Here is a 70,908-nt window from a genome sequence, read left to right as displayed (position 1 = left end):
AAGATAAGGAACACACCCATTATAAAGAAATAACATTAGGATTCTCTTTTTAAGCTGTTCCTTAAAACACTAGTGCTTAGGAAATCTATTGGAGGGAGAAGCAGTCAAGGATAGCCTAGGGTTAGGTTTAGGCTTAGGATACGGCTTAGGGTATGGCTTAGGGTACGGGTTCGGGGAGGGCTTCGGGTACGGCGTAAGGTATGGGTTAGGGTTAGTGTTAGGGTTAGGGCTCGATTTAGGGTATTGGTTAGGATTAGGGTACGTGTTAGTGTTAGGGTAGGGGTAAGGGTTAGGGTACGTGTTAGGGTTAGGGTAGTTATTAAACCTATCCCACTCTCTAGATACCCCTTAGCACGTAAAGGAATATTATTTGGAGGTCCAGCCATGGAGAAGAGTTTAGACACTAGGATAAGATAAGGAACACACCCATTATAAAGAAATCACATTAGGATTCTCTTTTAAGCTGTTCCTTAAAACACTAGTGCTTAGGAAATCTATTGGAGGCAGAAGCAGTCATGGGTAGCCTAGGGTTAGGGTTAGGCTTAGGGTTAGGCTTAGGGTACGGCTTAGGGTACGGGTTCGGGGAGGGCTTCGGGTATGGCGTAGGGTATGGGTTAGGGTTCGGGTTAGGGTTAGTGATAGGGTTAGGGCTCGGTTTAGGGTACGGGTTAGGATTAGGGTACGTGTTAGGGTTAGGGTAGGGGTTAGGGTTAGGGTAAGTGTTAGGGTTAGGGTAGTTATTAAACCTATCCCACTCTCTAGATACCCCTTAGCACATAAAGGAATATTATATGGGGGTCCAGCCATGGAGAAGAGTTTAGACACTAGGATAAGATAAGGAACACACCTATTATAAAGAAATCACATTAGGATTCTCTTTTTAAGCTGTTCCTTAAAACACTAGTGCTTAGGAAATCTATTGGAGGCAGAAGCATTCAAGGGTAGCCTAGGGTTAGCATTAGGCTTAGGGTTAGGCTTAGGGTACGGCTTACGGTATGGGTTCGGGGAGGGCTTTGGGTACGGCGTAGGGTATGGGTTAGGGTTAGGGATAGTGTTAGGGTTAGGGCTCGGTTTAGGGTACGGTTTAGAATTAGGGTACGTGTTAGGGTTAGGGTAGGGGTTAGGGTTAGGGTACGTGTTAGGGTTAGGGTAGTTATTAAACCTATCCCACTCTCTAGATACCCCTTAGCACGTAAAGGAATATTATTTGGGGGTCCAGCCATGGAGAAGAGTTTAGACACTAGGATAAGATAAGGAACACACCCATTATAAAGAAATCACATTAGGATTCTCTTTTTAAGCTGTTCCTTAAAACACTAGTGCTTAGGAAATCTATTGGAGGCAGAAGCAGTCAAGGGTAGCCTAGGGTTAGGGTTAGGCTTGGGGTTAGGCTTAGGGTACGGCTTAGGGTACGGGTTCGGGTACAGCGTAGGGTATGGGTTAGGGTTAGGGTTTGGGTTAGTGTTAGGGTTAGGGCTCCGTTTAGGGTACGGGTTAGGATTAGCGTACGTGTCAGGGTTAGGTTGGTGGTTAGGGTTAGGGTACGCGTTAGGGTTAGTGTAGTTATTAAACCTATCCCACTCTGTATATACCCCTTAGCACGTAAAGGAATATTATTTGGGGGTCCAGCCATGGAGAAGAGTTTAGACACTAGGATAAGATAAGGAACACACCCATTATAAAGAAATCACATTAGGATTCTCTTTTTAAGCTGTTCCTTAAAACACTAGTGCTTAGGAAATCTATTGGAGGCAGAAGCAGTCAAGGGTAGCCTAGGGTTAGGGTTAGGCTTGGGGTTAGGCTTAGGGTACGGCTTAGGGTACGGGTTCGGGGAGGGTTTCGGGTACGGCGTAGGGTATGAGTTAGGGTTAGGGTTAGGGTTAGTGTTAAGCTAGGGCTCCGTTTAGGGTACGGGTTAGGATTAGGGTACGTGTTAGGGTTAGGGTAGGGGTTAGGGTTAGGTTACGCGTTAGGGTTAGGTTAGTTATTAAACCTATCCCACTCTCTAGATACCCCTTAGCACGTAAAGGAATATTATTTGGGGGTTCAGCCATGGAGAAGAGTTTAGACACTAGGATAAGATAAGGAACACACCCATTATAAAGAAATCACATTAGGATTCTCTTTTTATGCTGTTCCTTAAAGCACTCGTGCTTAGGAAATCTATTGGAGGCAGAAGCAGTCAAGGGTAGCCTTGGGTTAGGGTTAGGCTTAGGGTTAGGCTTAGGGTATGGCTTAGGGTACGGGTTCGGGGAGGGGTTCGGGTACGGTATAGGGTAAGTGTTAGGGTTAGGGTTAGGGTTAGTGTTAGTGTTAGGTCTCCGTTTAGGGTGCGGGTTAGGATTAGGGTACGTGTTAGGGTTAGGGTAGGGGTTAGGGTTAGGGTACGCGTTAGGGTTAGGGTAGTTATTAAACCTATCCCACTCTCTAGATACCCCTTAGCACGTAAAGGAATATTATTTGGGGGTTCAGCCATGGAGAAAGGTTTAGACACTAGGATAAGATAAGGAACACACCCATTATAAAGAAATCACATTAGGATTCTCTTTTTAAGCTGTTCCTTAAAACACTAGTGCTTAGGAAATCTATTGGAGGCAGAAGCAGTCATGTGTAGCCTAGGGTTAGGGTTAGGCTTAGGGTTAGGCTTAGGGTACGGCTTAGTGTACGGGTTCGGGGAGGGGTTCGTGTACGGCGTAGGGTATGGGTTAGGGCTAGGGTTTGGGTTAGTGTTAGGGTTAGGGCTCCGTTTAGGGTACGGGATAGGATTAGGGTACGTGTTAGGGTTAGGGTAGGGGTTAGGGTTAGGGTACGCGTTAGGGTTAGGGTAGTTATTAAACCTATCCCACTCTCTAGATACCCCTTAGCACGTAAAGGAATATTATTTGGGGGTCCAGCCATGGAGAAGTGTTTAGACACTATGATAAGATAAGGAACACACCCATTATAAAGAAATCACACTAGGATTCTCTTTTTAAGCTGTTCCTTAAACACTAGTGCTTAGGAAATCTATTGGAGGCAGAAGCATTCAAGGGTAGCCTAGGGTTAGGTTTAGGCTTAGGGTTAGGCTTAGGGTACGGCTTTGGGTACGGGTTCGGTGAGGGCTTCGGGTAAGGCGTAGGGTATGGGTTAGTGTTACGGTTAGGGTTAGTGTTAGTGTTAGGGCTCGGTTTAGTGTACGGGTTAGGATTAGGGTACGTGTTACTGTTAGGGTAGGGGTTAGGGTTAGGGTACGCGTTAGGGTTAGGGTAGTTATTAAACCTATCCCACTCTCTAGATTCCCCTTAGCACGTAAAGTAATATTATTTGGGGGTCCAGCCATGGAGAAGAGTTTAGACACTAGGATAAGATAAGGAACACACACATTATAAAGAAATCACATTAGGATTCTCTTTTTAAGCTGTTCCTTAAAACACTAGTGCTTAGGAATTCTATTTTAGGCAGAAGCAGTCAAGGGTAGCCTAGGGTTAGGGTTAGGCTTAGGGTTAGGCTTAGGCTTAGGGTACGGTTTCGGGGAGGGCTTCGGGTACGGCGTAGGGTATGGGTTAGGGTTAGGGTTAGTGTTAGGGTTAGGGCTCGGTTTAGGGTACGGTTTAGGATTAGGGTACGTGTTAGGGTTAGGGTAGGGGTTAGGGTTAGGGTATGTGTTAGGGTTAGGGTAGTTATTAAACCTATCTCACTCTCTAGATACCCCTTAGCACGTAAAGGAATATTATTTGGGGGTCCAGCTATGGAGAAGAGTTTAGACACTAGGATAAGATAAGGAACACACCCATTATAAAGAAATCACATTAGGATTCTCTTTTCAAGCTGTTCCTTAAAACACTAGTGCTTAGGAAATCTATTGGAGGCAGAAGCAGTCAAGGGTAGCCTAGGGTTAGGGTTAGGCTTGGGGATAGTCTTAGGGTACGGCTTAGGGTACGGGTTCGTGGAGGGGATCGGGTACGGCATAGGGTATGGGTTAGGGTTAGGGTTAGGGTTAGTGTTAGGGTTAGGGCTCGGTTTAGTGTACGGGTTAGGATTAGGGTACGTGTTAGAGTTAGGGTAGGGGTTAGGGTTAGGGTACGTGTTAGGGTTCGGGTAGTTATTAAACCTATCCCACTCTCTAGATACCCCTTAGCACGTAAAGCAATATTATTTGGGGGTCTATCCATGGAGAAGAGTTTAGACACTAAGATAATATAAGGAACACACACATTATAAAGAAATCACATTAGGATTCTCTTTTTAAGCTGTTCCTTAAAACACTAGTGCTTAGGAAATCTATTGGAGGCAGAAGCAGTCAAGGGTAGCCTAGGGTTAGGGATAGGCTTGGGTTTAGGCATAGGGTACGGCTTAGGGTACGGGTTCGGGGAGGGGTTCGGGTAAAGCGTAGGGTATGGGTTAGGGTTAGGGTTTGGGTTAGTGTTAGGGTTAGGGCTCCGTTTAGGGTACGGTTTAGGATTAGGGTACGTGTTAGGGTTAGGTTGGGGTTTAGGGATAGGGTACGCGTTAGGGTTAGTGTAGTTAGTAAACCTATCCCACTCTCTAGATACCCCTTAGAACGTAAAGGAATATTATTTTGGGGTCCAGCTATGGAGAAGAGCTTAGACACTAGGATAAGATAAAGAACACACCCATTATAAAGAAATCACATTAGGATTCTCTTTTTAAGCTGTTCCTTAAATCACTAATGCTTAGGAAATCTATTGCAGGCAGAAACAGTGAAGGGAAACCTAGGGTTAGGGTTAGGCTGAGGGTTAGGCTTAGGGTACGGCTTAGGGTACGAGTTCGGGGAGGGCTTCGGGTACGGCGTAGGGTATGGGTTAGTGTTAAGTTTAGGGTTAGTGTTAGTGTTAGGGCTCGGTTTAGTGTACGGGTTAGGATTAGGGTACGTGTTACTGTTAGTGTAGGGGTTAGGGTTAGGGTACGCGTTAGGGTTAGGGTAGGTTTTAAACCTATCTCACTCTCTAGATACCCCTTAGCACGTAAAGTAATATTATTTGGGGGTCCAGCCATGGAGAAGAGTTTAGACACTAGGATAAGATAAGGAACACACATATTATAAAGAAATCACATTAGGATTCTCTTTTTAAGCTGTTCCTTAAAACACTAGTGCTTAGGAAATCTATTGGAGGCAGAAGCAGTCAAGGGTAGCCTAGGGTTTGAGTTAGGCTTAGGGTTAGGCTTAGGCTTAGGGTACGGCTTAGGGTACGGGTTCGGGGAGGTCTTTGGGTACGGCGTAGGGTATAGGTTAGGGTTAGTGTTAGGGTTAGTGTTAGGGTTAGGGCTCGATTTAGGGTATTGGTTAGGATTAGGGTACGTGTTAGGGTTAGGGTAGGGGTTAGGGTTAGGGTACGTGTTAGGGTTAGGGTAGTTATTAAACCTATCCCACTCTCTAGATAACCCTTAGCACGTAAAGCAATATTATTTGGAGGTCTATCCATGGAGAAGAGTTTAGACACTAAGATAATATAAGGAACACACACATTATAAAGAAATCAAATTAGGATTCTCTTTTTAAGCTGTTCCTTAAAAGACAAGTGCTTAGGAAATCTATTGGAGGCAGAAGCAGTCAAGGGTACCCTAGGGTTAGGGTTAGGCTTGGGTTTAGGCTTAGGGTACGGCTTAGGGTACAGGTTCGGGGAGGGGTTCGGGTAAAGCGTAGGGTATGGGTTAGGGTTAGGGTTTGGGTTAGTGTTAGGGTTAGGGCTCCGTTTAGGGTACGGGTTAGGATTAGGGTACGTGTTAGGGTTAGGGTAGGGGTTAGGGTTAGGGTACGCGTTAGGGTTAGGGTAGTTATTAAACCTATCCCACTCTCTAGATACCCCTTAGCACGTAAAGGAATATTATTTGGGGGTTCAGCCATGGAGAAGAGTTTAGACACTAGGATAAGAAATGGAACACTCCCATTATAAAGAAATCACATTAGGATTCTCTTTTGAAGCTGTTCCTTAAAACACTAGTGCTTAGGAAATCTATTGGAGGCAGAAGCAGTCAAGGGTAGCCTAGGGTTAGGTTTAGGCTTAGGGTACGACTTAGGGTACGGCTTAGGGTACGGATTCCGGGAGGGCTTCGGGTACGGCGTAAGGTATGGGTTAGGGCTAGTGTTAGGGATAGTGTTAGTGTTAGGGCTCGATTTAGCGTATTGGTTAGTATTAGGGTACGTGTTAGGGTTAGGGTAGGGTTTAGGGTTTGGGTACGTGTTAGGGTTAGGGTAGTTATTAAACCTATCCCACTCTCTACATACCCCTTAGCATGTAAAGGAATATTATTTGGAGGTCCAGCCATGGAGTAGAGTTTAGACACAAGGATAAGATAAGGAACACACCCATTATAAAGAAATCACATTAGGATTCTCTTTTTAAGCTGTTCCTTAAAACACTAGTGCTTAGGAAATCTATTGGAGGCAGAAGCAGTCAAGGGTAGCCTAGGGTTAGGGTTAGGCTTAGGGTACGGCTTAGGGTACGGGTTCGGGGAGGGCTTCGGGTACGGCGTAGGGTAAGGGTTAGGGTTAGGGTTAGGGTTAGTGTTACGGTTAGGGCTCCGATTAGGTTATGAGTTAGGATTAGGGTATGTGTTAGGGTTAGGGTAGTGGTTAGGGTTAGGGTACGCGTTAGGGTTAGGGTAGTTATTAAACCTATCCCACTCTCTAGATACCCCTTAGCACGTAAAGCAATATTATTTGGGGGTCCATCCATGGAGAAGAGTTTAGACACTAAGATAATATAAGGAACACACCCATTATAAAGAAATCACATTAGGATTCTCTTTTTAAGCTGTTCCTTAAAACACTAGTGATTAGGAAATCTATTGTAGGCAGAAGCTGTCAAGGGTAGCCTAGGGTTAGGGTTAGGCTTGCGGTTAGGCTTAGGGTACGGCTTACGGTACGGGTTCGCGGAGGGGTTCGGGTACGGCGTAGGGTATGGGTTAGGGTTAGGGTTAGGGTTAGTGTTAGGTTAGGGCTCCGTTTAGGGTACGGGTTAGGATTAGGGTACGTGTTAGGGTTAGGGTAGGGGTTAGGGTTAGGATACGCGTTAGGGTTAGGGTAGTTATTAAACCTATCCCACTCTCTAGATACCCCATAGCACGTAAAGGAATATTATTTGGGGGTCCAGCCATGGAGAAGAGTTTAGACACTAGGATAAGATAAGGAACACACCCATTATAAAGAAATCACATTAGGATTCTTTTTTTATGCTGTTCCTTAAAACACTCGTGCTTAGGAAATCTATTGGAGGCAGAAGCAGTCAAGGGTAGCCTAGGGTTAGGTTTAGGCTTAGGGTACGGCTTAGGGTACGGCTTAGGGTACGGCTTAGGGTACGGGTTCGGGGAGGGCTAGGGGTACGGCGTAAGGTATGGGTTAGGGCTAGTTTTTGGCTTAGTGTTAGGGTTAGGGCTCGATTTAGGGTATTGGTTAGGATTAGGGTACGTGTTAGGGTTAGGGTAGGGGTTAGGGTTTGGGTACGTGTTAGGGTTAGGGTAGTTATTAAACCTATCCCACTCTCTAGATACCCCTTAGCACGTAAAGGAATATTATTTGGAGGTCCAGCCATGGAGAAGAGTTTAGACACTAGGATAAGATAAGGAACACACCCATTATAAAGAAATCACATTAGGATTCTCTTTTTAAGCTGTTCCTTAAAACACTAGTGCTTAGGAAATCTATTGGAGGCAGAAGCAGTCAAGGGTAGCCTAGGGTTAGGGTTAAGCTTAGGGTACGGCTTAGGGTACGGGTTCGGGGAGGGCGTCGGGTACGGCGTAGGGTAAGGGTTAGGGTTAGGGTTAGGGTTAGTGTTAGGGTTAGGGCTCCGTTTAGGGTATGAGTTAGGATTAGGGAACGTGTTAGGGTTAGGGTAGTGGTTAGGGTTAGGGTACACGTTAGGGTTAGTGTAGTTATTAAACCTATCCCACTCTCTATATACCCCTTAGCACGTAAAGGAATATTATTTGGGGGTCCAGCCATGGAGAAGAGTTTAGACACTAGGATAAGATAAGGAACACACCCATTATAAAGAAATCACATTAGGATTCTCTTTTTAAGCTGTTCCTTAAAACACTAGTGCTTAGGAAATCTATTGGAGGCAGAAGCAGTCAAGGGTAGCCTATGGTTAGGGTTAGGCTTGGGTTTAGGCTTACGGTACGGCTTAGGGTACGATTTCGGGGAGGGGTTCGGGTACAGCGTAGGGTATGTGTTAGGGTTAGGGTTTGGGTTAGTGTTAGGGTTAGGGCTCCGTTTAGGGTACGGGTTAGGATTAGTGTACGTGTCAGGGTTAGGTTGGGGGTTAGGGTTAGGGTACGCGTTAGGGTTAGTGTAGTTATTAAACCTATCTCACTCTCTAGATACCCCTTAGCACGTAAAGGAATATTATTTGGGGGTCCAGCCATGGAGAAGAGTTTAGACACTAGGATAAGATAAGGAACACACCCATTATAAAGAAATCACATTAGGATTCTCTTTTTAAGCTGTTCCTTAAAACACTAGTGCTTAGGAAATCTATTGGAGGCAGAAGTAGTCAAGGGTAGCCTAGGGTTAGGGTTAGGCTTGGGGTTAGGCTTAGGGTACGGCTTAGGGTACGGGTTCGGGGAGGGTTTCGTGTACGGCGTAGGGTATGGGTTAGGGTTAGGGTTAGGGTTAGTGTTAAGTTAGGGCTCCGTTTAGGGTACGGGTTAGGATTAGGGTACGTGTTAGGGTTAGGGTAGGGGTTAGGGTTAGGGTACGCGTTAGGGTTAGGTTAGTTATTAAACCTATCCCACTCTCTAGATACCCCTTAGCACGTAAAGGAATATTATTTGGGGGTCCAGCCATGGAGAAGAATTTAGACACTAGGGTAAGATAAGGAACACACCCATTATAAAGAAATCACATTAGGATTCTCTTTTTAAGCTGTTCTTTAAAACACTAGTGCTTAGGAAATCTATTGGAGGCAGAAGCAGTCAAGGGTAGCCTAGGGTTAGGGTTAGGCTTAGGGTTAGGCTTAGGGTACGGCTTAGGGTATGGGTTCGGGGAGGGCTTCGGGTATGGCGTAGGGTATGGGTTAGTGTTAGGGTTAGGGTTAGTGTTAGGGTTAGGGCTCGGTTTAGGGTACGGTTTAGGATTAGGGTACGTGTTAGGGTTAGGGTAGGGGTTAGGGTTAGGGTACGTGTTAGGGTTAGGGTAGTTATTAAACCTATCCCACTCTCTAGATACCCCTTAGCACGTAAAGGAATATTATTTGGGGGTCCAGCCATGGAGAAGAGTTTAGACACTAGGATAAGATAAGGAACACACCCATTATAAAGAAATCACATTAGGATTCTCTTTTTAAGCTGTTCTTTAAAACACTAGTGCTTAGGAAATCTATTGGAGGCAGAAGCAGTCAAGGGTAGCCTAGGGTTAGGGTTAGGCTTGGGGTTAGGCTTAGGGTAAGGCTTAGGGTACGGGTTCGGGGAGGGGTTCGGGTACGGCGTAGGGTATAGGTTAGGGTTAGGGTTAGGGTTAGTGTTAGGTTAGGGCTCCGTTTAGGGTACGGGTTAGGATTAGGGTACGTGTTAGGGTTAGGGTAGGGGTTAGGGTTAGGGTACGCGTTAGGGTTAGGGTAGTTATTAAACCTATCCCAGTCTCTAGATACCCCTTAGCACGTAAAGGAATATTATTTGGGGGTCCAGCCATGGAGAAGAGTTTAGACACTAGGATAAGATAAGGAACACACCCATTATAAAGAAATCACATTAGGATTCTTTTTTTATGCTGTTCCTTAAAACACTCGTGCTTAGGAAATCTATTGGAGGCAGAAGCAGTCAAGGGTAGCCTAGAGTTAGGGTTAGGGTTAGGGTTAGGCTTAGGGTACGGCTTAGGGTACGGGTTCGGGGAGGGGTTCGGGTACGGCATAGGGTATAGGTTAGGGGTAGGGTTAGGGTTAGTGTTAGGGTTAGGGCTCGGTTTAGGGTACGGGTTAGGATTAGGGTACGTGTTAGGGTTAGGGTAGGGGTTAGGGTTAGGGTACGCGTTAGGGTTAGGGTAGTTATTAAACCTATCCCACTCTCTAGATACCCCTTAGCACGTAAAGGAATATTATTTGGGGGTTCAGCCATGGAGAAGAGTTTAGACACTAGGATAAGATAAGGAACACACCCATTATAAAGAAATCACATTAGGATTCTCTTTTTAAGCTGTTCCTTAAAACACTAGTGCTTAGGAAATCTATTGGAGGCAGAAGCAGTCAAGGGTAGCCTATGGTTAGGGTTAGGCTTGGGTTTAGGCTTAGGGTACGGCTTAGGGTACGGGTTCGGGGAGGGGTTCGGGTACAGCGTAGGGTATGGGTTAGGGTTAGGGTTTGGGTTAGTGTTAGGGTTAGGGCTCCGTTTAGGGTACGGGTTAGGATTATTGTACGTGTCAGGGTTAGGTTGGGGGTTAGGGTTAGGGTACGCGTTAGGGTTAGTGTAGTTATTAAACCTATCCCACTCTCTAGATACCCCTTAGCACGTAAAGGAATATTATTTGGGGGTCCAGCCATGGAGAAGAGTTTAGACACTAGGATAAGATAAGGAACACACCCATTATAAAGAAATCACATTAGGATTCTCTTTTTAAGCTGTTCCTTAAAACACTAGTGCTTAGGAAATCTATTGGAGGCAGAAGCAGTCAAGGGTAGCCTAGGGTTAGGGTTAGGCTTGGGGTTAGGCTTAGGGTACGGCTTAGGGTACGGGTTCGGGGACGGTTTCGGATACGGCGTAGGGTATGGGTTAGGGTTAGGGTTAGGGTTAGTGTTAAGTTAGGCCTCCGTTTAGGGTACGGGTTAGGATTAGGGTACGAGTTAGGGTTAGGGTAGGGGTTAGGGTTAGGGTACGCGTTAGGGTTAGGTTAGTTATTAAACCTATCCCACTCTCTAGATACCCCTTAGCACGTAAAGGAATATTATTTGGGGGTCCAGCCATGGAGAAGAATTTAGACACTAGGATAAGATAAGGAACACACCCATTATAAAGAAATCACATTAGGATTCTCGTTTTAAGCTGTTCTTTAAAACACTAGTGCTTAGGAAATCTATTGGAGGCAGAAGCAGTCAAGGGGAGCGTAGGGTTAAGGTTAGGCTTAGGGTTAGGCTTAGGGTACTGCTTAGGGTACGGGTTCGGGAAGGGCTTCGTGTACGGCGTAGGGTATGGGTTAGGGTAAGTGTTAAGGTTAGTGTTAGGGTTAGGGTTCGGTTTAGGGTACGGTTTAGGATTAGGGTACGTGTTAGTGTTAGGGTAGGTGTTAGGGTTAGGGTACGTGTTAGGGTTAGGGTAGTTATTAAACCTATCCCACTCTCTAGATACCCCTTAGCACGTAAAGAATATTATTTGGTGGTCCAGCCATGGAGAAGAGTTTAGACACTAGGATAAGATAAGGAACACAACCATTATAAAGAAATCACATTAGGATTCTCTTTTTATGCTGTTACTTAAAACACTAGTGCTTAGGAAATCTATTGGAGGCAGAAGTAGTCAAGGGTAGCCTAGGGTTAGGGTTAGGCTTAGGGTTAGGCTTAGGGTACGGCTTAGGGTACGGGTTTGGGGAGGGCTTCGGGTGCGCCGTAGGGCATGGGTTAGGGTTAGGGTTAGGGTTAGTGTTGGGGTTAGGGCTCGGTTTAGGGTATTGGTTAGGATTAGGGTACGTGTTAGGTTTAGGGTAAGGGTTAGGGTTAGGGTACGCGTTAGGGTTAGGGTAGTTATTAAACCTATCCCACACTCTAGGTACCCCTTAGCACGTAAAGGAATATTATTTGGAGGTCCAGCCATGGAGAAGAGTTTAGACACTAGGATAAGATAAGGAACACACCCATTATAAAGAAATCACATTAGGATTCTCTTTTTAAGCTGTTCCTTAAAACACTAGTGCTTAGCAAATCTATTGGAGGCAGAAGCAGTCAAGCGTAGGCTAGGGTTAGGTTTATGCTTAGGGTTAGGCTTAGGATACGGCTTAGGATACGGGTTCGGGGAGGGCTTCGGGTACGGTTTATGGTATGGGTTAGGGTTAGGGTTAGGGTTAATGTTAGTGTTAGGGCTCGGTTTAGTGTACGGCTTAGGATTAGGGTACGTGTTAGGGTTAGGGTAGGGGTTAGGGTTAGGGTACGCATTAGGGTTAGGGTAGTTATTAAACCTATCCCACTCTCTAGATACCCCTTAGCACGTAAAGGATATTATTTGGGGTTCCAGCCATGGAGAAGAGTTTAGACACTAGGCTAAGATAAGGAACACACCCTTTATAAAGAAATCACATTAGGATTCTCTTTTTAAGCTGTTCCTTAAAACACTAGTGCTTAGGAAATCTATTGGAGGCAGAAGCAGTCAAGGGTAGCCTAGGGTTAGGGTTAGGCTTAGGGTTAGGCTAAGGGTACGGCTTAGGGTACGGGTTCGGGGAAGGCTTCGGGTACGGAGTAGGGTATGGGTTAGGTTTAGGGTTAGGGTTAGTGTTAGGGTTAGGGCTCTGTTTAGGGTACGGGTTAGGATTAGGGTACGTGTTAGGGTTAGGGTATGCTTTAGGGTTAGGGTACGCATTAGTGTTAGGGTAGTTATTAAACCTATCCCACTCTCCAGATACACCTTAGCACGTAAAGGAACATTATTTGGGGGTCCACACATTGAGAAGAGTTTAGACACTAAGATAATATAAGGAACACACGCTTTATAAAGAAATCACATTAGGATTCTCTTTTTAAGCTGTTCCTTAAAACACTAGTGCTTAGGAAATCTATTGGAGGCAGAAGCAGTCAAGGGTAGCCTAGGGTTATGGTTAGGCTTAGGGTTAGGCTTAGGGTACGGCTTAGGGCACGGGTTCGGGGAGGGGTTCGTGTACGGCGTAGGGTATGGGTGAGGGTTTGGGTTAGTGTTAGGGTTAGGGCTCGGTTTAGGGTACGGATTAGGATTAGGGTACGTGTTAGGGTTAGGGTAGGGGTTAGGGTTAGGTTACGCGTTAGGGTTAGGGTAGTTATTAAACCTATCCCACTCTCTAGATACCCCTTAGCACGTAAAGGAATAGTATTTGTGGGTCCAGCCATGGAGAAGAGTTTAGACACTAGGATAAGATAAGGAACACACCAATTATAATGAAATCACATTAGGATTCTCTTTTTAAGCTGTTCCTTAAAACACTAGTGCTTAGGAAATCTATTGGAGGCAGAAGCAGTCAAGGGTAGCCTAGGGTAAGGGTTAGGCTTAGGGTTAGGCTTAGGGTACGGCTTAGGGTACGGTTTCGGTGAGGGGTTCGAGTACGGCGTAGGGTATGGGTTAGGGTTAGGGTTAGGGTTAGTGTTAGGGTTAGGGCTCGGTTTAGGGTATGGGTTAGGATTAGGGTACGTGTTAGGGTTAGGGTAGGGGCTAGGGTTAGGGTACGCGTTAGGGTTAGGGTAGTTATTAAACCTATCCCACTCTCTAGATACCCCTTAGCACGTAAAGGAATATTATATGGGGGTCCAGCCATGTCGAAGAGTTTAGACACTAAGATAAGATAAGGAACACACCCATTATAAAGAAATCACATTAGGATTCTCTTTTTAAGCTGTTCCTTAAAACACTCGTGCTTAGGAAATGTATTGGAGGCAGAAGCAGTCAAGGGTAGCCTAGGGTTAGGGTTAGGCTTAGGGTTAGGCTTAGGGTACGGCTTAGGGTATGGGTTCGGGGAGGGCTTCGGGTATGGCGTAGAGTATGGGTTAGGGTTAGCGTTAGGGTTAGTGTTAGGGTTAGGGCTCGGTTCAGGGTACGGTTTAGGATTAGGGTACGTGTTAGGGTTAGGGTAGGGCTTAGGGTTAGGGTACGTGTTAGGGTTAGGGTAGGGGTTAGGGTTAGGGTTAGGGTTAGTGTTAGGTTAGGGCTCCGTTTAGGGTACGGGTTAGGATTAGGGTACGTGTTAGGGTTAGGGTAGGGGTTAGGGTTAGGGTACGTGTTAGGGTTAGGGTAGTTATTAAACCTATCCCACTCTCTACATACCCCTTAGCACGTAAAGGAATATTATTTGGAGGTCCAGCCATGGAGAAGAGTTTAGACACTAGGATAAGATAAGGAACACACCCATTATAAAGAAATCACATTAGGATTCTCTTTTTAAGCTGTTCCTTAAAACACTAGTGCTTAGGAAATCTATTGGAGGCAGAAGCAGTCATGGGTAGCCTAGGGTTAGGGTTAGGCTTAGGGTTAGACTTAGGGTACGGCTTAGGGTACGGGTTCGGGGAGGGGTTCGGGTACGGCATAGGGTATAGGTTAGGGGTAGGGTTAGGGTTAGTGTTAGGGTTAGGGCTCGGTTTAGGGTACGGGTTAGGATTAGGGTACGTGTTAGGGTTAGGGTAGGGGTTAGGGTTAGGGTACGCGTTAGGGTTAGGGTAGTTATTAAACCTATCCCACTCTCTAGATACCCCTTAGCACGTAAAGGAATATTATTTGGGGGTTCAGCCATGGAGAAGAGTTTAGACACTAGGATAAGATAAGGAACACACCCATTATAAAGAAATCACATTAGGATTCTCTTTTTAAGCTGTTCCTTAAAACACTAGGGCTTAGGAAATCTATTGGAGGCAGAAGCAGTCAAGGGTAGCCTAGGGTTAGGGTTAGGCTTAGGGTACGCCTTAGGGTACGGGTTCGGGGAGGGCTTCGGGTACGGCGTAGGGTAAGGGTTACGGTTAGGGTTAGGGTTAGTGTTAGGGTTAGGTCTCCGTTTAGGGTATGAGTTAGGATTAGGGTACGTGTTAGGGTTAGGGTAGTGGTTAGGGTTAGGGTACGCGTTAGGGTTAGGGTAGTTATTAAACCTATCCCACTCTCTAGATACCCCTTAGCACGTAAAGCAATATTATTTGGGGGTCCATCCATGGAGAAGAGTTTAGACACTATGATAATATAAGGAACACACCCATTATAAAGAAATCACATTAGGATTCTCTTTTTAAGCTGTTCCTTAAAACACTAGTGCTTAGGAAATCTATTGGAGGCAGAAGCAGTCAAGGGTAGCCTAGGGTTAGGGTTAGGCTTGGGGTTAGGCTTAGGGTACGGCTTAGGGTACGGGTTCGGGGACGGTTTCGGATACGGCGTAGGGTATGGGTTAGGGTTAGGGTTAGGGTTAGTGTTAAGTTAGGCCTCCGTTTAGGGTACGGGTTAGGATTAGGGTACGAGTTAGGGTTAGGGTAGGGGTTAGGGTTAGGGTACGCGTTAGGGTTAGGTTAGTTATTAAACCTATCCCACTCTCTAGATACCCCTTAGCACGTAAAGGAATATTATTTGGGGGTCCAGCCATGGAGAAGAATTTAGACACTAGGATAAGATAAGGAACACACCCATTATAAAGAAATCACATTAGGATTCTCGTTTTAAGCTGTTCTTTAAAACACTAGTGCTTAGGAAATCTATTGGAGGCAGAAGCAGTCAAGGGGAGCGTAGGGTTAAGGTTAGGCTTAGGGTTAGGCTTAGGGTACTGCTTAGGGTACGGGTTCGGGAAGGGCTTCGTGTACGGCGTAGGGTATGGGTTAGGGTAAGTGTTAAGGTTAGTGTTAGGGTTAGGGTTCGGTTTAGGGTACGGTTTAGGATTAGGGTACGTGTTAGTGTTAGGGTAGGTGTTAGGGTTAGGGTACGTGTTAGGGTTAGGGTAGTTATTAAACCTATCCCACTCTCTAGATACCCCTTAGCACGTAAAGAATATTATTTGGTGGTCCAGCCATGGAGAAGAGTTTAGACACTAGGATAAGATAAGGAACACAACCATTATAAAGAAATCACATTAGGATTCTCTTTTTATGCTGTTACTTAAAACACTAGTGCTTAGGAAATCTATTGGAGGCAGAAGTAGTCAAGGGTAGCCTAGGGTTAGGGTTAGGCTTAGGGTTAGGCTTAGGGTACGGCTTAGGGTACGGGTTTGGGGAGGGCTTCGGGTGCGCCGTAGGGCATGGGTTAGGGTTAGGGTTAGGGTTAGTGTTGGGGTTAGGGCTCGGTTTAGGGTATTGGTTAGGATTAGGGTACGTGTTAGGTTTAGGGTAAGGGTTAGGGTTAGGGTACGCGTTAGGGTTAGGGTAGTTATTAAACCTATCCCACACTCTAGGTACCCCTTAGCACGTAAAGGAATATTATTTGGAGGTCCAGCCATGGAGAAGAGTTTAGACACTAGGATAAGATAAGGAACACACCCATTATAAAGAAATCACATTAGGATTCTCTTTTTAAGCTGTTCCTTAAAACACTAGTGCTTAGCAAATCTATTGGAGGCAGAAGCAGTCAAGCGTAGGCTAGGGTTAGGTTTATGCTTAGGGTTAGGCTTAGGATACGGCTTAGGATACGGGTTCGGGGAGGGCTTCGGGTACGGTTTATGGTATGGGTTAGGGTTAGGGTTAGGGTTAATGTTAGTGTTAGGGCTCGGTTTAGTGTACGGCTTAGGATTAGGGTACGTGTTAGGGTTAGGGTAGGGGTTAGGGTTAGGGTACGCATTAGGGTTAGGGTAGTTATTAAACCTATCCCACTCTCTAGATACCCCTTAGCACGTAAAGGATATTATTTGGGGTTCCAGCCATGGAGAAGAGTTTAGACACTAGGCTAAGATAAGGAACACACCCTTTATAAAGAAATCACATTAGGATTCTCTTTTTAAGCTGTTCCTTAAAACACTAGTGCTTAGGAAATCTATTGGAGGCAGAAGCAGTCAAGGGTAGCCTAGGGTTAGGGTTAGGCTTAGGGTTAGGCTAAGGGTACGGCTTAGGGTACGGGTTCGGGGAAGGCTTCGGGTACGGAGTAGGGTATGGGTTAGGTTTAGGGTTAGGGTTAGTGTTAGGGTTAGGGCTCTGTTTAGGGTACGGGTTAGGATTAGGGTACGTGTTAGGGTTAGGGTATGCTTTAGGGTTAGGGTACGCATTAGTGTTAGGGTAGTTATTAAACCTATCCCACTCTCCAGATACACCTTAGCACGTAAAGGAACATTATTTGGGGGTCCACACATTGAGAAGAGTTTAGACACTAAGATAATATAAGGAACACACGCTTTATAAAGAAATCACATTAGGATTCTCTTTTTAAGCTGTTCCTTAAAACACTAGTGCTTAGGAAATCTATTGGAGGCAGAAGCAGTCAAGGGTAGCCTAGGGTTATGGTTAGGCTTAGGGTTAGGCTTAGGGTACGGCTTAGGGCACGGGTTCGGGGAGGGGTTCGTGTACGGCGTAGGGTATGGGTGAGGGTTTGGGTTAGTGTTAGGGTTAGGGCTCGGTTTAGGGTACGGATTAGGATTAGGGTACGTGTTAGGGTTAGGGTAGGGGTTAGGGTTAGGTTACGCGTTAGGGTTAGGGTAGTTATTAAACCTATCCCACTCTCTAGATACCCCTTAGCACGTAAAGGAATAGTATTTGTGGGTCCAGCCATGGAGAAGAGTTTAGACACTAGGATAAGATAAGGAACACACCAATTATAATGAAATCACATTAGGATTCTCTTTTTAAGCTGTTCCTTAAAACACTAGTGCTTAGGAAATCTATTGGAGGCAGAAGCAGTCAAGGGTAGCCTAGGGTAAGGGTTAGGCTTAGGGTTAGGCTTAGGGTACGGCTTAGGGTACGGTTTCGGTGAGGGGTTCGAGTACGGCGTAGGGTATGGGTTAGGGTTAGGGTTAGGGTTAGTGTTAGGGTTAGGGCTCGGTTTAGGGTATGGGTTAGGATTAGGGTACGTGTTAGGGTTAGGGTAGGGGCTAGGGTTAGGGTACGCGTTAGGGTTAGGGTAGTTATTAAACCTATCCCACTCTCTAGATACCCCTTAGCACGTAAAGGAATATTATATGGGGGTCCAGCCATGTCGAAGAGTTTAGACACTAAGATAAGATAAGGAACACACCCATTATAAAGAAATCACATTAGGATTCTCTTTTTAAGCTGTTCCTTAAAACACTCGTGCTTAGGAAATGTATTGGAGGCAGAAGCAGTCAAGGGTAGCCTAGGGTTAGGGTTAGGCTTAGGGTTAGGCTTAGGGTACGGCTTAGGGTATGGGTTCGGGGAGGGCTTCGGGTATGGCGTAGAGTATGGGTTAGGGTTAGCGTTAGGGTTAGTGTTAGGGTTAGGGCTCGGTTCAGGGTACGGTTTAGGATTAGGGTACGTGTTAGGGTTAGGGTAGGGCTTAGGGTTAGGGTACGTGTTAGGGTTAGGGTAGGGGTTAGGGTTAGGGTTAGGGTTAGTGTTAGGTTAGGGCTCCATTTAGGGTACGGGTTAGGATTAGGGTACGTGTTAGGGTTAGGGTAGGGGTTAGGGTTAGGGTACGCCTTAGGGTACGGGTTCGGGGAGGGCTTCGGGTACGGCGTAGGGTAAGGGTTACGGTTAGGGTTAGGGTTAGTGTTAGGGTTAGGTCTCCGTTTAGGGTATGAGTTAGGATTAGGGTACGTGTTAGGGTTAGGGTAGTGGTTAGGGTTAGGGTACGCGTTAGGGTTAGGGTAGTTATTAAACCTATCCCACTCTCTAGATACCCCTTAGCACGTAAAGCAATATTATTTGGGGGTCCATCCATGGAGAAGAGTTTAGACACTACGATAATATAAGGAACACACCCATTATAAAGAAATCACATTAGGATTCTCTTTTTAAGCTGTTCCTTAAAACACTAGTGCTTAGGAAATCTATTGGAGGCAGAAGCAGTCAAGGGTAGCCTAGGGTTAGGGTTAGGCTTGGGGATAGGCTTAGGGTACGGCTTAGGGTACGGGTCGGGGAGGGGTTCGGGTACGGCGTAGGGTATGGGTTAGGGTTAGGGTTAGGTTTAGTGTTAGGTTAGGGCTCCGTTTAGGGTACGGGTTAGGATTAGGGTACGTGTTAGGGTTAGGGTAGGGGTTAGGGTTAGGGTACGCGTTAGGGTTAGGGTAGTTATTAAACCTATCCCACTCTCTAGATACCCCTTAGCACGTAAAGGAATATTATTTGGGGGTCCAGCCATGGAGAAGAGTTTAGACACTAGGATAAGATAAGGAACACACCCATTATAAAGAAATCACATTAGGATTCTTTTTTTATGCTGTTCCATAAAACACTCGTGCTTAGGAAATCTATTCGAGGCAGAAGCAGTCAAGGGTAGCCTAGAGTTAGGGTTAGGCTTAGGGTTAGGCTTAGGGTACGGCTTAGGGTACGGGTTCGGGGAGGGGTTCGGGTACGGCATAGGGTATAGGTTAGGGGTAGGGTTAGGGTTAGTGTTAGGGTTAGGGCTCGGTTTAGGGTACAGGTTAGGATTAGGGTACGTGTTAGGGTTAGGGTAGGGGTTAGGGTTAGGGTACGCGTTAGGGTTAGGGTAGTTATTAAAACTATCCCACTCTCTAGATACCCCTTAGCACATAAAGGAATATTATTTGGTGGTTCAGCCATGGAGAAAAGTTTAGACACTAGGATAAGATAAGGAACACACCCATTATAAAGAAATCACATTAGGATTCTCTTTTTAAGCTGTTCCTTAAAACACTAGTGCTTAGGAAATCTATTGGAGGCAGAAGCAGTCAAGGGGAGCATAGGGTTAAGGTTAGGCTTAGGGTTAGGCTTAGGGTACTGCTTAGGGTACGGGTTGGGGAAGGTCTTCGTGTACGGCGTAGGGTATGGGTTAGGGTAAGGGTTAAGGTTAGTGTTAGGGTTAGGGTTCGGTTTAGGGTACGGTTTAGGATTAGGGTACGTGTTAGTGTTAGGGTAGGTGTTAGGGTTAGGGTACGTGTTAGGGTTAGGGTAGTTATTAAACCTATCCCACTCTCTAGATACCCCTTAGCACGTAAAGAATATTATTTGGTGGTCCAGCCATGGAGAAAAGTTTAGACACTAGGATAAGATAAGGAACACACCCATTATAAAGAAATCACATTAGGATTCTCTTTTTAAGCTGTTCCTTAAAACATTAGTGCTTAGGAAATCTACTGGAGGCAGAAGCAGTCAAGGGTAGCCTAGGGTTATGGTTAGGCTTAGGGTTAGGGTTAGGCTACGGCTTAGGTTATGGGTCCGGGGAGGGGTTCGGGCACGGCGTAGGGTATGGGTTAGGGTTAGGTTTAGGTTTAGTGTTAGGGTTAGGGCTCGGTTTAGGGTACGGTTTAGGATTAGGGTACATGTTAGGGTTAGGGTAGGGGTTAGGGTTAGGGTATGTGTTAGGGTTAGGGTTATTAAACCTATCCCACTCTCTAGATACCCCTTAGCACGTAAAGGAATATTATTTGGGGATCCAGCCATGGAGAAGATTTTAGATACTAGGATAAAATAAGTAAGACACACATTATAAAGAAATCACATTAGAATTCTCTTTTTAAGCTGTTCCTTAAAACACTAGTGCTTAGGAAATCTATAGGAGGCAGAAGCAGTGAAGGGTAGCCTAGGGTTAGGGTTAGGCTTAGGGTTAGGCTTAGGGAACGGCTTAGGGCACGGGTTCGGGGAGGGGTTCGTGTACGGCGTAGGGTATGGGTGAGGGTTTGGGTTAGTGTTAGGGTTAGGGCTCGGTTTAGGGTACGGGTTAGGATTAGGGTACGTGTTAGGGTTAGGGTAGGGGTTAGGGTTAGGTTACGCGTTAGGGTTAGGGTAGTTATTAAACCTATCCCACTCTCTAGATACCCCTTAGCACGTAAAGGAATAGTATTTGTGGGTCCAGCCATGGAGAAGAGTTTAGACACTAGGATAAGATAAGGAACACACCAATTATAATGAAATCACATTAGGATTCTCTTTTTAAGCTGTTCCTTAAAACACTAGTGCTTAGGAAATCTATTGGAGGCAGAAGCAGTCAAGGGTAGCCTAGGGTAAGGGTTAGGCTTAGGGTTAGGCTTAGGGTACGGCTTAGGGTACGGTTTCGGTGAGGGGTTCGAGTACGGCGTAGGGTATGGGTTAGGGTTAGGGTTAGGGTTAGTGTTAGGGTTAGGGCTCGGTTTAGGGTATGGGTTAGGATTAGGGTACGTGTTAGGGTTAGGGTAGGGGCTAGGGTTAGGGTACGCGTTAGGGTTAGGGTAGTTATTAAACCTATCCCACTCTCTAGATACCCCTTAGCACGTAAAGGAATATTATATGGGGGTCCAGCCATGTCGAAGAGTTTAGACACTAAGATAAGATAAGGAACACACCCATTATAAAGAAATCACATTAGGATTCTCTTTTTAAGCTGTTCCTTAAAACACTCGTGCTTAGGAAATGTATTGGAGGCAGAAGCAGTCAAGGGTAGCCTAGGGTTAGGGTTAGGCTTAGGGTTAGGCTTAGGGTACGGCTTAGGGTATGGGTTCGGGGAGGTCTTCGGGTATGGCGTAGAGTATGGGTTAGGGTTAGCGTTAGGGTTAGTGTTAGGGTTAGGGCTCGGTTTAGGGTACGGTTTAGGATTAGGGTACGTGTTAGGGTTAAGGTAGGGCTTAGGGTTAGGGTACGTGTTAGGGTTAGGGTAGGGGTTAGGGTTAGGGTTAGGGTTAGTGTTAGGTTAGGGCTCCGTTTAGGGTACGGGTTAGGATGAGGGTACGTGTTAGGGTTAGGGTAGGGGTTAGGGTTAGGGTACGTGTTAGGGTTAGGGTAGTTATTAAACCTATCCCACTCTCTAGATACCCCTTAGCACGTAAAGCAATATTATTTGGGGGTCCAGCCATGGAGAAGAGTTTAGACACTAGGATAAGATAAGGAACACACCCATTATAAAGAAATCACATTAGGATTCTCTTTTTAAGCTGTTCCTTAAAACACTAGTGCTTAGGAAATCTATTGGAGGCAGAAGCAGTCAAGGGTAGCCTAGGGTTAGGGTTAGGCTTGGGGTTAGTCTTAGGGTACGGCTTAGGGTACGGGTTCGGGGAGGGGTTCGGGTACGGCGTAGGGTATGGGTTAGGGTTAGGGTTAGGGTTAGTGTTAGGTTAGCGCTCCGTTTAGGGTACGGGTTAGGATTAGGGTACGTGTTAGGGTTAGGGTAGGGGTTAGGGTTAGGGTACGCGTTAGGGTTAGGGTAGTTATTAAACCTATCCCACTCTCTAGATACCCCTTAGCACGTAAAGGAATATTATTTGGGGGTTCAGCCATGGAGAAGAGTTTAGACACTAGGATAAGATAAGGAACACACCCATTATAAAGAAATCACATTAGGATTCTCTTTTTAAGCTGTTCCTTAAAACACTAGTGCTTAGGATATCTATTGGAGGCAGAAGCAGTCAAGGGTAGCCTAGGGTTAGGTTTAGGCTTAGGGTACGGCTTAGGGTATGGCTTAGGGTACGGGTTCGGGGAGGGCTTCGGGTACGGCGTAAGGTATGGGTTAGGGTTAGTGTTAGGGTTAGTGTTAGAGTTAGGGCTCGATTTAGGGTATTGGTTAGGATTAGGGTACGTGTTAGGGTTAGGGTAGGGGTTAGGGTTAGGGTACGTGTTAGGGTTAGGGTAGTTATTAAACCTATCCCACTCTCTAGATACCCCTTAGCACGTAAAGGAATATTATTTGGAGGTCCAGCCATGGAGAAGAGTTTAGACACTAGGATAAGATAAGGAACACACGCATTACAAAGAAATCACATTAGGATTCTCTTTTTAAGCTGTTCCTTAAAACACTAGTGCTTAGGAAATCTATTGGAGGCAGAAGCAGTCATGGGTAGCCTAGGGTTAGGGTTAGGCTTCGGGTTAGGCTTAGGGTACGGCTTAGAGTACGTGTTCGGGGAGGGGTTCGTGTACGGCGTAGGGTATGGGTTAGGCTTAGGGTTTGGGTTAGTGTTAGGGTTAGGGCTCCGTTTAGGGTACGGGATAGGATTAGGGTACGTGTTAGGGTTAGGGTAGGGGTTAGGGTTAGGGTACGCGTTAGGTTTAGGGTAGTTATTAAACCTATCCCACTCTCTAGATACCCCTTAGCACGTAAAGGAATATTATTTGGGGGTCCAGCCATGGAGAAGTGTTCAGACACTATGATAAGATAAGGAACACACCCATTATAAAGAAATCACACTAGGATTCTCTTTTTAAGCTGTTCCTTAAACACTAGTGCTTAGGAAATCTATAGGAGGCAGAAGCAGTCAAGGGTAGCCTAGGGTTAGGGTTAGGCTTAGGGTTAGGCTTAGGGTACGGCTTAGGGTATGGGTTCGGGGAGGGCTTCGGGTATGGCGTAGGGTATGGGTTAGTGTTAGGTTTAGGGTTAGTGTTAGGGTTAGGGCTCGGTTTAGGGTACGGTTTAGGATTAGGGTACGTGTTAGGGTTAGGGTAGGGGTTAGGGTTAGGGTACGTGTTAGGGTTAGGGTAGTTATTAAACCTATCCCACTCTCTAGATACCCCTTAGCACGTAAAGCAATATTATTTGGGTTCCAGCCATGGAGAAGAGTTTAGACACTAGGATAAGATAAGGAACACACCCATTATAAAGAAATCACATTATTATTGTCTTTTTAAGCTGTTCTTTAAAACACTAGTGCTTAGGAAATCTATTGGAGGCAGAAGCAGTCAAGGGGAGCGTAGGGTTAGGGTTAGGCTTAGGGTTAGGCTTAGGGTACTGCTTAGGGTACGGGTTGGGGAAGGGCTTCGTGTACGGCGTAGGGTATGGGTTAGGGTAAGGGTTAAGGTTAGTGTTAGGGTTAGGGCTCGGTTTAGGGTACGGTTTAGGATTAGCGTACGTGTTAGTGTTAGGGTAGGTGTTAGGGTTAGGGTAAGTGTTAGGGATAGGGTAGTTAATAAACCTATCCCACTCTCTAGATACCCCTTAGCACGTAAAGAATATTATTTGGTGGTCCAGACATGGAGAAGAGTTTAGACACTAGGATAAGATAAGGAACACACCCATTATAAAGAAATCACATTAGGATTCTCTTTTTATGCTGTTCCTTAAAACACTAGTGCTTAGGAAATCTATTGGAGGCAGAAGTAGTCAAGGGTAGCCTAGGGTTAGGATTAGGCTTAGGGTTAGGCTTAGGGTACGGCTTAGGGTACGGGTTCGGGGAGGGCTTCGGGTACGGTTTAGGGTATGGGTTAGGGTTAGGGTTAGGGTTAATGTTAGTGTTAGGGCTCGGTTTAGTGTACGGCTTAGGATTAGGGTACGTGTTAGGGTTAGGGTATGCTTTAGGGTTAGGGTACGCATTAGAGTTAGCATAGTTATTAAACCTATCCCACTCTCTAGATACACCTTAGCACGTAAAGAAACATTATTTGGGGGTCCACACATTGAGAAGAGTTTAGACACTAAGATAATATAAGGAACACACCCTTTATAAAGAAATCACATTAGGATTCTCTTTTTAAGCTGTTCCTTAAAACACTAGTGCTTAGGAAATCTATTGGAGGCAGAAGCAGTCAAGGGTAGCCTAGGGTTAGGGGTAGGCTTGGGTTTAGGCTTAGGGTACGGCTTAGGGTACGGGTTCGGCGAGGGGTTCGGGTACAGCGTAAGGTATGGGTTAGGGTTAGGGTTTGGGTTAGTGTTAGGGTTAGGGCTCCGTTTAGGGTACGGGTTAGGATTATGGTACGTGTTAGGGTTAGGTTGGGGGTTAGGGTTAGGGTACGCGTTAGGGTTAGTGTAGTTATTAAACCTATCCCACTCTCTAGATACCCCTTAGAACGTAAAGGAATGTTATTATGGGGTCCAGCTATGGAGAAGAGTTTAGACACTAGGATAAGATAAAGAACACACCCATTATAAAGAAATCACATTAGAATTCTCTTTTTAAGCTGTTCCTTAAAACACTAGTGCTTAGGAAATCTATTGGAGACAGAAGCAGTCAACGGTAGCCTAGGTTTAGGGTTAGGCTTGGGGTTAAGCTTAGGGTACGGCTTAGGGTACGGGTTCGGGGAGGGGTTCGGGTACGGCATAGGGTATGGGTTAGGGTTAGGGTTATGGTTAGTGTTAGGTTAGGGCTCCGTTTATGGTACGGGTTAGGATTAGGGTACGTGTTAGGGTTAGGGTAGGGGTTAGGGTTAGGGTACGCGTTAGGGTTAGGGTAGTTATTAAACCTATCCCACTCTCTAGATACCCCTTAGCACGTAAAGGAATATTATTTGGGGGTTCAGCCATGGAGAAGAGTTTAGACACTAGGATAAGATAAGGAACACACCCATTATAAAGAAATCACATTAGGATTCTCTTTTTAAGCTGTTCCTTAAAACACTAGTGCTTAGGAAATCTATTGGAGGCAGAAGCAGTCAAGGGTAGCCTAGGGTTAGGTTTAGGCTTAGGGTACGGCTTAGGGTACGGCTTAGGGTACGGGTTCGGGGAGGGCTTCAGGGACGGCGTAAGGTATGGGTTAGGGCTAGTGTTAGGGTTAGTGTTAGGGTTAGGGCTCGATTTAGGGTATTGGTTAGGATTAGGGTACGTGTTAGGGTTAGGGTAGGGGTTAGGGTTAGGGTACGCGTTAGGGTTAGGGTAGTTATTAAACCTATCCCACACTCTAGATACCCCTTAGCACGTAAAGGAATATTATTTGGAGGTCCAGCCATGGAGAAGAGTTTAGACACTAGGATAAGATAAGGAACACACACATTATAAAGAAATCACATTAGGATTCTCTTTTTAAGCTGTTCCTTAAAACACTAGTGCTTAGCAAATCTATTGGAGGCAGAAGCAGTCAAGCATAGGCTAGAGTTAGATTTAGGCTTAGGGTTAGGCTTAGGATACGGCTTAGGGTACGGGTTCGGGGAGGGCTTCGGGTACGGTTTAGGGTATGGGTTAGGGTTAGGGTTAGGGTTAATGTTAGTGTTAGGGCTCGGTTTAGTGTACGGCTTAGGATTAGGGTACGTGTTAGGGTTAGGGTATGCTTTAGGGTTAGGGTACGCATTAGAGTTAGCATAGTTATTAAACCTATCCCACTCTCTAGATACACCTTAGCACGTAAAGAAACATTATTTGGGGGTCCACACATTGAGAAGAGTTTAGACACTAAGATAATATAAGGAACACACCCTTTATAAAGAAATCACATTAGGATTCTCTTTTTAAGCTGTTCCTTAAAACACTAGTGCTTAGGAAATCTATTGGAGGCAGAAGCAGTCAAGGGTAGCCTAGGGTTAGGGGTAGGCTTGGGTTTAGGCTTAGGGTACGGCTTAGGGTACGGGTTCGGCGAGGGGTTCGGGTACAGCGTAAGGTATGGGTTAGGGTTAGGGTTTGGGTTATTGTTAGGGTTAGGGCTCCGTTTAGGGTACGGGTTAGGATTATGGTACGTGTTAGGGTTAGGTTGGGGGTTAGGGTTAGGGTACGCGTTAGGGTTAGTGTAGTTATTAAACCTATCCCACTCTCTAGATACCCCTTAGAACGTAAAGGAATGTTATTATGGGGTCCAGCTATGGAGAAGAGTTTAGACACTAGGATAAGATAAAGAACACACCCATTATAAAGAAATCACATTAGAATTCTCTTTTTAAGCTGTTCCTTAAAACACTAGTGCTTAGGAAATCTATTGCAGGCAGAAGCAGTGAAGGGTAGCCTAGGGTTAGGGTTAGGCTTAGGGTTAGGCTTAGGGTACGGCTTAGGGTACGGGTTCGGGGAGGGCTTCGGGTAAGGCGTAGGTTATGGGTTAGTGTTACGGTTAGGGTTAGTGTTAGTGTTAGGGCTCGGTTTAGTGTACGGGTTAGGATTAGGGCACGTGTTACTGTTAGGGTAGGGGTTAGGGTTAGGCTACGCGTTAGGGTTAGGGTAGTTATTAAACCTATCCCACTCTCTAGATACCCCTTAACACGTAAAGTAATATTATTTGGGGGTCCAGCCATGGAGAAAAGTTTAGACACTAGGATAAGATAAGGAACACACACATTATAAAGAAATCACATTAGGATTCTCTTTTTAAGCTGTTCCTTAAAACACTAGTGCTTAGGAAATCTATTTTAGGCAGAAGCAGTCAAGGGTAGCCTAGGGTTAGGGTTAGGCTTAGGGTTAGGCTTAGGCTTAGGGTACGGCTTAGGGTACGGGTTCGGGGAGGGCTTCGGGTACGGCGTAGGGTATGGGTTAGGGTTAGGGTTAGGGTTAGTGTTAGGGTTAGGGCTCGGTTTAGGGTACGGTTTAGGATTAGGGTTCGTGTTAGGGTTAGGGTAGGGGTTAGGGTTAGGGTACGTGTTAGGGTTAGGGTAGTGATTAAACCTATCCCACTCTCTAGATACCCCTTAGCACGTAAAGGAATATTATTTGGGGGTCCAGCTATGGAGAAGAGTTTAGACACTAGGATAAGATAAGGAACACACGCATTATAAAGAAATCACATTAGGATTCTCTTTTTAAGCTGTTCCTTAAAACACTAGTGCTTAGGAAATCTATTGGAGACAGAAGCAGTCAACGGTAGCCTAGGTTTAGTGTTAGGCTTGGGGTTAAGCTTAGGGTACGGCTTAGGGTACGGGTTCGGGGAGGGGTTCGGGTACGGCATAGGGTATGGGTTAGGGTTAAGGTTATGGTTAGTGTTAGGTTAGGGCTCCGTTTATGGTACGGGTTAGGATTAGGGTACGTGTTAGGGTTAGGGTAGGGGTTAGGGTTAGGGTACGCGTTAGGGTTAGGGTAGTTATTAAACCTATCCCACTCTCTAGATACCCCTTAGCACGTAAAGGAATATTATTTGGGGGTTCAGCCATGGAGAAGAGTTTAGACACTAGGATAAGATAAGGAACACACCCATTATAAAGAAATCACATTAGGATTCTCTTTTTAAGCTGTTCCTTAAAACACTAGTGCTTAGGAAATCTATTGGAGGCAGAAGCAGTCAAGGGTAGCCTAGGGTTACGGTTAGGCTTAGGGTACGGCTTAGGGTACGGGTTCGGGGAGGGCTTCGGGTACGGCGTAGGGTAAGGGTTAGGGTTAGGGTTAGGGTTAGTGTTAGGGTTAGGGCTCCGTTTAGGGTATGAGTTAGGATTAGGGTACGTGTTAGGGTTAGGGTAGTGGTTAGGGTTAGGGTACGCGTTAGGGTTAGGGTAGTTAATAAACCTATCCCACTCTCTAGATACCCCTTAGCACGTAAAGCAATATTATTTGGGGGTCCATCCATGGAGAAGAGTTTAGACACTAAGATAATATAAGGAACACACCCATTATAAAGAAATCACATTAGGATTCTCTTTTTAAGCTGTTCCTTAAAACACTAGTGCTTAGGAAATCTATTGGAGGCAGAAGCAGTCAAGGGTAGCCTATGGTTAGGGTTAGGCTTGGGTTTAGGCTTAGGGTACTTCTTAGAGTACGGGTTCGGGGAGGGGTTCGGGTACAGCGTAGGGTATGGGTTAGGGTTAGGGTTTGGGTTAGTGTTAGGGTTAGGGCTCCGTTTAGGGTACGGGTTAGGATTAGTGTACGTGTCAGGGTTAGGTTGGGGGTTAGGGTTAGGGTACGCGTTAGGGTTAGTGTAGTTATTAAACCTATCCCACTCTCTAGATACCCCTTGGCACGTAAAGGAATATTATTTGGGGGTCCAGCCATGGAGAAGAGTTTAGACACTAGGATAAGATAAGGAACACACCCATTATAAAGAAATCACATTAGGATTCTCTTTTTAAGCTGTTCCTTAAAACACTAGTGCTTAGGAAATCTATTGGAGGCAGAAGCAGTCAAGGGTAGCCTATGGTTAGGGTTAGGCTTAGGGTACGGCTTAGGGTACGGGTTCGGGGAGGGCTTCGGGTACGGCGTAGGGTAAGGGTTAGGGTTAGGGTTAGGGTTAGTGTTAGGGTTAGGGCTCCGTTTAGGGTATGAGTTAGGATTAGGGTACGTGTTAGGGTTAGGGTAGTGGTTAGGGTTAGGGTACGCGTTAGGGTTAGGGTAGTTATTAAACCTATCCCACTCTCTAGATACCCCTTAGCACGTAAAGCAATATTATTTGGGGGTCCATCCATGGAGAAGAGTTTAGACACTAAGATAATATAAGGAACACACCCATTATAAAGAAATCACATTAGGATTCTCTTTTTAAGCTGTTCCTTAAAACACTAGTGCTTAGGAAATCTATTGGAGGCAGAAGCAGTCAAGGGTAGCCTAGGGTTAGGGTTAGGCTTGGGGTTAGGCTTAGGGTACGGCTTAGGGTACGGGTTCGGGGAGGGGTTCGGGTATGGCGTAGGGTATGGGTTAGGGTTATGGTTAGGGTTAGTGTTAGGTTAGGGCTCCGTTTAGGGTACGGGTTAGGATTAGGGTACGTGTTAGGGTTAGGGTAGGGGTTAGGGTTAGGGTACGCGTTAGGGTTAGGGTAGTTATTAAACCTATCCCACTCTCTAGATACCCCTTAGCACGTAAAGGAATATTATTTGGGGGTCCAGCCATGGAGAAGAGTTTAGACACTAGGATAAGATAAGGAACACACCCATTATAAAGAAATCACATTAGGATTCTTTTTTTATGCTGTTCCTTAAAACACTCGTGCTTAGGAAATCTATTGGAGACAGAAGCAGTCAAGGGTAGCCTAGAGTTAGGGTTAGGCTTAGGGTTAGGCTTAGGGTACTGCTTAGGGTACGGGTTGGGGAAGGGCTTCGTGTACGGCGTAGGGTATGGGTTAGGGTATGGGTTAAGGTTAGTGTTAGGGTTAGGGCTCGGTTTAGGGTACGGTTTAGGATTAGCGTACGTGTTAGTGTTAGGGTAGGTGTTAGGGTTAGGATAAGTGTTAGGGTTAGGGTAGTTAATAAACCTATCCCACTCTCTAGATACCCCTTAGCACGTAAAGAATATTATTTGGTGGTCCAGACATGGAGAAGAGTTTAGACATTAGGATAAGATAAGGAACACACCCATTATAAAGAAATCACATTAGGATTCTCTTTTTATGCTGTTCCTTAAAACACTAGTGCTTAGGAAATCTATTGGAGGCAGAAGTAGTCAAGGGTAGCCTAGGGTTAGGATTAGGCTTAGGGTTAGGCTTAGGGTACGGCTTAGGGTACGGGTTCGGGGAGGGCTTCGGGTGCGGCGTAGGGTATGGGTTAGGGTTAGGGTTAGGGTTAGTGTTGGGGTTAGGGTTCGGTTTAGGGTATTGGTTAGGATTAGGGTACGTGTTAGGGTTAGGGTAGGGGTTAGGGTTAGGGTACGCGTTAGGGTTAGGGTAGTTATTAAACCTATCCCACACTCTAGATACCCCTTAGCACGTAAAGGAATATTATTTGGAGGTCCAGCCATGGAGAAGAGTTTAGACACTAGGATAAGATAAGGAACACACACATTATAAAGAAATCACATTAGGATTCTCTTTTTAAGCTGTTCCTTAAAACACTAGTGCTTAGCAAATCTATTGGAGGCAGAAGCAGTCAAGCATAGGCTAGGGTTAGATTTAGGCTGAGGGTTAGGCTTAGGATACGGCTTAGGGTACGGGTTCGGGGAGGGCTTCGGGTACGGTTTAGGGTATGGGTTAGGGTTAGGGTTAGGGTTAATGTTAGTGTTAGGGCTCGGTTTAGTGTACGGCTTAGGATTAGGGTACGTGTTAGGGTTAGGGTATGCTTTAGGGTTAGGGTACGCATTAGAGTTAGGGTAGTTATTAAACCTATCCCACTCTCTAGATACACCTTAGCACGTAAAGGAACATTATTTGGGGGTCCACACATTGAGAAGAGTTTAGACACTAAGATAATATAAGGAACACACCCTTTATAAAGAAATCACATTAGGATTCTCTTTTTAAGCTGTTCCTTAAAACACTAGTGCTTAGGAAATCTATTGGAGGCAGAAGCAGTCAAGGGTAGCCTAGGGTTATGGTTAGGCTTAGGGTTAGGGTTAGGCTACGGCTTAGGTTATGGGTTCGGGGAGGGGTTCGGGCACGGCGTAGGGTATGGGTTAGGGTTAGGTTTAGGGTTAGTGTTAGGGTTAGGGCTCGGTTTAGGGTACGGTTTAGGATTAGGGTACATGTTAGGGTTAGGGTAGGGGTTAGGGTTAGGGTATGTGTTAGGGTTAGGGTTATTAAACCTATCCCACTCTCTAGATACCCCTTAGCACGTAAAGGAATATTATTTGGGGATCCAGCCATGGAGAAGAGTTTAGGCACTAGGATAAAATAAGTAAGACACACATTATAAAGAAATCACATTAGGATTCTCTTTTTAAGCTGTTTCTTAAAACACTAGTGCTTAGGAAATCTATTGGAGGCAGAAGCAGTCAAGGGTAGCCTAGGGTTAGGGTTAGGCTTAGGGTTAGGCTTAGGGTACGGCTTAGGGTATGGATTCGGTGAGGGGTTCGGGTACGGTGTAGGGTCTGGGTTAGGGTTAGGGTTAGGGTTAGGGTTAGGGTTAGGGCTCGGTTTAGGGTATGGGTTAAGATTAGGGTACGTGTTAGGGTTAGGGTAGGGGTTAGGGTTAGGGTACGCGTTAGGGTTAGGGTAGTTATTAAACCTATCCAACTCTCTAGATACCCCTTAGCACGTAAAGGAATATTATATGGGGGTCCAGCCATGTCGAAGAGTTTAGACACTAGGATAAGATAAGGAACACACCCATTATAAAGAAATCACATTAGGATTTTCTTTTTAAGCTGTTCCTTAAAACACTCGTGCTTAGGAAATGTATTGGAGGCAGAAGCAGTCAAGGGTAGCCTAGGGTTAGGGTTAGGCTTAGGGTTAGGCTTAGGGTACGGCTTATGGTATGGGTTCGGGGAGGGCTTCGTGTACGGCGTAGGGTATGGGTTAGGGTTAGGGTTAGGGTTAGTGTTAGGGTTAGGGCTCGGTTTAGGGTACGGTTTAGGATTAGGGTACGTGTTAGGGTTAGGGTAGGGGTTAGGGTTAGGGTACGTGTTAGGGTTAGGGTAGTTATTAAACCTATCCCACTCTCTAGATACCCCTTAGCACGTAAAGGAATATTATTTGGGGGTCCAGCCATGGAGAAGAGTTTAGACACTAGGATAAGATAAGGAACACACCCATTATAAAGAAATCACATTAGGATTCTCTTTTTAAGCTGTTCCTTAAACACTAGTGCTTAGGAAATCTATTGGAGGCAGAAGCAGTCAAGGGTAGCCTAGGGTTAGGGTTAGGCTTAGGGTTAGGCTTAGGGTATGGCTTAGGGTACGGGTTCGGGGAGGGCTTCGGGTATGGCATAGGGTATGGGTTAGGCTTAGGTTTAGGGTTAGTGTGAGGGTTAGGGCTCCGTTTACGGTACGAGTTAGGATTAGGGTACATGTTAGGGTTAGGGTAGGGGTTAGGGTTAGGGTACGCATTAGGGTTAGGGTAGTTATTAAACCTATCCCACTCTCTAGATACCCCTTAGCACGTAAAGCAATATTATTTGGGGGTCTATCCATGGAGAAGAGTTTAGACACTAAGATAATATAAGGAACACACACATTATAAAGAAATCACATTAGGATTCTCTTTTTAAGCTGTTCCTTAAAACACTAGTGCTTAGGAAATCTATTGGAGGCAGAAGCAGTCAAGGGTAGCCTAGGGTTAGGGGTAGGCTTGGGTTTAGGCTTAGGGTACGGCTTAGGGTACGGGTTCGGCGAGGGGTTCGGGTACAGCGTAAGGTATGGGTTAGGGTTACGGTTAGGGTTAGTGTTACTGTTAGGGCTCGGTTTAGTGTACGGGTTAGGATTAGGGCACGTGTTACTGTTAGGGTAGGGGTTAGGGTTAGGCTACACGTTAGGGTTAGGGTAGTTATTAAACCTATCCCACTCTCTAGATACCCCTTAACACGTAAAGTAATATTATTTGGGGGTCCAGCCATGGAGAAAAGTTTAGACACTAGGATAAGATAAGTAACACACACATTATAAAGAAATCACATTAGGATTCTCTTTTTAAGCTGTTCCTTAAAACACTAGTGCTTAGGAAATCTATTTTAGGCAGAAGCAGTCAAGGGTAGCCTAGGGTTAGGGTTAGGCTTAGGGTTAGGCTTAGGCTTAGGGTACGGCTTAGGGTACGGGTTCGGGGAGGGCTTCGGGTACGGCGTAGGGTATGGGTTAGGGTTAGGGTTAGGGTTAGTGTTAGGGTTAGGACTCGGTTTAGCGTACGGTTTAGGATTAGGGTACGTGTTAGGGTTAGGGTAGGGGTTAGGGTTAGGGTACGTGTTAGGGTTAGGGTAGTGATTAAACCTATCCCACTCTCTAGATACCCCTTAGCACGTAAAGGAATATTATTTGGGGGTCCAGCTATGGAGAAGAGTTTAGACACTAGGATAAGATAAGGAACACACGCATTATAAAGAAATCACATTAGGATTCTCTTTTTAAGCTGTTCCTTAAAACACTAGTGCTTAGGAAATCTATTGGAGACAGAAGCAGTCAACGGTAGCCTAGGTTTAGGGTTAGGCTTGGGGTTAAGCTTAGGGTACGGCTTAGGGTACGGGTTCGGGGAGGGGTTCGGGTACGGCATAGGGTATGGGTTAGGGTTAGGGTTATGGTTAGTGTTAGGTTAGGGCTCCGTTTATGGTACGGGTTAGGATTAGGGTACGTGTTAGGGTTAGGGTAGGGGTTAGGGTTAGGGTACGCGTTAGGGTTAGGGTAGTTATTAAACCTATCCCACTCTCTAGATACCCCTTAGCACGTAAAGGAATATTATTTGGGGGTTCAGCCATGGAGAAGAGTTTAGACACTAGGATAAGATAAGGAACACACCCATTATCAAGAAATCACATTAGGATTCTCTTTTTAAGCTGTTCCTTAAAACACTAGTGCTTAGGAAATCTATTGGAGGCAGAAGCAGTCAAGGGTAGCCTAGGGTTAGGTTTAGGCTTAGGGTACGGCTTAGGGTACGGCTTAGGGTACGGGTTCGGGGAGGGCTTCGGGGACGGCGTAAGGTATGGGTTAGGGCTAGTGTTAGGGTTAGTGTTAGGGTTAGGGCTCGATTTAGGGTATTGGTTAGGATTAGGGTACGTGTTAGGGTTAGGGTAGGGGTTAGGGTGAGGGTACGTGTTAGGGTTAGGGTAGTTATTAAACCTATCCCACTTTCTAGATACCCCTTAGCACGTAAAGCAATATTATTTGGGGGTCTATCCATGGAGAAGAGTTTAGGCACTAGGATAAGATAAGGAACACACCCATTATAAAGAAATCACATTAGGATTCTCTTTTTAAGCTGTTCCTTAAAACACTAGTGCTTAGGAAATCTATTCGAGGCAGAAGCAGTCAAGGGTAGCCTAGGGTTAGGGTTAGGCTTAGGGTACGGCTTAGGGTACGGGTTCGGGGAGGGCTTCGGGTACGGCGTAGGGTAAGGGTTAGGGTTAGGGTTAGGGTTAGTGTTAGGGATAGGGCTCCGTTTAGGGTATGAGTTAGGATTAGAGTACGTGTTAGGGTTAGGGTAGTGGTTAGGGTTAGGGTACGCGTTAGGGTTAGGTTAGTTATTAAACCTATCCCACTCTCTAGATACCCCTTAGCACGTAACGCAATATTATTTGGGGGTCCATCCATGGAGAAGAGTTTAGACACTAAGATAATATAAGGAACACACCCATTATAAAGAAATCACATTAGGATTCTCTTTTTAAGCTGTTCCTTAAAACACTAGTGCTTAGGAAATCTATTGGAGGCAGAAGCAGTCAAGGGTAGCCTATGGTTAGGGTTAGGCTTGGGATTAGGCTTAGGGTACGGCTTAGGGTACGGGTTCGGGGAGGGGTTCGGGTACAGCGTAGGGTATGGGTTAGGGTTAGGGTTTGGGTTAGTGTTAGGGTTAGGGCTCCGTTTAGGGTACGGGTTAGGATTAGTGTACGTGTCAGGGTTAGGTTGGGGGTTAGGGTTAGGGTACGCGTTAGGGTTAGTGTAGTTATTAAACCTATCCCACTCTCTAGATACCCCTTAGCACGTAAAGGAATATTATTTGGGGGTCCAGCCATGGAGAAGAGTTTAGACACTAGGATAAGATAAGGAACACACCCATTATAAAGAAATCACATTAGGATTCTCTTTTTATGCTGTTCCTTAAAACACTCGTGCTTAGGAAATCTATTGGAGGCAGAAGCAGTCAAGGGTAGCCTAGGGTTAGGGTTAGGCTTAGATTTAGGCTTAGGGTACGGCTTAGGGTACGGGTTCGGTGAGGGCTTCGGGTACGGTGTAGGGTAAGGGTTAGGGTTAGGGTTAGGGTTAGTGTTAGGGTTAGGGCTCCGTTTAGGGTACGAGTTAGGATTAGGGTACGTGTTAGGGTTAGGGTAGGGGTTAGGGTTATGGTATGCGTTAGGGTTAGGGTAGTTATTAAACCTATCCCACTCCCTAGATACCCCTTAGCACGTAAAGCAATATTATTTGGGGGTCCATCCATGGAGAAGAGTTTAGACACTAGGATAAGATAAGGAACACACCTATTATAAAGAAATCACATAAGGATTTTCTTTTTAAGCTGTTCCTTAAAACACTACTGCTTAGGAAATCTATTGGAGGCAGAAGCAGTCAAGGGTAGCCTAGGGTTAGGTTTAGGCTTAGGGTTAGGCTTAGGGTACGGCTTAGGGTATGGGTTCGGGGAGGGCTTCGGGTATTGCATAGGGTATGGGTTAGTGTTAGGGTTAGGGTTAGTGTTAGGGTTAGGGCTCGGTTTAGGGTACGGTTTAGGATTAGGGTACGTGTTAGGGTTAGGGTAGGGGTTAGGGTTAGTGTACGTGTTAGGGTTAGGGTAGTTATTAAACCTATCCCACTCTCTAGATACCCCTTAGCACGTAAAGGAATATTATTTGGGGGTCCAGCCATGGAGAAGAGTTTAGACACTAGGATAAGATAAGGAACACACCCATTATAAAGAAATCACATTAGGATTCTCTTTTTAAGCTGTTCTTTAAAACACTAGTGCTTAGGAAATCTATTGGAGGCAGAAGCAGTCAAGGGTAGCCTAGGGTTAGGGTTAGGCTTGGGGTTAGGCTTAGGGTACGGCTTAGGGTACGGGTTCGGGGAGGGGTTCGGGTACGGCGTAGGGTATGGGTTAGGGTTAGGGTTAGGGTTAGTGTTAGGTTAGGGCTCCGTTTAGGGTACGGGTTAGGATTAGGGTACGTGTTAGTGTTAGGGTAGGGGTTAGGGTTAGGGTACGCGTTAGGGTTAGGGTAGTTATTAAACCTATCCCACTCTCTAGATACCCCTTAGCCCGTAAAGGAATATTATTTGGGCGTCCAGCCATGGAGAAGAGTTTAGACACTAGGATAAGATAAGGAACACACCCATTATAAAGAAATCACTTTAGGATTCTTTTTTTATGCTGTTCCTTAAAACACTCGTGCTTAGGAAATCTATTGGAGGCAGAAGCAGTCAAGGGTAGCCTAGAGTTAGGGTTAGGCTTAGGGTTAGGCTTAGGGTACGGCTTAGGGTACGGGTTCGGGGAGGGGTTCGGGTACGGCATAGGGTATATGTTAGGGGTAGGGTTAGGGTTAGTGTTAGGGTTAGGGCTCGGTTTAGGGTACGGGTTAGGATTAGGGTACGTGTTAGGGTTAGGGTAGGGGTTAGGGTTAGGGTACGCGTTAGGGTTAGGGTAGTTATTAAACCTATCCCACTCTCTAGATACCCCTTAGCACGTAAAGGAATATTATTTGGGGGTTCAGCCATGGAGAAGAGTTTAGACACTAGGATAAGATAAGGAACACACCCATTATAAAGAAATCACATTAGGATTCTCTTTTTAAGCTGTTCCTTAAAACACTAGTGCTTAGGAAATCTATTGGAGGCAGAAGCAGTCAAGGGTAGCCTAGGGTTAGGTTTAGGCTTAGGGTACGGCTTAGGGTATGGCTTAGGGTACGGGTTCGGGGAGGGCTTCGGGTACGGCGTAAGGTATGGGTTAGGGTTAGGGTTCGGGTTAGTTTTAGGGTTAGGGCTCCGTTTAGGGTACGGGATAGGATTAGGGTACGTGTTAGGGTTAGGGTAGGGGTTAGGGTTAGGGTACGCGTTAGGGTTAGGGTAGTTATTAAACCTATCCCACTCTCTAGATACCCCTTAGCACGTAAAGGAATATTATTTGGGGGTCCAGCCATGGAGAAGTGTTTAGACTCTATGATCAGATAAGGAAAACAGACATTATAAAGAAATCACACTAGGATTCTCTTTTTAAGCTGTTCCTTAAACACTAGTGCTTAGGAAATCTATTGGAGGCAGAAGCATTCAAGGGTAGCCTAGGGTTAGGGTTAGGCTTAGGGTTAGGCTTAGGGTACGGCTTAGGGTACGGGTTCGGTGAGGGCTTCGGGTACGGTGTAGGGTAAGGGTTAGGGTTAGGGTTAGGGTTAGTGTTAGGGTTAGGGCTCCGTTTAGGGTACGAGTTAGGATTAGGGTACGTGTTAGGGTTAGGGTAGTGGTTAGGGTATGCGTTAGGGTTAGGGTAGTTATTAAACCTATCCCACTCCCTAGATACCCCTTAGCACGTAAAGCAATATTATTTGGGGGTCCATCCATGGAGAAGAGTTTAGACACTAGGATAAGATAAGGAACACACCTATTATAAAGAAATCACATAAGGATTTTCTTTTTAAGCTGTTCCTTAAAACACTAGTGCTTAGGAAATCTATTGGAGGCAGAAGCAGTCAAGGGTAGCCTAGGGTTAGGGTTAGGCTTAGGGTTAGGCTTAGGGTACGGCTTAGGGTATGGGTTCGGGGGTGGCTTCGGGTATTGCATAGGGTATGGGTTAGTGTTAGGGTTAGGGTTAGTGTTAGGGTTAGGGCTCGGTTTAGGGTACGGTTTAGGATTAGGGTACGTGTTAGGGTTAGGGTAGGGGTTAGGGTTAGGGTACGTGTTAGGGTTAGGGTAGTTATTAAACCTATCCCACTCTCTAGATACCCCTTAGCACGTAAAGGAATATTATTTGGGGGTCCAGCCATGGAGAAGAGTTTAGACACTAGGATAAGATAAGGAACACACCCATTATAAAGAAATCACTTTAGGATTCTCTTTTTAAGCTGTTCTTTAAAACACTAGTGCTTAGGAAATCTATTGGAGGCAGAAGCAGTCAAGGGTAGCCTAGGGTTAGGGTTAGGCTTGGGGTTAGGCTTAGGGTACGGCTTAAGGTACGGGTTCGGGGAGGGGTTCGGGTACGGCGTAGGGTATGGGTTAGGGTTAGGGTTAGGGTTAGTGTTAGGTTAGGGCTCCGTTTAGGGTACGGGTTAGGATTAGGTTACGTGTTAGTGTTAGGGTAGGGGTTAGGGTTAGGGTACGCGTTAGGGTTGGGGTAGTTATTAAACCTATCCCACTCTCTAGATACCCCTTAGCACGTAAAGGAATATTATTTGGGGGTCCAGCCATGGAGAAGAGTTTAGACACTAGGATAAGATAAGGAACACACCCATTATAAAGAAATCACATTAGTTTTCTCTTTTTAAGCTGTTCCTTAAAACACTAGTGCTTAGGAAATCTATTGGAGGCAGAAGCAGTCAAGGGTAGCCTATTGTTAGGTTTAGGCTTGGGTTTAGGCTTAGGGTACGGCTTAGGGTACGGGTTCGGGGAGGGGTTCGGGTATGGCATAGGGTATGGGTTAGGCTTAGGTTTAGGGTTAGTGTGATGGTTAGGGCTCCGTTTACGGTACGAGTTAGGATTAGGGTACATGTTAGGGTTAGGGTAGGGGTTAGGGTTAGGGTACGCATTAGGGTTAGGGTAGTTATTAAACCTATCCCACTCTCTAGATACCCCTTAGCACGTAAAGCAGTATTATTTGGGGGTCTATCCATGGAGAAGAGTTTAGACACTAAGATAATATAAGGAACACACACATTATAAAGAAATCACATTAGGATTCTCTTTTTAAGCTGTTCCTTAAGACACTAGTGCTTAGGAAATCTATTGGAGGCAGAAGCAGTCAAGGGTAGCCTAGGGTTAGGGGTAGGCTTGGGTTTAGGCTTAGGGTACGGCTTAGGGTACGGGTTCGGCGAGGGGTTCGGGTACAGCGTGAGGTATGGGTTAGGGTTAGGGTTTGGGTTAGTGTTAGGGTTAGGGCTCGGTTTAGGGTACGGGTTAGGATTAGGGTACGTGTTAGGGTTAGGTTGGGGGTTAGGGTTAGGGTACGCGTTAGGGTTAGTGTAGTTATTAAACCTATCCCACTCTCTAGATACCCCTTAGAACGTAAAGGAATGTTATTATGGGGTCCAGCTATGGAGAAGAGTTTAGACACTAGGATAAGATAAGGAACACACCCATTATAAAGAAATCACATTAGGATTCTCTTTTTAAGCTGTTCCTTAAACACTAGTGCTTAGGAAATCTACTGGAGGCAGAAGCAGTCAAGGGTAGCCTAGGGTTAGGGTTAGGCTTAGGGTTAGGCTTAGGGTACGGCTTAGGGTACGGGTTCGGGGAGGGCTTCGGGTATGGCATAGGGTATGGGTTAGGCTTAGGTTTAGGGTTATTGTGAGGGTTAGGGCTCCGTTTACGGTACGAGTTAGGATTAGGGTTCATGTTAGGGTTAGGGTAGGGGTTAGGGTTAGGGTACGCATTAGGGTTAGGGTAGTTATTAAACCTATCCCACTCTCTAGATACCCCTTAGCACGTAAAGCAATATTATTTGCGGGTCTATCCATGGAGAAGAGTTTAGACACTAAGATAATATAAGGAACACACACATTATAAAGAAATCACATTAGGATTCTCTTTTTAAGCTGTTCCTTAAAACACTAGTGCTTAGGAAATCTATTGCAGGCAGAAACAGTGAAGGGTAGCCTAGGGTTAGGGTTAGGCTTAGGGTTAGGCTTAGGGTACGGCTTAGGGTACGGGTTCGGGGAGGGCTTCGGGTAAGGCGTAGGTTATGGGTTAGTGTTACGGTTAGGGTTAGTGTTAGTGTTAGGGCTCGGTTTAGTGTACGGTTTAGGATTAGGGCACGTGTTACTGTTAGGGTAGGGGTTAGGGTTAGGCTACGCGTTATGGTTAGGGTAGTTATTAAACCTATACCACTCTCTAGATACCCCTTAACACGTAAAGTAATATTATTTGGGGGTCCAGCCATGGAGAAAAGTTTAGACACTAGGATAAGATAAGGAACACACACATTATAAAGAAATCACATTAGGATTCTCTTTTTAAGCTGTTTCTTAAAACACTAGTGCTTAGGAAATCTATTTTAGGCAGAAGCAGTCAAGGGTAGCCTAGGGTTAGGGCTAGGCTTAGGGTTAGGCTTAGGCTTAGGGTACGGCTTAGGGTACGGGTTCGGGGAGGGCTTCGGGTACGGCGTAGGGTATGGGTTAGGGTTAGGGTTAGGGTTAGTGTTAGGGTTAGGGCTCGGTTTAGGGTACGGTTTAGGATTAGGGTACGTGTTAGGGATAGGGTAGGGGTTAGGGTTAGGGTACGTGTTAGCGTTAGGGTAGTGATTAAACCTATCCCACTCTCTAGATACCCCTTAGCACGTAAAGGAATATTATTTGGGGGTCCAGCTATGGAGAAGAGTTTAGACACTAGGATAAGATAAGGAACACACGCATTATAAAGAAATCACATTAGGATTCCCTTTTTAAGCTGTTCCTTAAAACACTAGTGCTTAGGAAATCTATTGGAGACAGAAGCAGTCAACGGTAGCCTACGTTTAGGGTTAGGCTTGGGGTTAAGCTTAGGGTACGGCTTAGGGTACGGGTTCGGGGAGGGGTTCGGGTACGGCGTAGGGTATGGGTTAGGGTTAGGGTTATGGTTAGTGTTAGGTTAGGGCTCCGTTTAGGGTACGGGTTAGGATTAGGGTACGTGTTAGGGTTAGGGTAGGGGTTAGGGTTAGGGTACGCGTTAGGGTTAGGGTAGTTATTAAACCTATCCCAATCTCTAGATACCCCTTAGCACGTAAAGGAATATTATTTGGGGGTTCAGCCATGGAGAAGAGATTAGACACTAGGATAAGATAAGGAGCACACCCATTATAAAGAAATCACATTAGGATTCTCTTTTTAAGCTCTTCCTTAAAACACTAGTGCTTAGGAAATCTATTGGAGGCAGAAGCAGTCAAGGGTAGCCTAGGGATAGGTTTAGGCTTACGGTACGGCTTAGGGTACGGCTTAGGGTACGGGTTCGGGGAGGGCTTCGGGGACGGCGAAAGGTATGGGTTAGGGCTAGTGTTAGGGTTAGGGCTCGATTTAGGGTATTGGTTAGGATTAGGGTACGTGTTAGGGTTAGGGTAGGGGTTAGGGTGAGTGTACGTGTTAGGGTTAGGGTAGTTATTAAACCTATCCCACTCTCTAGATACCCCTTAGCACGTAAAGCAATATTATTTGGGGGTCTATCCATGGAGAAGAGTTTAGACACTAGGATAAGATAAGGAACACACCCATTATAAAGAAATCACATTAGGATTCTCTTTTTAAGCTGTTCCTTAAAACACTAGTGCTTAGGAAATCTATTGGAGGCAGAAGCTGTCAAGGGTAGCGTAGGGTTAGGGTTAGGCTTAGGGTACGGCTTAGGGTACAGGTTCGGGGAGGGCTTCGGGTACGGCGTAGGGTAAGGGTTAGGGTTAGGGTTAGGGTTAGTGTTAGGGTTAGGGCTCCGTTTAGGGTATGAGTTAGGATTAGGGTACGTGTTAGGGTTAGGGTAGTGGTTAGGGTTAGGGTACGCGTTAGGGTTAGGGTAGTTATTAAACCTATCCCACTCTCTAGATACCCCTTAGCACGTAAAGCAATATTATTTGGGGGTCCATCCATGGAGAAGAGTTTAGACACTAAGATAATATAAGGAACACACCCATTATAAAGAAATCACATTAGGATTCTCTTTTTAAGCTGTTCCTTAAAACACTAGTGCTTAGGAAATCTATTGGAGGCAGAAGCAGTCAAGGGTAGCCTATGGTTAGGGTTAGGCTTGGGTTTAGGCTTAGGGTACGGCTTAGGGTACGGGTTTGGGGAGGGGTTCGGGTACAGCGTAGGGTATGGGTTAGGGTTAGGGTTTGGGTTAGTGTTAGGGCTAGGGCTCCGTTTAGGGTACGGGTTAGGATTTGTGTACGTGTCAGGGTTAGCTTGTGGGTTAGGGGTAGGGTACGCGTTAGGGTTAGTGTAGTTATTAAACCTATCCCACTCTCTAGATACCCCTTAGCACGTAAAGGAATATTATTTGGGGGTCCAGCCATGGAGAAGAGTTTAGACACTAGGATAAGATAAGGAACACACCCATTATAAAGAAATCACATTAGGATTCTCTTTTTAAGCTGTTCCTTAAAACACTAGTGCTAAGGAAATCTATTGGAGGCAGAAGCAGTCAAGGGTAGCCTAGGGTTAGGGTTAGGCTTGGGGTTAGGCTTAGGGTACGGCTTAGGGTACGGGTTCGGGGAGGGTTTCGGGTACGGCGTAGGGTATGGGTTAGGGTTAGGGTTAGTGTTAAGTTAGGGCTCCGTTTAGGGTACGGGTTAGGATTAGGGTACGTGTTAGGGTTAGGGTAGGGGTTACGGTTAGGGTACGCGTTAGGGTTAGGTTAGTTATTAAACCTATCCCACTCTCTAGATACCCCTTAGCACGTAAAGGAATATTATTTGGGGGTCCAGCCATGGAGAAGAGTTTAGACACTAGGATAAGATAAGGAACACACCCATTATAAAGAAATTACATTAGGATTCTCTTTTTATGCTGTTCCTTAAAACACTCGTGCTTAGGAAATCTATTGGAGGCAGAAGCAGTCAAGGGTAGCCTTGGGTTAGGGTTAGGCTTAGGGTTAGGCTTAGGGTACGGCTTAGGGTACGGGTTCGGGTATGGTATAGAGTATGGGTTAGGGTTAGGGTTAGGGTTAGTGTTAGGGTTAGGTCTCCGTTTAGGGTACGGGATAGGATTAGGGTACGTGTTAGGGTTAGGGTAGGGCTTAGGGTTAGGGTACGCGTTAGGGTTAGGGTAGTTATTAAACCTATCCCACTCTCTAGATACCCCTTAGCACGTAAAGGAATATTATTTGGGGGTTCAGCCATGGAGAAGAGTTTAGACACTAGGATAAGATAAGGAACACACCCATTATAAAGAAATCACATTAGGATTCTCTTTTTAAGCTGTTCCTTAAAACACTAGTGCTTAGGAAATCTATTGGAGCCAGAAGCAGTCAATGGTAGCCTAGGGTTAGGTTTAGGATTAGGGTACGGCTTAGGGTATGGCTTAGGCTACGGGTTCGGGGAGGGCTTCGGGTACGGCGTAAGGTATGGGTTAGGGTTAGTGTTAGGGTTAGTGTTAGGGTTAGGGCTCCGTTTAGGGTACGAGTTAGCATTAGGGTACGTGTTAGGGTTAGGGTAGTGGTTAGGGTTAGGGTATGCGTTAGGGTTAGGGTAGTTATTAAACCTATCCCACTCTCTAGATACCCCTTAGCACGTAAAGCAATATTATTTGAGGGTCCATCCATGGAGAAGAGTTTAGACACTAGGATAAGATAAGGAACACACCTATTATAAAGAAATCACATAAGGATTTTCTTTTTAAGCTGTTCCTTAAAACACTAGTGCTTAGGAAATCTATTGGAGGCAGAAGCAGTCAAGCGTAGCCTAGGGTTAGGGTTAGGCTTAGGGTTAGGCTTAGGGTACGGCTTAGGGTATGGGTTCGGGGAGGGCTTCGGGTATGGCGTAGGGTATGGGTTAGTGTTAGGGTTAGGGTTAGTGTTAGGGTTAGGGCTCGGTTTAGGGTACGGTTTAGGATTAGGGTACGTGTTAGGGTTAGGGTAGAGGTTAGGGTTAGGGTACGTGTTAGGGTTAGGGTAGTTATTAAACCTATCCCACTCTCTAGATACCCCTTAGCACGTAAAGGAATATTATTTGGGGGTCCAGCCATGGAGAAGAGTTTAGACACTAGGATAAGATAAGGAACACACCCATTATAAAGAAATCACATTAGGATTCTGTTTTTCAGCTGTTCTTTAAAACACTAGTGCTTAGGAAATCTATTGGAGGCAGAAGCAGTCAAGGGTAGCCTAGGGTTAGGGTTAGGCTTGGGGTTAGGCTTAGGGTACGGCTTAGGGTACTGGTTCGGGGAGGGGTTCGGGTACGGCGTAGGGTATGGGTTAGGGTTAGGGTTAGGGTTAGTGTTAGGTTAGGGCTCCGTTTAGGGTACGGGTTAGGATTAGGGTACGTGTTAGGGTTAGGGTAGGGGTTAGGGTTAGGGTACGCGTTAGGGTTAGGGTAGTTATTAAACCTATCCTACTCTCTAGATACCCCTTAACACGTAAAGGAATATTATTTGGGGGTTCAGCCATGGAGAAGAGTTTAGACACTAGGATAAGATAAGGAACACACCCATTATAAAGAAATCACATTAGGATTCTCTTTTTAAGCTGTTCCTTAAAACACTAGTGCTTAGGAAATCTATTGGAGGCAGAAGCAGTCAAGGGTAGCCTAAGGTTAGGTTTAGGCTTAGGGTACGGCTTAGGGTACGGCTTAGGGTACGGGATCGGGGAGGGCTTCGCGTACGGCGTAAGGTATGGGTTAGGGCTAGTGTTAGGGTTAGTGTTAGGGTTAGGGCTCGATTTAGGGTATTGGTTAGGATTAGGGTACGTGTTAGGGTTAGGGTAGGGGTTAGGGTTTGGGTAAGTGTTAGGGTTAGGGTAGTTATTAAACCTATCCCACTCTCTACATACCCCTTAGCACGTAAAGGAATATTATTTGGAGGTCCAGCCATGGAGAAGAGTTTAGACACTAGGATAAGATAAGGAACACACCCATTATAAAGAAATCACATTAGGATTCTCTTTTTAAGCTGTTCCTTAAAACACTAGTGCTTAGGAAATCTATTGGAGGCAGAAGCAGTCAAGGGTAGCCTAGGGTTAGGGTTAGGCTTAGGGTACGGCTTAGGGTACGGTTTCGGGGAGGGCTTCGGGTACGGCGTAGGGTAAGGGTTAGGGTTAGGGTTAGGGTTAGTGTTAGGGTTAGGGCTCCAATTAGGGTATGAGTTAGGATTAGGGTACGTGTTAGGGTTAGGGTAATGGTTAGGGTTAGGGTACGCGTTAGGGTTAGGGTAGTTATTAAACCTATCCCAGTCTCTAGATACCCCTTAGCACGTAAAGCAATATTATTTGGGGGTCCAGCCATGGAGAAGTGTTTAGACACTATGATAAGATAAGGAACACACCCATTATAAAGAAATCACACTAGGATTCTCTTTTTAAGCTGTTCCTTAAACACTAGTGCTTAGGAAATCTATTGGAGGCAGAAGCATTCAAGGGTAGCCTAGGGTTAGGGTTAGGCTTAAGGTTAGGCTTAGGGTACGGCTTAGGGTACGGGTTCGGGGAGGGCTTCGGGTACGGCGTAAGGTATGGGTTAGGGCTAGTGTTAGGGTTAGTGTTAGGGTTAGGGCTCGATTTAGGTTATTGGTTAGGATTAGGGTACGTGTTAGGGTTAGGGTAGGGGTTAGGGTTTGGGTAAGTGTTAAGGTTAGGGTAGTTATTAAACCTATCCCACTCTCTACATACCCTTTAGCACGTAAAGGAATATTATTTGGAGGTCCAGCCATGGAGAAGAGTTTAGACACTAGGATAAGATAAGGAACACACCCATTATAAAGAAATCACATTAGGATTCTCTTTTTAAGCTGTTCCTTAAAACACTAGTGCTTAGGAAATCTATTGGAGGCAGAAGCAGTCAAGGGTAGCCTAGGGTTAGGGTTAGGCTTAGAGTACGGCTTAGCGTACGGTTTCGGGGAGGGCTTCGGGTACGGCGTAGGGTAAGGGTTACGGTTAGGGTTAGGGTTAGTGTTAGGGTTAGGGCTCCGATTAGGGTATGAGTTAGGATTAGGGAACGTGTTAGGGTTAGGGTAGTGGTTAGGGTTAGGGTACGCGTTAGGGTTAGGGTAGTTATTAAACCTATCCCACTCTCTAGATACCCCTTAGCACGTAAAGCAATATTATTTGGGGGTCCATCCATGGAGAAGAGTTTAGACACTAAGATAATATAAGGAACACACCCATTATAAAGAAATCACATTAGGATTCTCTTTTTAAGCTGTTCCTTAAAACACTAGTGCTTAGGAAATCTATTGCAGGCAGAAGCAGTCAAGGGTAGCCTAGGGTTAGGGTTAGGCTTGGGGTTAGGCTTAGGGTACGGCTTACGGTACGGGTTCGGGGAGGGTTTCGGGTACGGCGTAGGGTATGGGTTAGGGTTAGGGTTAGGGTTAGTGTTAGGTTAGGGCTCCGTTTAGGGTACGGGTTAGGATTAGGGTACGTGTTAGGGTTAGGGTAGGGGTTAGGGTTAGGGTACGCGTTAGGGTTAGGGTAGTTATTAAACCTATCCCACTCTCTAGATACCCCTTAGCACGTAAAGGAATATTATTTGGGGGTCCAGCCATGGAGAAGAGTTTAGACACTAGGATAAGATAAGGAACACACCCATTATAAAGAAATCACATTAGGATTCTTTTTTTATGCTGTTCCTTAAAACACTCGTGCTTAAGAAATCTATTGGAGGCAGACGCAGTCAAGGGTAGCCTAGAGTTAGGGTTAGGCTTAGGGTTAGGCTTAGGGTAAGGCTTAGGGTATGGGTTCGGGGAGGGGTTCGGGTACGGCATAGGGTATAGGTTAGGGGTAGGGTTAGGGTTAGTGTTAGGGTTAGGGCTCGGTTTAGGGTACGGGTTAGGATTAGGGTACGTGTTAGGGTTAGGGTAGGGGTTAGGGTTAGGGTACGCGTTAGGGTTAGGGTAGTTATTAAACCTATCCCACTCTCTAGATACCCCTTAGCACGTAAAGGAATATTATTTGGGGGTTCAGCCATGGAGAAGAGTTTAGACACTAGGATAAGATAAGGAACACACCCATTATAAAGAAATCACATTAGGATTCTCTTTTTAAGCTGTTCCTTAAAACACTAGTGCTTAGGAAATCTATTGGAGGCAGAAGCAGTCAAGGGTAGCCTAGGGTTAGGTTTAGGCTTAGGGTACGGCTTAGGGTACGGCTTAGGGTACGGGTTCGGGGAGGGCTTCGGGTACGGCGTAAGGTATGGGTTAGGGCTACTGTTAGGGTTAGTGTTAGGGTTAGGGCTCGATTTAGGGTATTGGTTAGGATTAGGGTACGTGTTAGGGTTAGGGTAGGGGTTAGGGTTTGGGTACGTGTTAGGGTTAGGGTAGTTTAAACCTATCCCACTCTCTAGATACCCCTTAGCACGTAAAGGAATATTATATGGAGGTCCAGCCATGGAGAAGAGTTTAGACACTAGGATAAGATAAGGAACACACCCATTATAAAGAAATCACAATAGGATTCTCTTTTTAAGCTGTTCCTTAAAACACTAGTGCTTAGGAAATCTATTGGAGGCAGAAGCAGTCAAGGGTAGCCTAGGGTTACGGTTAGGCTTAGGGTACGGCTTAGGGTACGGGTTCGGGGAGGGCTTCGGGTACGGCGTAGGGTAAGGGTTAGGGTTAGGGTAAGGGTTAGTGTTAGGGTTAGGGCTCCGTTTAGGGTATGAGTTAGGATTAGGGTACGTGTTAGGGTTAGGGTAGTGGTTAGGGTTAGGGTACGCATTAGGGTTAGGGTAGTTATTAAACCTATCCCACTCTCTAGATACCCCTTAGCACGTAAAGCAATATTATTTGGGGGTCCATCCATGGAGAAGAGTTTAGACACTAAGATAATATAAGGAAGACACCCATTATAAAGAAATCACATTAGGATTCTCTTTTTAAGCTGTTCCTTAAAACACTAGTGCTTAGGAAATCTATTGGAGGCAGAAGCAGTCAAGGGTAGCCTATGGTTAGGGTTAGGCTTGGGTTTAGGCTTAGGGTACGGCTTAGGGTATGGGTTTGGGGAGGGGTTCGGGTACAGCGTAGGGTATGGGTTAGGGTTAGGGTTTGGGTTAGTGTTAGGGTTAGGGCTCCGTTTAGGGTACGGGTTAGGATTAGTGTACGTGTCAGGGTTAGCTTGTGGGTTAGGGGTAGGGTACGCGTTAGGGTTAGTGTAGTTATTAAACCTATCCCACTCTCTAGATACCCCTTAGCACGTATAAGAATATTATTTGGGGGTCCAGCCATGGAGAAGAGTTTAGACACTAGGATAAGATAAGGAACACACCCATTATAAAGAAATCACATTAGGATTCTCTTTTTAAGCTGTTCCTTAAAACACTAGTGCTAAGGAAATCTATTGGAGGCAGAAGCAGTCAAGGGTAGCCTAGGGTTAGGGTTAGGCTTGGGGTTAGGCTTAGGGTACGGCTTAGGGTACGGGTTCGGGGAGGGTTTCGGGTACGGCGTAGGGTATGGGTTAGGGTTAGGGTTAGTGTTAAGTTAGGGCTCCGTTTAGGGTACGGGTTAGGATTAGGGTACGTGTTAGGGTTAGGGTAGGGGTTACGGTTAGGGTACGCGTTAGGGTTAGGTTAGTTATTAAACCTATCCCACTCTCTAGATACCCCTTAGCACGTAAAGGAATATTATTTGGGGGTCCAGCCATGGAGAAGAGTTTAGACACTAAGATAATATAAGGAAGACACCCATTATAAAGAAATCACATTAGGATTCTCTTTTTAAGCTGTTCCTTAAAACACTAGTGCTTAGGAAATCTATTGGAGGCAGAAGCAGTCAAGGGTAGCCTATGGTTAGGGTTAGGCTTGGGTTTAGGCTTAGGGTACGGCTTAGGGTATGGGTTTGGGGAGGGGTTCGGGTACAGCGTAGGGTATGGGTTAGGGTTAGGGTTTGGGTTAGTGTTAGGGTTAGGGCTCCGTTTAGGGTACGGGTTAGGATTAGTGTACGTGTCAGGGTTAGCTTGTGGGTTAGGGGTAGGGTACGCGTTAGGGTTAGTGTAGTTATTAAACCTATCCCACTCTCTAGATACCCCTTAGCACGTATAAGAATATTATTTGGGGGTCCAGCCATGGAGAAGAGTTTAGACACTAGGATAAGATAAGGAACACACCCATTATAAAGAAATCACATTAGGATTCTCTTTTTAAGCTGTTCCTTAAAACACTAGTGCTAAGGAAATCTATTGGAGGCAGAAGCAGTCAAGGGTAGCCTAGGGTTAGGGTTAGGCTTGGGGTTAGGCTTAGGGTACGGCTTAGGGTACGGGTTCGGGGAGGGTTTCGGGTACGGCGTAGGGTATGGGTTAGGGTTAGGGTTAGTGTTAAGTTAGGGCTCCGTTTAGGGTACGGGTTAGGATTAGGGTACGTGTTAGGGTTAGGGTAGGGGTTACGGTTAGGGTACGCGTTAGGGTTAGGTTAGTTATTAAACCTATCCCACTCTCTAGATACCCCTTAGCACGTAAAGGAATATTATTTGGGGGTCCAGCCATGGAGAAGAGTTTAGACACTAAGATAATATAAGGAAGACACCCATTATAAAGAAATCACATTAGGATTCTCTTTTTAAGCTGTTCCTTAAAACACTAGTGCTTAGGAAATCTATTGGAGGCAGAAGCAGTCAAGGGTAGCCTATGGTTAGGGTTAGGCTTGGGTTTAGGCTTAGGGTACGGCTTAGGGTATGGGTTTGGGGAGGGGTTCGGGTACAGCGTAGGGTATGGGTTAGGGTTAGGGTTTGGGTTAGTGTTAGGGTTAGGGCTCCGTTTAGGGTACGGGTTAGGATTAGTGTACGTGTCAGGGTTAGCTTGTGGGTTAGGGGTAGGGTACGCGTTAGGGTTAGTGTAGTTATTAAACCTATCCCACTCTCTAGATACCCCTTAGCACGTATAAGAATATTATTTGGGGGTCCAGCCATGGAGAAGAGTTTAGACACTAGGATAAGATAAGGAACACACCCATTATAAAGAAATCACATTAGGATTCTTTTTTTATGCTGTTCCTTAAAACACTCGTGCTTAAGAAATCTATTGGAGGCAGACGCAGTCAAGGGTAGCCTAGAGTTAGGGTTAGGCTTAGGGTTAGGCTTAGGGTAAGGCTTAGGGTATGGGTTCGGGGAGGGGTTCGGGTACGGCATAGGGTATAGGTTAGGGGTAGGGTTAGGGTTAGTGTTAGGGTTAGGGCTCGGTTTAGGGTACGGGTTAGGATTAGGGTACGTGTTAGGGTTAGGGTAGGGGTTAGGGTTAGGGTACGCGTTAGGGTTAGGGTAGTTATTAAACCTATCCCACTCTCTAGATACCCCTTAGCACGTAAAGGAATATTATTTGGGGGTTCAGCCATGGAGAAGAGTTTAGACACTAGGATAAGATAAGGAACACACCCATTATAAAGAAATCACATTAGGATTCTCTTTTTAAGCTGTTCCTTAAAACACTAGTGCTTAGGAAATCTATTGGAGGCAGAAGCAGTCAAGGGTAGCCTAGGGTTAGGTTTAGGCTTAGGGTACGGCTTAGGGTACGGCTTAGGGTACGGGTTCGGGGAGGGCTTCGGGTACGGCGTAAGGTATGGGTTAGGGCTACTGTTAGGGTTAGTGTTAGGGTTAGGGCTCGATTTAGGGTATTGGTTAGGATTAGGGTACGTGTTAGGGTTAGGGTAGGGGTTAGGGTTTGGGTACGTGTTAGGGTTAGGGTAGTTTAAACCTATCCCACTCTCTAGATACCCCTTAGCACGTAAAGGAATATTATATGGAGGTCCAGCCATGGAGAAGAGTTTAGACACTAGGATAAGATAAGGAACACACCCATTATAAAGAAATCACAATAGGATTCTCTTTTTAAGCTGTTCCTTAAAACACTAGTGCTTAGGAAATCTATTGGAGGCAGAAGCAGTCAAGGGTAGCCTAGGGTTACGGTTAGGCTTAGGGTACGGCTTAGGGTACGGGTTCGGGGAGGGCTTCGGGTACGGCGTAGGGTAAGGGTTAGGGTTAGGGTAAGGGTTAGTGTTAGGGTTAGGGCTCCGTTTAGGGTATGAGTTAGGATTAGGGTACGTGTTAGGGTTAGGGTAGTGGTTAGGGTTAGGGTACGCATTAGGGTTAGGGTAGTTATTAAACCTATCCCACTCTCTAGATACCCCTTAGCACGTAAAGCAATATTATTTGGGGGTCCATCCATGGAGAAGAGTTTAGACACTAAGATAATATAAGGAAGACACCCATTATAAAGAAATCACATTAGGATTCTCTTTTTAAGCTGTTCCTTAAAACACTAGTGCTTAGGAAATCTATTGGAGGCAGAAGCAGTCAAGGGTAGCCTATGGTTAGGGTTAGGCTTGGGTTTAGGCTTAGGGTACGGCTTAGGGTATGGGTTTGGGGAGGGGTTCGGGTACAGCGTAGGGTATGGGTTAGGGTTAGGGTTTGGGTTAGTGTTAGGGTTAGGGCTCCGTTTAGGGTACGGGTTAGGATTAGTGTACGTGTCAGGGTTAGCTTGTGGGTTAGGGGTAGGGTACGCGTTAGGGTTAGTGTAGTTATTAAACCTATCCCACTCTCTAGATACCCCTTAGCACGTATAAGAATATTATTTGGGGGTCCAGCCATGGAGAAGAGTTTAGACACTAGGATAAGATAAGGAACACACCCATTATAAAGAAATCACATTAGGATTCTCTTTTTAAGCTGTTCCTTAAAACACTAGTGCTAAGGAAATCTATTGGAGGCAGAAGCAGTCAAGGGTAGCCTAGGGTTAGGGTTAGGCTTGGGGTTAGGCTTAGGGTACGGCTTAGGGTACGGGTTCGGGGAGGGTTTCGGGTACGGCGTAGGGTATGGGTTAGGGTTAGGGTTAGTGTTAAGTTAGGGCTCCGTTTAGGGTACGGGTTAGGATTAGGGTACGTGTTAGGGTTAGGGTAGGGGTTACGGTTAGGGTACGCGTTAGGGTTAGGTTAGTTATTAAACCTATCCCACTCTCTAGATACCCCTTAGCACGTAAAGGAATATTATTTGGGGGTCCAGCCATGGAGAAGAGTTTAGACACTAGGATAAGATAAGGAACACACCCATTATAAAGAAATTACATTAGGATTCTCTTTTTATGCTGTTCCTTAAAACACTCGTGCTTAGGAAATCTATTGGAGGCAGAAGCAGTCAAGGGTAGCCTTGGGTTAGGGTTAGGCTTAGGGTTAGGCTTAGGGTACGGCTTAGGGTACGGGTTCGGGTACGGTATAGAGTATGGGTTAGGGTTAGGGTTAGGGTTAGTGTTAGGGTTAGGTCTCCGTTTAGGGTACGGGTTAGGATTAGGGTACGTGTTAGGGTAAGGGTAGGGGTTAGGGTTAGGGTACGCGTTAGGGTTAGGGTAGTTATTAAACCTATCCCACTCTCTAGATACCCCTTAGCACGTAAAGGAATATTATTTGGGGGTTCAGCCATGGAGAAGAGTTTAGACACTAGGATAAGATAAGGAACACACCCATTATAAAGAAATCACATTAGGATTCTCTTTTTAAGCTGTTCCTTAAAACACTAGTGCTTAGGAAATCTATTGGAGGCAGAAGCAGTCAAGGGTAGCCTAGGGTTAGGTTTAGGCTTAGGGTACGGCTTAGGGTACGGCTTAGGGTACGGGATCGGGGAGGGCTTCGCGTACGGCGTAAGGTATGGGTTAGGGCTAGTGTTAGGGTTAGTGTTAGGGTTAGGGCTCGATTTAGGGTATTGGTTAGGATTAGGGTACGTGTTAGGGTTAGGGTAGGGGTTAGGGTTTGGGTAAGTGTTAGGGTTAGGGTAGTTATTAAACCTATCCCACTCTCTACATACCCCTTAGCACGTAAAGGAATATTATTTGGAGGTCCAGCCATGGAGAAGAGTTTAGACACTAGGATAAGATAAGGAACACACCCATTATAAAGAAATCACATTAGGATTCTCTTTTTAAGCTGTTCCTTAAAACACTAGTGCTTAGGAAATCTATTGGAGGCAGAAGCAGTCAAGGGTAGCCTAGGTTTAGGGTTAGGCTTAGGGTACGGCTTAGGGTACGGTTTCGGGGAGGGCTTCGGGTACGGCGTAGGGTAAGGGTTAGGGTTAGGGTTAGGGTTAGTGTTAGGGTTAGGGCTCCGATTAGGGTATGAGTTAGGATTAGGGTACGTGTTAGGGTTAGGGTAATGGTTAGGGTTAGGGTACGCGTTAGGGTTAGGATAGTTATTAAACCTATCCCAGTCTCTAGATACCCCTTAGCACGTAAAGCAATATTATTTGGGGGTCCATCCATGGAGAAGAGTTTAGACACTAAGATAATATAAGGAACACACCCATTATAAAGAAATCACATTAGGATTCTCTTTTTAAGCTGTTCCTTAAAACACTAGTGCTTAGGAAATCTATTGGAGGCAGAAGCAGTCAAGGGAAGCCTAGGGTTAGGGTTAGGCTTAGGGTACGGCTTAGGGTACGGGTTCGGGGAGGGGTTCGGGTACAGCGTAGGGTATGGGTTAGGGTTAGGGTTTGGGTTAGTGTTAGGGTTAGGGCTCCGTTTAGGGTACGGGTTAGGATTAGTGTACGTGTCAGGGTTAGCTTGTGGGTTAGGGTTAGGGTACGCGTTAGGGTTAGTGTAGTTATTAAACCTATCCCACTCTCTAGATACCCCTTAGCACGTAAAGGAATATTATTTGGGGGTCCAGCCATGGAGAAGAGTTTAGACACTAGGATAAGATAAGGAACACACCCATTATAAAGAAATCACATTAGGATTCTCTTTTTAAGCTGTTCCTTAAAACACTAGTGCTTAGGAAATGTATTGGAGGCAGAAGCAGTCAAGGGTAGCCTAGGGTTAGGGTTAGGCTTGGGGTTAGGCTTAGGGTATGGCTTAGGGTACGGGTTCGGGGAGGGTTTCGGGTACGGCGTAGGGTATGGGTTAGGGTTAGGGTTAGGGTTAGTGTTAAGTTAGGGCTCCGTTTAGGGTACGGGTTAGGATTAGGGTACGTGTTAGGGTTAGGGTAGGGGTTAGGGTTAGGGTACGCGTTAGGGTTAGGTTAGTTATTAAACCTATCCCACTCTCTAGATACCCCTTAGCACGTAAAGGAATATTATTTGGGGTCCAGCCATGGAGAAGAGTTTAGACACTAGGATAAGATAAGGAAAACACCCATTATAAAGAAATCACATTAGGATTCTCTTTTTATGCTGTTCCTTAAAACACTCGTGCTTAGGAAATCTATTGGAGGCAGAAGCAGTCAAGGGTAGCCTTGGGTTAGGGTTAGGCTTAGGGTTAGGCTTAGGGTACGGCTTAGGGTACGGGTTCGGGTACGGTATAGAGTATGGTTTAGGGTTAGGGTTAGGGTTAGTGTTAGGGTTAGGTCTCCGTTTAGGGTACGGGTTAGGATTAGGGTACGTGTTAGTGTTAGGGTAGGGGTTAGGGTTAGGGTACGCGTTAAGGTTAGGGTAGTTATTAAACCTATCCCACTCTCTAGATACCCCTTAGCACGTAAAGGAATATTATTTGGGGGTTCAGCCATGGAGAAGAGTTTAGACACTAGGATAAGATAAGGAACACACCCATTATAAAGAAATCACATTAGGATTCTCTTTTTAAGCTGTTCCTTAAAACACCAGTGCTTAGGAAATCTATTGGAGGCAGAAGCAGTCAATGGTAGCCTAGGGTTAGGTTTAGGATTAGGGTACGGCTTAGGGTATGGCTTAGGGTACGGGTTCGGGGAGGGCTTCGGGTACGGCGTAAGGTATGGGTTAGGGTTAGTGTTAGGGTTAGTGTTAGGGTTAGGGCTCGATTTAGGGTATTGGTTAGGATTAGGGTACGTGTTAGGGTTAGGGAAGGGGTTAGGGTTAGGGTACGTGTTAGGGTTAGGGTAGTTATTAAACCTATCCCACTCTCTAGATACCCCTTAGCACGTAAAGGAATATTATTTGGAGGTCCAGCCATGGAGAAGAGTTTAGACACTAGGATAAGATAAGGAACACACCCATTATAAAGAAATCACATTAGGATTCTCTTTTTAAGCTGTTCCTTAAAACACTAGTGCTTAGGAAATCTATTGGAGGCAGAAGCAGTCATGGGTAGCCTAGGGTTAGGGTTAGGCTTAGGGTTAGGCTTAGGGTACGGCTTAGTGTACGGGTTCGGGGAGGGGTTCGTGTACGGCGTAGGGTAAGGGTTAGGGTTAGGGTAAGGGTTAGTGTTAGGGTTAGGGCTCCGTTTAGGGCATGAGTTAGGATTAGGGTACGTGTTAGGGTTAGGGTAGAGTTAGGGTTAGGGTACGCATTAGGGTTAGGGTAGTTATTAAACCTATCCCACTCTCTAGATACCCCTTAGCACGTAAAGCAATATTATTTGGGGGTCCATCCATGGAGAAGAGTTTAGACCCTAAGATAATATAAGGAACACACCCATTATAAAGAAATCACATTAGGATTCTCTTTTTAAGCTGTTCCTTAAAACACTAGTGCTTAGGAAATCTATTGGAGGCAGAAGCAGTCAAGGGTAGCCTATGGTTAGGGTTAGGCTTGGGTTTAGGCTTAGGGTACGGCTTAGGGTACGGGTTGGGGAGGGGTTCGGGTACAGCGTAGGGTATGGGTTAGGGTTAGGGTTTGGGTTAGTGTTAGGGTTAGGGCTCCGTTTAGGGTACGGGTTAGGATTAGTGTACGTGTCAGGGTTAGCTTGTGGGTTAGGGGTAGGGTACGCGTTAGGGTTAGTGTAGTTATTAAACCTATCCCACTCTCTAGATACCCCTTAGCACGTAAAGGAATATTATTTGGGGGTCCAGCCATGGAGAAGAGTTTAGACACTAGGATAAGATAAGGAACACACCCATTATAAAGAAATCACATTAGGATTCTCTTTTTAAGCTGTTCCTTAAAACACTAGTGCTAAGGAAATCTATTGGAGGCAGAAGCAGTCAAGGATAGCCTAGGGTTAGGTTTAGGCTTACGGTACGGCTTAGGGTACGGCTTAGGGTACGGGTTCGGGGAGGGCTTCGGGGACGGCGAAAGGTATGGGTTAGGGCTAGTGTTAGGGTTAGGGCTCGATTTAGGGTATTGGTTAGGATTAGGGTACGTGTTAGGGTTAGGGTAGGGGTTAGGGTGAGTGTACGTGTTAGGGTTAGGGTAGTTATTAAACCTATCCCACTCTCTAGATACCCCTTAGCACGTAAAGCAATATTATTTGGGGGTCTATCCATGGAGAAGAGTTTAGACACTAGGATAAGATAAGGAACACACCCATTATAAAGAAATCACATTAGGATTCTCTTTTTAAGCTGTTCCTTAAAACACTAGTGCTTAGGAAATCTATTGGAGGCAGAAGCTGTCAAGGGTAGCGTAGGGTTAGGGTTAGGCTTAGGGTACGGCTTAGGGTACAGGTTCGGGGAGGGCTTCGGGTACGGCGTAGGGTAAGGGTTAGGGTTAGGGTTAGGGTTAGTGTTAGGGTTAGGGCTCCGTTTAGGGTATGAGTTAGGATTAGGGTACGTGTTAGGGTTAGGGTAGTGGTTAGGGTTAGGGTACGCGTTAGGGTTAGGGTAGTTATTAAACCTATCCCACTCTCTAGATACCCCTTAGCACGTAAAGCAATATTATTTGGGGGTCCATCCATGGAGAAGAGTTTAGACACTAAGATAATATAAGGAACACACCCATTATAAAGAAATCACATTAGGATTCTCTTTTTAAGCTGTTCCTTAAAACACTAGTGCTTAGGAAATCTATTGGAGGCAGAAGCAGTCAAGGGTAGCCTATGGTTAGGGTTAGGCTTGGGTTTAGGCTTAGGGTACGGCTTAGGGTACGGGTTTGGGGAGGGGTTCGGGTACAGCGTAGGGTATGGGTTAGGGTTAGGGTTTGGGTTAGTGTTAGGGCTAGGGCTCCGTTTAGGGTACGGGTTAGGATTTGTGTACGTGTCAGGGTTAGCTTGTGGGTTAGGGGTAGGGTACGCGTTAGGGTTAGTGTAGTTATTAAACCTATCCCACTCTCTAGATACCCCTTAGCACGTAAAGGAATATTATTTGGGGGTCCAGCCATGGAGAAGAGTTTAGACACTAGGATAAGATAAGGAACACACCCATTATAAAGAAATCACATTAGGATTCTCTTTTTAAGCTGTTCCTTAAAACACTAGTGCTAAGGAAATCTATTGGAGGCAGAAGCAGTCAAGGGTAGCCTAGGGTTAGGGTTAGGCGTGGGGTTAGGCTTAGGGTACGGCTTAGGGTACGGGTTCGGGGAGGGTTTCGGGTACGGCGTAGGGTATGGGTTAGGGTTAGGGTTAGTGTTAAGTTAGGGCTCCGTTTAGGGTACGGGTTAGGATTAGGGTACGTGTTAGGGTTAGGGTAGGGGTTACGGTTAGGGTACGCGTTAGGGTTAGGTTAGTTATTAAACCTATCCCACTCTCTAGATACCCCTTAGCACGTAAAGGAATATTATTTGGGGGTCCAGCCATGGAGAAGAGTTTAGACACTAGGTTAAGATAAGGAACACACCCATTATAAAGAAATTACATTAGGATTCTCTTTTTATGCTGTTCCTTAAAACACTCGTGCTTAGGAAATCTATTGGAGGCAGAAGCAGTCAAGGGTAGCCTTGGGTTAGGGTTAGGCTTAGGGTTAGGCTTAGGGTACGGCTTAGGGTACGGGTTCGGGTACGGTATAGAGTATGGGTTAGGGTTAGGGTTAGGGTTAGTGTTAGGGTTAGGTCTCCGTTTAGGGTACGGGATAGGATTAGGGTACGTGTTAGGGTTAGGGTAGGGCTTAGGGTTAGGGTAGTTATTAAACCTATCCCACTCTCTAGATACCCCTTAGCACGTAAAGGAATATTATTTGGGGGTTCAGCCATGGAGAAGAGTTTAGACACTAGGATAAGATAAGGAACACACCCATTATAAAGAAATCACATTAGGATTCTCTTTTTAAGCTGTTCCTTAAAACACTAGTGCTTAGGAAATCTATTGGAGCCAGAAGCAGTCAATGGTAGCCTAGGGTTAGGTTTAGGATTAGGGTACGGCTTAGGGTATGGCTTAGGGTACGGGTTCGGGGAGGGCTTCGGGTACGGCGTAAGGTATGGGTTAGGGTTAGTGTTAGGGTTAGTGTTAGGGTTAGGGCTCCGTTTAGGGTACGAGTTAGCATTAGGGTACGTGTTAGGGTTAGGGTAGTGGTTAGGGTTAGGGTATGCGTTAGGGTTAGGGTAGTTATTAAACCTATCCCACTCTCTAGATACCCCTTAGCACGTAAAGCAATATTATTTGAGGGTCCATCCATGGAGAAGAGTTTAGACACTAGGATAAGATAAGGAACACACCTATTATAAAGAAATCACATAAGGATTTTCTTTTTAAGCTGTTCCTTAAAACACTAGTGCTTAGGAAATCTATTGGAGGCAGAAGCAGTCAAGCGTAGCCTAGGGTTAGGGTTAGGCTTAGGGTTAGGCTTAGGGTACGGCTTAGGGTATGGGTTCGGGGAGGGCTTCGGGTATGGCGTAGGGTATGGGTTAGTGTTAGGGTTAGGGTTAGTGTTAGGGTTAGGGCTCGGTTTAGGGTACGGTTTAGGATTAGGGTACGTGTTAGGGTTAGGGTAGGGGTTAGGGTTAGGGTACGTGTTAGGGTTAGGGTAGTTATTAAACCTATCCCACTCTCTAGATACCCCTTAGCACGTAAAGGAATATTATTTGGGGGTCCAGCCATGGAGAAGAGTTTAGACACTAGGATAAGATAAGGAACACACCCATTATAAAGAAATCACATTAGGATTCTGTTTTTCAGCTGTTCTTTAAAACACTAGTGCTTAGGAAATCTATTGGAGGCAGAAGCAGTCAAGGGTAGCCTAGGGTTAGGGTTAGGCTTGGGGTTAGGCTTAGGGTACGGCTTAGGGTACTGGTTCGGGGAGGGGTTCGGGTACGGCGTAGGGTATGGGTTAGGGTTAGGGTTAGGGTTAGTGTTAGGTTAGGGCTCCGTTTAGGGTACGGGTTAGGATTAGGGTACGTGTTAGGGTTAGGGTAGGGGTTAGGGTTAGGGTACGCGTTAGGGTTAGGGTAGTTATTAAACCTATCCTACTCTCTAGATACCCCTTAACACGTAAAGGAATATTATTTGGGGGTTCAGCCATGGAGAAGAGTTTAGACACTAGGATAAGATAAGGAACACACCCATTATAAAGAAATCACATTAGGATTCTCTTTTTAAGCTGTTCCTTAAAACACTAGTGCTTAGGAAATCTATTGGAGGCAGAAGCAGTCAAGGGTAGCCTAAGGTTAGGTTTAGGCTTAGGGTACGGCTTAGGGTACGGCTTAGGGTACGGGATCGGGGAGGGCTTCGCGTACGGCTTAAGGTATGGGTTAGGGCTAGTGTTAGGGTTAGTGTTAGGGTTAGGGCTCGATTTAGGGTATTGGTTAGGATTAGGGTACGTGTTAGGGTTAGGGTAGGGGTTAGGGTTTGGGTAAGTGTTAGGGTTAGGGTAGTTATTAAACCTATCCCACTCTCTACATACCCCTTAGCACGTAAAGGAATATTATTTGGAGGTCCAGCCATGGAGAAGAGTTTAGACACTAGGATAAGATAAGGAACACACCCATTATAAAGAAATCACATTAGGATTCTCTTTTTAAGCTGTTCCTTAAAACACTAGTGCTTAGGAAATCTATTGGAGGCAGAAGCAGTCAAGGGTAGCCTAGGGTTAGGGTTAGGCTTAGGGTACGGCTTAGGGTACGGTTTCGGGGAGGGCTTCGGGTACGGCGTAGGGTAAGGGTTAGGGTTAGGGTTAGGGTTAGTGTTAGGGTTAGGGCTCCAATTAGGGTATGAGTTAGGATTAGGGTACGTGTTAGGGTTAGGGTAATGGTTAGGGTTAGGGTACGCGTTAGGGTTAGGGTAGTTATTAAACCTATCCCAGTCTCTAGATACCCCTTAGCACGTAAAGCAATATTATTTGGGGGTCCAGCCATGGAGAAGTGTTTAGACACTATGATAAGATAAGGAACACACCCATTATAAAGAAATCACACTAGGATTCTCTTTTTAAGCTGTTCCTTAAACACTAGTGCTTAGGAAATCTATTGGAGGCAGAAGCATTCAAGGGTAGCCTAGGGTTAGGGTTAGGCTTAAGGTTAGGCTTAGGGTACGGCTTAGGGTACGGGTTCGGGGAGGGCTTCGGGTACGGCGTAAGGTATGGGTTAGGGCTAGTGTTAGGGTTAGTGTTAGGGTTAGGGCTCGATTTAGGTTATTGGTTAGGATTAGGGTACGTGTTAGGGTTAGGGTAGGGGTTAGGGTTTGGGTAAGTGTTAAGGTTAGGGTAGTTATTAAACCTATCCCACTCTCTACATACCCTTTAGCACGTAAAGGAATATTATTTGGAGGTCCAGCCATGGAGAAGAGTTTAGACACTAGGATAAGATAAGGAACACACCCATTATAATGAAATCACATTAGGATTCTCTTTTTAAGCTGTTCCTTAAAACACTAGTGCTTAGGAAATCTATTGGAGGCAGAAGCAGTCAAGGGTAGCCTAGGGTTAGGGTTAGGCTTGGGGTTAGGCTTAGGGTACGGCTTACGGTACGGGTTCGGGGAGGGTTTCGGGTACGGCGTAGGGTATGGGTTAGGGTTAGGGTTAGGGTTAGTGTTAGGTTAGGGCTCCGTTTAGGGTACGGGTTAGGATTAGGGTACGTGTTAGGGTTAGGGTAGGGGTTAGGGTTAGGGTACGCGTTAGGGTTAGGGTAGTTATTAAACCTATCCCACTCTCTAGATACCCCTTAGCACGTAAAGGAATATTATTTGGGGGTCCAGCCATGGAGAAGAGTTTAGACACTAGGATAAGATAAGGAACACACCCATTATAAAGAAATCACATTAGGATTCTTTTTTTATGCTGTTCCTTAAAACACTCGTGCTTAAGAAATCTATTGGAGGCAGAAGCAGTCAAGGGTAGCCTAGAGTTAGGGATAGGCTTAGGGTTAGGCTTAGGGTAAGGCTTAGGGTATGGGTTCGGGGAGGGGTTCGGGTACGGCATAGGGTATAGGTTAGGGGTAGGGTTAGGGTTAGTGTTAGGGTTAGGGCTCGGTTTAGGGTACGGGTTAGGATTAGGGTACGTGTTAGGGTTAGGGTAGGGGTTAGGGTTAGGGTACGCGTTAGGGTTAGGGTAGTTATTAAACCTATCCCACTCTCTAGATACCCCTTAGCACGTAAAGGAATATTATTTGGGGGTTCAGCCATGGAGAAGAGTTTAGACACTAGGATAAGATAAGGAACACACCCATTATAAAGAAATCACATTAGGATTCTCTTTTTAAGCTGTTCCTTAAAACACTAGTGCTTAGGAAATCTATTGGAGGCAGAAGCAGTCAAGGGTAGCCTAGGGTTAGGTTTAGGCTTAGGGTACGGCTTAGGGTACGGCTTAGGGTACGGGTTCGGGGAGGGCTTCGGGTACGGCGTAAGGTATGGGTTAGGGCTACTGTTAGGGTTAGTGTTAGGGTTAGGGCTCGATTTAGGGTATTGGTTAGGATTAGGGTACGTGTTAGGGTTAGGGTAGGGGTTAGGGTTTGGGTACGTGTTAGGGTTAGGGTAGTTTAAACCTATCCCACTCTCTAGATACCCCTTAGCACGTAAAGGAATATTATATGGAGGTCCAGCCATGGAGAAGAGTTTAGACACTAGGATAAGATAAGGAACACACCCATTATAAAGAAATCACAATAGGATTCTCTTTTTAAGCTGTTCCTTAAAACACTAGTGCTTAGGAAATCTATTGGAGGCAGAAGCAGTCAAGGGTAGCCTAGGGTTACGGTTAGGCTTAGGGTACGGCTTAGGGTACGGGTTCGGGGAGGGCTTCGGGTACGGCGTAGGGTAAGGGTTAGGGTTAGGGTAAGGGTTAGTGTTAGGGTTAGGGCTCCGTTTAGGGTATGAGTTAGGATTAGGGTACGTGTTAGGGTTAGGGTAGTGGTTAGGGTTAGGGTACGCATTAGGGTTAGGGTAGTTATTAAACCTATCCCACTCTCTAGATACCCCTTAGCACGTAAAGCAATATTATTTGGGGGTCCATCCATGGAGAAGAGTTTAGACACTAAGATAATATAAGGAAGACACCCATTATAAAGAAATCACATTAGGATTCTCTTTTTAAGCTGTTCCTTAAAACACTAGTGCTTAGGAAATCTATTGGAGGCAGAAGCAGTCAAGGGTAGCCTATGGTTAGGGTTAGGCTTGGGTTTAGGCTTAGGGTACGGCTTAGGGTATGGGTTTGGGGAGGGGTTCGGGTACAGCGTAGGGTATGGGTTAGGGTTAGGGTTTGGGTTAGTGTTAGGGTTAGGGCTCCGTTTAGGGTACGGGTTAGGATTAGTGTACGTGTCAGGGTTAGCTTGTGGGTTAGGGGTAGGGTACGCGTTAGGGTTAGTGTAGTTATTAAACCTATCCCACTCTCTAGATACCCCTTAGCACGTATAAGAATATTATTTGGGGGTCCAGCCATGGAGAAGAGTTTAGACACTAGGATAAGATAAGGAACACACCCATTATAAAGAAATCACATTAGGATTCTCTTTTTAAGCTGTTCCTTAAAACACTAGTGCTAAGGAAATCTATTGGAGGCAGAAGCAGTCAAGGGTAGCCTAGGGTTAGGGTTAGGCTTGGGGTTAGGCTTAGGGTACGGCTTAGGGTACGGTTTCGGGGAGGGTTTCGGGTACGGCGTAGGGTATGGGTTAGGGTTAGGGTTAGTGTTAAGTTAGGGCTCCGTTTAGGGTACGGGTTAGGATTAGGGTACGTGTTAGGGTTAGGGTAGGGGTTACGGTTAGGGTACGCGTTAGGGTTAGGTTAGTTATTAAACCTATCCCACTCTCTAGATACCCCTTAGCACGTAAAGGAATATTATTTGGGGGTCCAGCCATGGAGAAGAGTTTAGACACTAGGATAAGATAAGGAACACACCCATTATAAAGAAATTACATTAGGATTCTCTTTTTATGCTGTTCCTTAAAACACTCGTGCTTAGGAAATCTATTGGAGGCAGAAGCAGTCAAGGGTAGCCTTGGGTTAGGGTTAGGCTTAGGGTTAGGCTTAGGGTACGGCTTAGGGTACGGGTTCGGGTACGGTATAGAGTATGGGTTAGGGTTAGGGTTAGGGTTAGTGTTAGGGTTAGGTCTCCGTTTAGGGTACGGGTTAGGATTAGGGTACGTGTTAGGGTTAGGGTAGGGGTTAGGGTTAGGGTACGCGTTAGGGTTAGGGTAGTTATTAAACCTATCCCACTCTCTAGATACCCCTTAGCACGTAAAGGAATATTATTTGGGGGTTCAGCCATGGAGAAGAGTTTAGACACTAGGATAAGATAAGGAACACACCCATTATAAAGAAATCACATTAGGATTCTCTTTTTAAGCTGTTCCTTAAAACACTAGTGCTTAGGAAATCTATTGGAGGCAGAAGCAGTCAAGGGTAGCCTAGGGTTAGGTTTAGGCTTAGGGTACGGCTTAGGGTACGGCTTAGGGTACGGGATCGGGGAGGGCTTCGCGTACGGCGTAAGGTATGGGTTAGGGCTAGTGTTAGGGTTAGTGTTAGGGTTAGGGCTCGATTTAGGGTATTGGTTAGGATTAGGGTACGTGTTAGGGTTAGGGTAGGGGTTAGGGTTTGGGTAAGTGTTAGGGTTAGGGTAGTTATTAAACCTATCCCACTCTCTACATACCCATTAGCACGTAAAGGAATATTATTTGGAGGTCCAGCCATGGAGAAGAGTTTAGACACTAGGATAAGATAAGGAACACACCCATTATAAAGAAATCACATTAGGATTCTCTTTTTAAGCTGTTCCTTAAAACACTAGTGCTTAGGAAATCTATTGGAGGCAGAAGCAGTCAAGGGTAGCCTAGGGTTAGGGTTAGGCTTAGGGTACGGCTTAGGGTACGGTTTCGGGGAGGGCTTCGGGTACGGCGTAGGGTAAGGGTTAGGGTTAGGGTTAGGGTTAGTGTTAGGGTTAGGGCTCCGATTAGGGTATGAGTTAGGATTAGGGTACGTGTTAGGGTTAGGGTAATGGTTAGGGTTAGGGTACGCGTTAGGGTTAGGATAGTTATTAAACCTATCCCAGTCTCTAGATACCCCTTAGCACGTAAAGCAATATTATTTGGGGGTCCATCCATGGAGAAGAGTTTAGACACTAAGATAATATAAGGAACACACCCATTATAAAGAAATCACATTAGGATTCTCTTTTTAAGCTGTTCCTTAAAACACTAGTGCTTAGGAAATCTATTGGAGGCAGAAGCAGTCAAGGGAAGCCTAGGGTTAGGGTTAGGCTTAGGGTACGGCTTAGGGTACGGGTTCGGGGAGGGGTTCGGGTACAGCGTAGGGTATGGGTTAGGGTTAGGGTTTGGGTTAGTGTTAGGGTTAGGGCTCCGTTTAGGGTACGGGTTAGGATTAGTGTACGTGTCAGGGTTAGCTTGTGGGTTAGGGTTAGGGTACGCGTTAGGGTTAGTGTAGTTATTAAACCTATCCCACTCTCTAGATACCCCTTAGCACGTAAAGGAATATTATTTGGGGGTCCAGCCATGGAGAAGAGTTTAGACACTAGGATAAGATAAGGAACACACCCAGTATAAAGAAATCACATTAGGATTCTCTTTTTAAGCTGTTCCTTAAAACACTAGTGCTTAGGAAATGTATTGGAGGCAGAAGCAGTCAAGGGTAGCCTAGGGTTAGGGTTAGGCTTGGGGTTAGGCTTAGGGTATGGCTTAGGGTACGGGTTCGGGGAGGGTTTCGGGTACGGCGTAGGGTATGGGTTAGGGTTAGGGTTAGGGTTAGTGTTAAGTTAGGGCTCCGTTTAGGGTACGGGTTAGGATTAGGGTACGTGTTAGGGTTAGGGTAGGGGTTAGGGTTAGGGTACGCGTTAGGGTTAGGTTAGTTATTAAACCTATCCCACTCTCTAGATACCCCTTAGCACGTAAAGGAATATTATTTGGGGTCCAGCCATGGAGAAGAGTTTAGACACTAGGATAAGATAAGGAAAACACCCATTATAAAGAAATCACATTAGGATTCTCTTTTTATGCTGTTCCTTAAAACACTCGTGCTTAGGAAATCTATTGGAGGCAGAAGCAGTCAAGGGTAGCCTTGGGTTAGGGTTAGGCTTAGGGTTAGGCTTAGGGTACGGCTTAGGGTACGGGTTCGCGTACGGTATAGAGTATGGTTTAGGGTTAGGGTTAGGGTTAGTGTTAGGGTTAGGTCTCCGTTTAGGGTACGGGTTAGGATTAGGGTACGTGTTAGTGTTAGGGTAGGGGTTAGGGTTAGGGTACGCGTTAAGGTTAGGGTAGTTATTAAACCTATCCCACTCTCTAGATACCCCTTAGCACGTAAAGGAATATTATTTGGGGGTTCAGCCATGGAGAAGAGTTTAGACACTAGGATAAGATAAGGAACACACCCATTATAAAGAAATCACATTAGGATTCTCTTTTTAAGCTGTTCCTTAAAACACCAGTGCTTAGGAAATCTATTGGAGGCAGAAGCAGTCAATGGTAGCCTAGGGTTAGGTTTAGGATTAGGGTACGGCTTAGGGTATGGCTTAGGGTACGGGTTCGGGGAGGGCTTCGGGTACGGCGTAAGGTATGGGTTAGGGTTAGTGTTAGGGTTAGTGTTAGGGTTAGGGCTCGATTTAGGGTATTGGTTAGGATTAGGGTACGTGTTAGGGTTAGGGAAGGGGTTAGGGTTAGGGTACGTGTTAGGGTTAGGGTAGTTATTAAACCTATCCCACTCTCTAGATACCCCTTAGCACGTAAAGGAATATTATTTGGAGGTCCAGCCATGGAGAAGAGTTTAGACACTAGGATAAGATAAGGAACACACCCATTATAAAGAAATCACATTAGGATTCTCTTTTTAAGCTGTTCCTTAAAACACTAGTGCTTAGGAAATCTATTGGAGGCAGAAGCAGTCATGGGTAGCCTAGGGTTAGGGTTAGGCTTAGGGTTAGGCTTAGGGTACGGCTTAGTGTACGGGTTCGGGGAGGGGTTCGTGTACGGCGTAGGGTAAGGGTTAGGGTTAGGGTAAGGGTTAGTGTTAGGGTTAGGGCTCCGTTTAGGGCATGAGTTAGGATTAGGGTACGTGTTAGGGTTAGGGTAGAGTTAGGGTTAGGGTACGCATTAGGGTTAGGGTAGTTATTAAACCTATCCCACTCTCTAGATACCCCTTAGCACGTAAAGCAATATTATTTGGGGGTCCATCCATGGAGAAGAGTTTAGACCCTAAGATAATATAAGGAACACACCCATTATAAAGAAATCACATTAGGATTCTCTTTTTAAGCTGTTCCTTAAAACACTAGTGCTTAGGAAATCTATTGGAGGCAGAAGCAGTCAAGGGTAGCCTATGGTTAGGGTTAGGCTTGGGTTTAGGCTTAGGGTACGGCTTAGGGTACGGGTTTGGGGAGGGGTTCGGGTACAGCGTAGGGTATGGGTTAGGGTTAGGGTTTGGGTTAGTGTTAGGGTTAGGGCTCCGTTTAGGGTACGGGTTAGGATTAGTGTACGTGTCAGGGTTAGCTTGTGGGTTAGGGGTAGGGTACGCGTTAGGGTTAGTGTAGTTATTAAACCTATCCCACTCTCTAGATACCCCTTAGCACGTAAAGGAATATTATTTGGGGGTCCAGCCATGGAGAAGAGTTTAGACACTAGGATAAGATAAGGAACACACCCATTATAAAGAAATCACATTAGGATTCTCTTTTTAAGCTGTTCCTTAAAACACTAGTGCTAAGGAAATCTATTGGAGGCAGAAGCAGTCAAGGGTAGCCTAGGGTTAGGGTTAGGCTTGGGGTTAGGCTTAGGGTACGGCTTAGGGTACGGGTTCGGGGAGGGTTTCGGGTACGGCGTAGGGTATGGGTTAGGGTTAGGGTTAGTGTTAAGTTAGGGCTCCGTTTAGGGTACGGGTTAGGATTAGGGTACGTGTTAGGGTTAGGGTAGGGGTTACGGTTAGGGTACGCGTTAGGGTTAGGTTAGTTATTAAACCTATCCCACTCTCTAGATACCCCTTAGCACGTAAAGGAATATTATTTGGGGGTCCAGCCATGGAGAAGAGTTTAGACACTAGGATAAGATAAGGAACACACCCATTATAAAGAAATTACATTAGGATTCTCTTTTTATGCTGTTCCTTAAAACACTCGTGCTTAGGAAATCTATTGGAGGCAGAAGCAGTCAAGGGTAGCCTTGGGTTAGGGTTAGGCTTAGGGTTAGGCTTAGGGTACGGCTTAGGGTACGGGTTCGGGTATGGTATAGAGTATGGGTTAGGGTTAGGGTTAGGGTTAGTGTTAGGGTTAGGTCCCCGTTTAGGGTACGGGTTAGGATTAGGGTACGTGTTAGGGTTAGGGTAGGGGTTAGGGTTAGGGTACGCGTTAGGGTTAGGGTAGTTATTAAACCTATCCCACTCTCTAGATACCCCTTAGCACGTAAAGGAATATTATTTGGATGTTCAGCCATGGAGAAGAGTTTAGACACTAGGATAAGATAAGGAACACACCCATTATAAAGAAATCACATTAGGATTCTCTTTTTAAGCTGTTCCTTAAAACACTAGTGCTTAGGAAATCTATTGGAGGCAGAAGCAGTCAAGGGTAGCCTAGGGTTAGGGTTAGGCTTGGGGTTAGGCTTAGGGTACGGCTTAGGGTACGGGTTCGGGGAGGGGTTCGGGTACGGCGTAGGGTATGGGTTAGGGTTAGGGTTAGGGTTAGTGTTAGGTTAGGGCTCCGTTTAGGGTACGGGTTAGGATTAGGGTACGTGTTAGGGTTAGGGTAGGGGTTAGGGTTAGGGTACGCGTTAGGGTTAGGGTAGTTATTAAACGTATCCCACTCTCTAGATACCCCTTAGCACGTAAAGGAATATTATTTGGGGGTCCAGCCATGGAGAAGAGTTTAGACCCTAGGATAAGATAAGGAACACACCCATTATAAAGAAATCACATTAGGATTCTTTTTTTATGCTGTTCCTTAAAACACTCGTGCTTAGGAAATCTATTGGAGGCAGAAGCAGTCATGGGTAGCCTAGGGTTATGGTTAGGCTTAGGGTTAGGCTTAGGGTACGGCTTAGGGTACGGGTTCGGGAAGGGGTTCGTGTACGGCGTAGGGTATGGGGTAGGGTTAGGGTTTGGGTTAGTGTTAGTGTTAGGGCTCCGTTTAGGGTACGGGATAGGATTAGGGTACGTGTTAGGGTTAGGGTAGGGGTTAGGGTTAGGGTACGCGTTAGGGTTAGGGTAGTTATTAAACCTATCCCACTCTCTAGATACCCCTTAGCACGTAAAGGAATATTATTTGGGGGTCCAGCCATGGAGAAGTGTTTAGACACTATGATAAGATAAGGAACACACCCATTATAAAGAAATCACACTAGGATTCTCTTTTTAAGCTGTTCCTTAAACACTAGTGCTTAGGAAATCTATTGGAGGCAGAAGCATTCAAGGGTAGCCTAGGGTTAGGGTTAGGCTTAGGTTTAGGCTTAGGGTACGGCTTAGGGTACGGGTTCGGTGAGGGCTTTGGGTACGGTGTAGGTTAAGGGTTAGGGTTAGGGTTAGGGTTAGTGTTAGGGTTAGGGCTCCGTTTAGGGTACGTGTTAGGGTTAGGGTAGTGGTTAGGGTTAGGGTATGCGTTAGGGTTAGGGTAGTTATTAAACCTATCCCACTCCCTAGATACCCCTTAGCACGTAAAGCAATATTATTTGGGGGTCCATCCATGGAGAAGAGTTTAGACACTAGGATAAGATAAGGAACACATCTATTATAAAGAAATCACATAAGGATATTCTTTTTAAGCTGTTCCTTAAAACACTAGTGCTTAGGAAATCTATTGGAGGCAGAAGCAGTCATGGGTAGCCTAGGGTTAGGGTTAGGCTTAGGGTTAGGCTTAGGGTACGGCTTAGGGTATGGGTTCGGGGAGGGCTTCGGGTATGGCGTAGGGTATGGGTTAGTTTTAGGGTTAGGGTTAGTGTTAGGGTTAGGGCTCGGTTTAGGGTACGGTTTAGGATTAGGGTACGTGTTAGGGTTAGGGTAGGGGTTAGGGTTAGGGTACGTGTTAGGGTTAGGGTAGTTATTAAACCTATCCCACTCTCTAGATACCCCTTAGCACGTAAAGGAATATTATTTGGGGGTCCAGCCATGGAGAAGAGTTTAGACACTAGGATAAGATAAGGAACACACCCATTATAAAGAAATCACATTAGGATTCTCTTTTTAAGCTGTTCTTTAAAACACTAGTGCTTAGGAAATCTATTGGAGGCAGAAGCAGTCAAGGGTAGCCTAGGGTTAGGGTTAGGCTTGGGGTTAGGCTTAGGGTACGGCTTAGGGTACGGCTTAGGGTACGGGTTCGGGGAGGGCTTCGGGTACGGCGTAAGGTATGGGTTAGGGCTAGTGTTAGGGTTAGTGTTAGGGTTAGGGCTCGATTTAGGGAATTGGTTAGGATTAGGGTACGTGTTAGGGTTAGGGTAGGGGTTAGGGTTAGGGTACGTGTTAGGGTTAGGGTAGTTATTAAACCTATTCCACTCTCTAGATACCCCTTAGCACGTAAAGGAATATTATTTGGAGGTCCAGCCATGGAGAAGAGTTTAGACACTAGGATAAGATAAGGAACACACCCATTATAAAGAAATCACATTAGGATTCTCTTTTTAAGCTGTTCCTTAAAACACTAGTGCTTAGGAAATCTATTGGAGGCAGAAGCAGTCAAGGGTAGCCTAGGGTTAGGGTTAGGCTTAGGGTACGGCTTAGGGTACGGGTTCGGGGAGGGCTTCGGGTACGGCGTAGGGTAAGGGTTAGGGGTATGGTTATGGTTAGTGTTAGGGTTAGGGATCCGTTTAGGGTATGAGTTAGGATTAGGGTACGTGTTAGGGTTAGGGTAGTGGTTAGGGTTAGGGTACGCGTTAGGGTTAGGGTAGTTATTAAACCTATCCCACTCTCTAGATACCCCTTAGCACGTAAAGCAATATTATTTGGGGGTCCAGCCATGAAGAAGACTTTAGACACTAAGATAATATAAGGAACACACCCATTATAAAGAAATCACATTAGGATTCTCTTTTTAAGCTGTTCCTTAAAACACTAGTGCTTAGGAAATCTATTGGAGGCAGAAGCAGTCAAGGGTAGCCTAGCGTTAGGGTTAGGCTTGGGGTTAGGCTTAGGGTATGGCTTAGGGTAAGGGTTCGGGGAGGGGTTCGGGTACGGTGTAGGGTATGGGTTAGGGTTAGGGTTAGGGTTAGTGTTAGGTTAGGGCTCCGTTTAGGGTACGGGTTAGGATTAGGGTACGTGTTAGGGTTAGGGTAGGGGTTAGGGTTAGGGTACGCGTTAGGGTTAGGGTAGTTATTAAACCTATCCCACTCTCTAGATACCCCTTAGCACGTAAAGGAATATTATTTGGGGGTCCAGCCATGGAGAAGAGTTTAGACACTAGGATAAGATAAGGAACACACCCATTATAAAGAAATCACATTAGGATTCTTTTTATATGCTGTTCCTTAAATCACTCGTGCTTAGGAAATCTATTGGAGGCAGAAGCAGTCAAGGGTAGCCTAGGGTTAGGGTTAGGCTTAGGGTTAGGCTTAGGGTACGGCTTAGTGTACGGGTTCGGGGAGGGGTTCGTGTACGGCGTAGGGTATGGGTTAGGGTTAGGGTTTGGGTTAGTGTTACGGTTAGGGCTCCGTTTAGGGTACGGGATAGGATTAGGGTACGTGTTAGGGTTAGGGTAGGGGTTAGGGTTAGGGTACGCGTTAGGTTTAGGGTAGTTATTAAACCTATCCCACTCTCTAGATACCCCTTAGCACGTAAAGGAATATTATTTGGGGGTCCAGCCATGGAGAAGTGTTTAGACACTATGATAAGATAAGGAACACACCCATTATAAAGAAATCACACTAGGATTCTCTTTTTAAGCTGTTCCTTAAACACTAGTGCTTAGGAAATCTATTGGAGGCCGAATCATTCAAGGGTAGCCTAGGGTTAGGGTTAGGCTTAGGGTTAGGCTTAGGGTACGGCTTAGGGTACGGGTTCGTTGAGGGCTTCGGGTACGGCGTAGGGTAAGGGTTAGGGTTAGGGGTAGGGTTAGTGTTAGGGTTAGGGCTCCGTTTAGGGTACGAGTTAGGATTAGGGTACGTGTTAGGGTTAGGGTAGTGGTTAGGGTTAGGGTATGCGTTAGAGTTAGGGTAGTTATTAAACCTATCCCACTCTCTAGATACCCCTTAGCACGTAAAGGAATATTATTTGTGGGTCCATCCATGGAGAAGAGTTTAGACACTAGGATAAGATAAGGAACACACCTATTATAAAGAAATCACATTAGGATTCTCTTTTTAAGCTGTTCCTTAAAACACTAGTGCTTAGGAAACCTATTGGAGGCAGAAGCAGTCAAGGGTAGCCTAGGGTAAGGGTTAGGCTTAGGGTTAGGCTTAGGGTACGGCTTAGGGTATGGGTTTGGGGAGGGCTTCGGTTATGGCGTAGGGTATGGGTTAGTGTTAGGGTTAGGGTTAGTGTTAGGGTTAGGGCTCGGTTTAGGGTACGGTTTAGGATTAGGGTACGTGTTAGGGTTAGGGTAGGGGTTAGGGTTAGGGTACGTGTTAGGGTTAGGGTAGTTATTAAACCTATCCCACTCTCTAGATACCCCTTAGCACGTAAAGCAATATTATTTGGGGGTCCAGCCATGGA

The sequence above is a fragment of the Balaenoptera physalus genome (genome assembly GCF_965194825.1).
Source record: "Balaenoptera physalus genome assembly, chromosome: 15".
Classification (NCBI taxonomy): domain Eukaryota; kingdom Metazoa; phylum Chordata; class Mammalia; order Artiodactyla; family Balaenopteridae; genus Balaenoptera; species Balaenoptera physalus.
This window is presented reverse-complemented; position numbering follows the sequence as displayed.